The 72,089-nt window shown below is 46.8% G+C and overlaps 2 protein-coding genes and 3 long non-coding RNA genes across 5 annotated transcripts; all 5 read left to right on the top strand.

The window, feature by feature from the left end:
• Nucleotides 1-10,581: 10,581 nt before the first annotated feature.
• On the top strand, nt 10,582-11,515 carry LOC120970323 (uncharacterized). The gene is made up of 3 exons (XR_005765035.3): nt 10,582-10,704; nt 10,801-11,153; nt 11,289-11,515. It is a non-coding gene; the product is annotated as an uncharacterized lncRNA (long non-coding RNA).
• Nucleotides 11,516-17,140: 5,625 nt separating this feature from the next.
• On the top strand, nt 17,141-18,850 carry LOC109733053 (uncharacterized). The gene is made up of 4 exons (XM_020292255.4): nt 17,141-17,280; nt 18,110-18,227; nt 18,311-18,385; nt 18,566-18,850. Exons 1-4 carry the CDS (start codon nt 17,150-17,152, stop codon nt 18,731-18,733), a joined length of 492 nt encoding a protein of 163 aa, XP_020147844.2. The 5' UTR covers nt 17,141-17,149; the 3' UTR covers nt 18,734-18,850.
• A 21,285-nt stretch (nt 18,851-40,135) lies between these two features.
• LOC141025297 (uncharacterized) lies at nt 40,136-41,069 on the top strand. The gene is made up of 3 exons (XR_012186776.1): nt 40,136-40,258; nt 40,355-40,707; nt 40,843-41,069. It is a non-coding gene; the product is annotated as an uncharacterized lncRNA (long non-coding RNA).
• A 5,625-nt stretch (nt 41,070-46,694) lies between these two features.
• Nucleotides 46,695-48,401, top strand: LOC141025298 (uncharacterized). Its single transcript, XM_073500606.1, has 4 exons — nt 46,695-46,834; nt 47,664-47,781; nt 47,865-47,939; nt 48,120-48,401. The coding sequence occupies exons 1-4, from the start codon at nt 46,704-46,706 to the stop codon at nt 48,285-48,287; spliced, it is 492 nt and encodes a 163-aa protein (XP_073356707.1). The 5' UTR covers nt 46,695-46,703; the 3' UTR covers nt 48,288-48,401.
• Nucleotides 48,402-69,687: 21,286 nt separating this feature from the next.
• Nucleotides 69,688-70,621, top strand: LOC141025299 (uncharacterized). The gene is made up of 3 exons (XR_012186777.1): nt 69,688-69,810; nt 69,907-70,259; nt 70,395-70,621. It is a non-coding gene; the product is annotated as an uncharacterized lncRNA (long non-coding RNA).
• The last annotated feature ends 1,468 nt before the right edge of the window (nt 70,622-72,089 follow it).

Consider the following 72,089-nt stretch of genomic DNA (forward strand, 5'->3'; position numbering starts at 1 on the left):
TAAGCACACAAGTAACCAAAAGGCTTAAGCGCCAGGACGTCAAGCACCGCGGAGGTCGTCACCGCCAAGACCGCTGAAGCCCAGGTCGTCACTGCTAGCGGCAGCGCTACCGCCAAGACCGCCTCCGCCTCCATTGATCGGAGTGGTCGGGCTTCGTGACTCGGGAGTGCCGCGGAGACCACCGCCAACGGTTGATCCACCAGTTCCCTGGTTGTTGAAAAGACATATTAACGGAATATATGACTGTGTTGAAAGGCATGATATGCTTTGAGTGAATAGATTGGGGATGAACTAACCGGCGAGGGGCCAGCGTTCTGTGCCACAAACTCCTCAAAGGTCAGCAACGTTGGTTGTGCTGGAGGACCCTCTGCTGATGGCCATTGAGGACACCTGCCGGCCGCCATTTCCTGAAAAGCGTGCTGCATCTGGCGATCCCTCTGCTGATGGTATGCATGAAGGCGGTCGTGCCACGCCATGGTCTCCTGGCGTGTGTACTCCATGTAGGCCTACAGTATGACATGATGAAACTCATAAAACTACTAAATGCGGAAAATAAAGTGAGCAATGAAGATAAAAGGGAGAATACTTACAGTTTGCTGCTCCTGAAAGAGGGACAGTGACGGTGCACTGCTCATGGGCGTGCTCGTGCGCTGGCTCAAGGTCGGGTCGATCCAGCGGAGCTGTGTGTAGGAGATAGTAGGAGTGATCACAGCATCGAGAACCGCCTCCCGACCGTGCTCCTTCGGCCCCATGCCCACCACCACCCTTTCGTCCAGATCCGCCGCAATGGGGTCAGGTGTGTCAGGATGTATCGCCAGATACCCATCGGAGCAGGCCTTCTTCCTATGCACGGTCTTCTTGCCGTAGTACTTGGCCTCGCCAGGCTTGGGGTCCTTCCGCGTATGGGCGATCTCCCACTCCTGCATGTGTGAAAGCGGCCGCTTCAGTTTCTCCTCCTGCACCACCAAATAGAGGTTAGTCATACATAAGAAAGTAATGGTAAATAGAAGAAGAAGAATGTTTAATGGGGTTAGTCATACATTAACTGCCTTGTGGAGATAGTGGTTTCGGTTTCCCTGAGCATGTATTCCCTCCTTCCCTTGGTTAGCCTTGTTTTTGACTCTCATAGCCGCCCAGGCTCCAGCCTCATCACACCAAAGATCCACCAATGCCGCCCAGGACTCGTCTTTTCCATAACACCAATTTGGTAACACCTACATAATGAAAGCATAATGGCATGACAACACGAAACGGTGAAATGTACCACAAGGTAATGAAAGCATAATGAAAAATCTTTTATACTTACCTTCAAGAACTCGTCCCTCTCCAAGGTAATGCCCATCCTCCGCGCGCCTTCCTTGGCCATCTTCACACCAAGATAGTCGTGATGGTATGTCGAGATGGACACATAGCGCACCTCGTACTGCATCTGGCGGGCCTTCTTCTTACATTGGCGCAGCACGATCTGGTCCGCTCTGGCCCTGTGCTCCGGGAGAACTCGATAGAATTTATACAATCATGCACGAAACAAGAATGGAAGAAGCCATGAGTTAAATCATTCATGAAACTAGAATGGACTTGTGCTTCTGAAGAGAACTCACCCAGAAAGTGGTGATCACGGCCTTGGCATGGGTCCCATGGTCCGCGTGGAGGGCCGCTTCCCAGTGCTCCCAGCTCGTGGCCAAGACCCGATGGTTCGGGTGCCTGACTGGATCCAGACAGTACAACCCCGGCCAGTGTAACTTCAGCAAGACGGTGATGAGGCCGTTGGGAATATGGACCCCTTTAGAGTATATCCAGTTGCTGCAAAAGAATGAACTATTAGCATGTGACAAGCAAAATAAATAACAACCAGAATGAGCATGTGACAAGCAAAATAATGAAATTATTATAAAGTGGAACTTACTCTTTCCCCGTGGGCTCAATGAGCCACTTCTGCTCCTCAGTAGCAGGAACCTGCTTTGGTAGCTTTGCGTTACCACACAGCCACCCCTTGTTGTCAACCCCCTCCCCGCCACCACCATCATCCCCGCCACCACCCTCCTCCTCGCCTGCCTCCCCCTCCCCAACCTCCTCCTCATCCTCCTCCTCCTCGTCCTCCTCCTCCACCTCCTCCTCGGCCCCATCCCGAACCTCCTCCTCCTCGCCTGCCTCGTCCTCCTCCTCCTCCTCACCAGAGGAGGGTACCTCACTAGAGGAGGGTACCTCACTAGAGGATGGCCTCGAAGACAACACCCCTATGTCGGTGAGGGTGCGCTCTTTCTGTCCGCGACCCCCTGTAGTGGCTCTCCCCCCACCACCTCGCCCTCTAGGGGCTCTCCCCCCGCCCCCTCCTCCTCTAGGGGCACCTCTCCCTCGACCTCCCTGTGAGGAGTCATCGTCAAGTAGCCGGGGGGGGGGGGGGAGGATTACGTGCTCGACCACTCCGACTAGGCAGGCCAACGACCTTGCGTAGGAAACCCACGTCGTCGGCCTTCCCCTTGCCCATGTTCCACGAACCTGCATTGAAAAGAGAATAAGCAATTAGTAAATTAATGAAATGAAGGAAAAGGCATGATAATAAACACATTAATAAAAATGCATAAAAGGCATATTCCTAAACTATAGAAAAAAAGACTTGACACGTACATCTGCTAGAAACCATATGAATCATCACTGTTGTAACCTCTTTCTCGGTCCGTCTCATCATCACTATCAATCATATCATCTTCGTTGTCTGACGGAGGTGGAGGCTCTTCCTCGTCGTCAGCGTCTTCGTTTAACTTTTCTAGCATAAGTATGTCATTTTCATTGACAATGGTCTCACCATCATTCTAACCACATCATCATCATCAGGTTGCTCTTGATAGAACACTCCCTCGTATGTCATGGGGTTAATGTTGTAGTAATCGTCTTCATTCGGGTTCGGTAGCTTACCATGTGGCGACACCTTGAACACAACTTCCCAACCCTTTAGGTACTCTTTCTGGCATGGGTAAGGCAGATAATATACTTGTGTAGCTTGGGTAGCCGCAATGAAGAGATCGGCTCCGGCATAGACGGTTGATGGTTTAAGTTCGACCAAACCAATGGAAGGCGTATGTTTTACCCCCTCCTGCGGATCGAACCATCGACATTTGAACACAGGCAGACTTAGGGTCTCGCGCCCCTGGTGGAATTTAATCTCGTATATATTTTGTACCCTTCCGTAGTAGTCTACTGAATTTTGACCGGGGGTGTACACTCCGGTATTTATAGTTTCGGGATCAGGCCGGCTGTTCTGGTGCTCCTCTGTATGGAAGCGATACCCATTCACATCATACTTTTTACATGTCATGACGGCAGGGTCAAAACCCATGGAAACCCATCTCAATTCATCATCCATAGATATGTTCGGATCTTTTCCCTACAAGTATAATTGAAATTGTTGCGTGCATTAGTTAACTAATAAATGTTGAACTAGGTATTTAATAGGGGAGTGTGGAAAATTACTTTCTCCATGAACCAAGCAACAAAATTTTTACGTTCAGGGTTTCCATGACGGAGAAGAGTAAGTGCCTCCGCCTCAGTAGGAGGATTCATTCCCGTCCATTCCTCTTGAACGAAATCACTAAAAAAAAGAAAAGCGGTGTTAGACCGGGACTAAGTGAACATAAAACATGATGATGTGGAAGACATAAAGGAATGGTGTAGTGGTATTACCTCATCCACACTTCCTCAACTTCCCTGATGTTGTGCAAGATATAGAACATGAGGTCCTCCCACTCTTGTCGTGGCATGTTATAGGGTTTCGAGGCCCCAGCCCTCCCACCTTGCGCGTTGAATAGATGGAGCCTGGGTTGATACTTCGGCTCTTCTATATTGTATCGAGGCACCTTGTTATGCAGATGGGGAACGTGATCTGGATAGTATGATGTCCTGAGGTCTGACACCTCCTCTAGGATAACTGCCTCAGCTATGGAAGCTTCAATCGTAGCTTTGTTTCCACATTTCTGTCGGAGATGCTTGTTCTGTCTCTCAGGGCCGTACTGCCAGCGATTCTGCACATGCCCCCCCAACAATACCTCGTTCGCGAGGTGCAGAATGAGATGTGTCATCGGTGTAAAGAAGCCTGGCGGAAAGATATTCTCTAGCTTGACTATCAACTCCGGTGCCTTCTTATGCAATTTTTCAATCACGTCTTTACTTACTTCTTTAGCACAGAGCGTGCGGAAGAAATGGCTTAGCTCGGCAAGCACTCGCCAGACATGCTCGGGGACATAGCCTCGAACCATCACCGGTATTATCCGCACAATCCATACATGGTAGTCATGACTCTTCAGGCCGGTCACTTTGCCCGTTGAAAGATTGACTCCCTTACTTATATTCGATGCATAACCATCGGTGAACTTCAAAATGTGTTTCAGCCAGATAAGTACTTCCTTTTTTTTCTGGCGGTTTACGGACAAAGTCAGCATCTGGCTTGAACCAGTTTTTTCGACCGCCTGTGGGAGGCTTCATGTTCAGACGTGGTCTATCACAAATTCTCTGTTGATCGGCTCTAGCTTTAACGTTATCCTTCATCTTATCAGGAATACTGAGGATCGTGTGGAAAAGGGACTCTGCCACATTCTCTTCGGTGTGCATCACATCGATATTGTAAGGAAGTTTGAGGTCCTTGAAATAGGGAAGCTGCGAGAAGGGGGTAATGTGAGTCCAGTTGTGCGTCTCACCATATCCCTCGAAGCCTTTGGCTTTGGCTTTGGCTTTGCCTTTGACTTTAGGCTGGAGAGCTTTTAGCTGAGCAAGAACATCTGCCCCCGAAAATGTTGGAATCTCGGTTACTTCAGGAACAACCCGGCCTTTCGTGAAGTTCTTCTTGTCTTCCCTGTCTGGATGGTCTGGAGGGAGGAACTGTTGATGCAGGTCAAAGGCTACATACTTGCCACCCTTACTCAGCCAAATCATTCGCAGAGCCTGCATGCACACTGGGCATGGCATCTTCCCACTTGTACACCATCCGCAGAATAGAGCATAGCCGGGAAAGTCATGCATGCAATAGTACAACCAAACTTTCATCAAGAAATTTCTCTGCAGATCCCGGTCGTATGTCAACGTCGGAAAGTACCAAGAATGGTGCAAAGCATCCCCCAGCGGCTGCATAAACACACCCAATTGCTTCCCTGGATAATCAGGCCCCGGAATGATGAGCGACGAGAACATGGTCTTGCGTTGCATTAGGGCACCGAGAGGAAGATTGAGCGGAATTACAAACACGGGCCAGCAGCTGTATGGATTGGACGACATACCATATGGATTCAACCCATCACCTGATATGGCTATTCTGACATTCCCAGCCTCGGCTGCTTCCTCGGGGTATTCTTCATCGAACGACTTCCATGCTTCCCCTTCCGATGGATGTACGATTTTTTTGGATTGTACCTTATACCTTCCTTGTGCCACTTCATCATTTTGGCAGACTCCTTCGTGATGAAAAGGCGCTGCAGTATTTTTATAAAATCAAGATACCGAAGAACCTTAACGGGGATGGTTAGCTGCTTTTTCTCACCATCCTCACCGACCACCTCAATGTACCGAGACGAACCGCACTGCCTACAGTACTTGTCATCTGCATACTCGTGCCTAAACAAAAGGCAATTCTTCGGGCAATTTCTCATAATCCATAGAGAGTGCCTTCATGATTTTCTTTGTATCGTACATGCTTTTCGGCAGTTCATAACCACAGGGAGGCTGTTAGCCCATACTCCCAAGAATGCTTCGAAGCATTTCTGGCTACAGCCGTACTCAGCCTTGACTGCAATCTATTGCGAGATGGCATCCAGCTGAGATATTTTCGCACCCGCATAAAGAGGTTTCTTCGACGAGGCCAAGACATCCAAGAAGGCCTTTGCGGTTGCCTCCGGCTCCTCCGGTTCATTCTCTGAAGGTGTCGCATTCGCCGTTTCTGCAACAATGACATTATCTAGCATGTCCCGGACCCCGTCGTCCTCATATCCATCGATGCGTTGTCGCATCACCTCCTCTCTACCACGGTCCTGCTCGGCTACGTTTATCGGCGGCATGTCAAAGTTTGGCATATATCCGTGCGTGAGAAGGTGCTCACTCATGTCCGTCTGATTTCTACGGTGACGTCTGGCACATCTCGCACAGGGGCATGGTGGGATAATTCTCATTGGACGACGGAATATCTCCTTCAAATACACATCGGTTTTCGCGATCCACTCTGATGTTACTCGATTCTGACGGATAAAACCACTGTACATCCACTGATTATCTGCCATCCTCTGCTTTTTTGCAAGCCACACAACATAATTAAGGATTCACTTAAATTAATCACATAAAATTTTCAGTTTCTTCCGCGTTGAATCCACCTACATCTCTAATAGGTAAAGATGGGTCCTAATCCCACCCGAGGATGTGTAGATTGAGTACGTTCTCCATTCTACCCCGTTCCGAGACAAAATTTCGGCAGCACCTCCCCGCTGTTCTCCAGATACACGTCTCGGCAAATAGCCGAGACAATGTGCTCCGGAGAACAATGGGGAGGCGCCGCCGAAATTCTGTCTCGGAACAGTGGAGAACATGGAGAACATAACCAATCTGCACATCCTCGGGCTGTCCGTGGAAAACGCTGGACAATCCGAAAGAGCTGCGGTGATAAATATGCAATTGAATGCATATTTATCGATGCAACCCTTTCGGACAGGAGACCTAGGTTACGTCAGGTGACTTGAGAATGAAATCTAGTGATATGAAAAAATGGAGGAGATGGACTTACCTCGGCTGTAGAGCAAGTAGTCGAACAGCAGAGGGATGCTCAGGGGGACCAACGCGTCGGACAACGGTCACTCCGATGAAATGCGACACCACAAAGCCTGCAAAATCCACCGAAAGAACAACTTAATCATCACATCTGAGTCAATCAAAATTTTGTCTTCAATTTTTTTTTGCAATATCATCATGATGAACTAACCACTAACCATGATCTGAATTTTAACATTTGTCTATCTATCTACTTCACAAAACATCTATCTACATATCATATCGAGAGATGCGACGCCACAAACCCTTTAAATTCCACCGAGTAAATTTTTTGGAACTTCGCATCTCATGTAGCATTTCAACATCTCAAATTGTAGGACAGAATCCATATATTCTACATTATTCAAAACATAAAGTAAAAAACTTAGATGATCATGATACTTCAAATTAAATTTTTACCGCGTTGATTAATTTTCTTGGTCAAAACTAAAATGTACCTACCTATCCATACATTGATGTACCTAGAAATTTATCTACTTATCTATCCATTTCATTCAACTATCCAAATTTTAACATTTCTCTATCTATCTACTAAAATTGCACTAAACATACAAAATAATTGCACTACACTAATTTTGTCTATCTAGCTAACACAACAGCGGCATCAGCTACAACTCCGATGAGTTACCGGGGGGCGGTGGAGCTCACCGAGGGGAAGCAGCACCGGAGCGGCTGGAGGACAGTAGGGGCGGGGGAGGTGGCGACGTTGGAGGGGCCGGGACGAGGCAAGGGTGGGGCCTGGCAGACGGTGGTCAGCGCCGGGCGGACGGTTGTCGGCGCGGTGGCGGAGGAGGTCGGTCGGGGCCGGGCCAGGAGAAGGGGGCGTCGGGGCAGGGGGCCCCTTAGGGAGGGCTTCGGCGGAGGAGGTGGAGCAGCGACCGGAGATCAGACCGGGGACTCCGGCGGCGGGGGGGGGGGGGGGGGCGATGGCAGCGCGGCGCGGGTGGGTGGAGACAACGGCGGTGGTGGGTGGGTGGGTGGAGACGGGGCGGGTAGGGCGGAGATGACGGCGGCGCGGCGCGGGTGGGTAGAGATGGCGGCGGCCGGTGGTGGGGCGAGCGGCTAGGGGGGCGTCGACGGCGCGGAGAGGGTGGCGGCGGCGGTTGGGTGTCGAGGAGAGGGAGTTGGATCGGGGTGCGAGGAGAGAAACGAGTGGAGGAGGAGGGCCGGGGTGTCGAGGATAAGGTGGCCCTATGCCGACGGCCAGGCCGTCGGCATAGGAGTGGTCCCACCTGACAGCGAGATGGCCATCGAGTGGATAAGGGTGGCTCTATGCCGACGGCCAGGCCGTCGGCATAGATAGGAGGCCTATGCCGACGGCTATGCCGTAGGCATAGATGGCAACTACTTTTTTCTAAAAAAATAGTCCCACCTCGCCGAGGGAAAAGCAATTTGACCTGTTTAAATAGTTCACTAGTCCATACGTTATAAGCTCCGGTATTCATTAGACTTATATGAAGAAAATGGACAATTACTGTGAACTTTTCAGTGCCCGGGCAGCCGGCCCGGTGCCCGAGCACTAAAAGGTTCACAGTGATAGTACATTTTCAATGATGAATACCGGAGTTTTTAATCAATTCAATTATTACATTTTTAGATTCTTAGTTTACCGTCTATATGGGACCCGGTACCCGGTGCGACGCCTGTGACACCGGGACCCTGGGGGTTAGGCGGTACGGGGGCCGTGGGGGGTAGCAATGCCACTGGAGCTTAGCCGTCGGCATAGATGGACATGCCACGTCCGGCGAAAGTCAAAGGGCTAGACCCGGCTCGTCTGTGTCAGGGATAGACAGGATGGGGTACCTATGGGCGGGGGGGGGGGGGGGGGTAGCAATGCCGTCCGTGAGGGGGGCCACAGCCCGGAGACGCGTGCCGCCTCTCCGGACATGCCACCACACCACCCCACATGTATGAGGGCCCCGTGCGACGCTCCGGTGGCATTGCTACCCCCCAAGGCCCCGTCCCACCTAACCCTGTAGCGTTAGACCACGAGATCTAGCCCTTTGACTTTACACAGACAGGCTTTGACCAGTGGAACTCTCCCCTTGGTTGTGTTAGGTCAGCCCATAGGAACACTTTGGACCAACATCCGGGCCAGACCCACAGCAAGATCCCCTCCGTGTAGACCCGACGCGTCCGTTTCACCCCTCCAGGTGCCGGCGGCACCGCCGTCCGTGAGGGGGGGCACACCCCGGAGACGCGTGTCGCCTCTTCGGACATGCCACCACACCACCCTGCATGTATATATGAGGGCCCGGTGCAACGCTCCGGTGGCATTGCTATCCCCCCAGGGCCCCGTCCCGCCTAACCCTGTAGCGTTAGACCACGAGATCTAGCCCTTTGACTTTACACAGACAGGCTTTGACCAGTGGAACTCTCCCCCCGGTTGTGTTAGGTCAGCCCATAGGAACACTTTGGAGCAACATCCGGGCCAAACCCACAGCAAGATCCCCTCCGTGTAGACCCGATGTGTCTGTTTCACCCCTCCACGTGCCGGCGGCGGCGCCGTCCGTGAGGGGGGCCACAGCCCGGAGACGCGTGCCGCCTCTCCGGACATGCCACCACACCACCCCACATGTATGAGGGCCCGGTGCGATGCTCCGGTGGCATTGCTACCCCCAGGGCACCCGTCCCGCCTAACCATGTAGCGTTAGACCACGAGATCTAGCCCTTTGACTTTACACGGACGGGCTTTGACCAGTGGAACTCTCCACCCGGTTGTGTTAGGTCAGCCCATAGGAACACTTTGAAGCAACATCCGGGCCAGACCCACAGCAGGATCCCCTCCGTGTAGACCCTACGCGTCCGTTTCCCCCCTCCAGGTGCCGGCGGCGCCGCCGTCCGTGAGGGGGGGCACACCCCGGAGACGCGTGTCGCCTCTTCGGACATGGCACCACACCACCCTGCATGTATATATGAGGGCCCGGTGCGACGCTCCGGTGGCATTGCTATCCCCCCAGGGCCCCCGTCCCGCCTAACCATGTAGCGTTAGACCACGAGATCTAGCCCTTTGACTTTACACGGACGGGCTTTGACTAGTGGAACTCTCCACCCGGTTGTGTTAGGTCAGCCCATAGGAACACTTTGGAGCAACATCCGGGCCAGACCCACAGCAAGATCCCCTCCGTGTAGACCCGACGCGTCCGTTTCCCCCCTCCAGGTGCCGGCGGCGCCGCCGTCCGTGAGGGGGGCACACCCCGGAGATGCGCGCCGCCTCTATGGACATGGCACCACACCACCCCGCATGTATGAGGGCCCGGTGCGACGCTCCAGTGGTATTGCTATCCTCCCAGGGCCCCCGTCCCGCCTCTTCAGACATGGCACCACACCGCCCCGCATGTATGAGGGCCCGGTTAGACGGGACGGTGTACCTGGGGAGGGGGGGGGTAGCAATGCCGCTAGGTGTTGCTTTGGGCCCTCCTGCGGTTGTGGAAGCGTGGTGGCTGGCGCAGGCACCCGGCACGCAGCTCCGGGGTGTGGCCCCCTCACCGGCTTCGCTGTGGGGCACGGCGGCAGGAACGTCCGTGAGGGGGGCAATCGATATACCATCGGGGTATATTTTTTTGTTACAGAAGGCACATTTATGTTGTGAAAAAAAACAGGGTTAATGATTTCGTCCGGCCATATCGTTACCCAATAAAGGTTGGGTTTGTTTGGCCAAATGAGAAAACCAGTGAAAACCGGTGGAGAGAAGAGAAGAGAAGAGAAGATAGAGATAGAGATATAGATATAGAGATAAAGATAAATACTAGAGATAGAGACAGAGATTGCTCTGCATTTTCTTTTAGCAGCAAATCACCTGGTGATTGAATTTGCCACCATTGATACTTTGCCGATTTGGTGCTGTTTCTTCTTCAGAGAAGGTTGCTCAACTTTCCATCGGGCGGATCTACAGTTTTGGAAGTAAGACCATGATTTACCTCTCTCTCAGATTTCCACGCAAATGATTCCTAGCTCCTCGGATCTTCTTGATCTCCGGGTTAATGATTTCCTTCGCAGGAGATCCGCTTCCAGGCTGAAACATGTACAGAGCCCTCCACACAGGAGCCTGAAATCTACTCCACTTCTCTTGTACAGTACGAGGAAGGACATGGTGGTGAAGAAGAGAGCGGCAGTGATTGCGGCCCTGTCCATGCTCCTACTCCTCATGCTGTCCAGGCCATCCCATCAACAGTTCTCCAATTACTCCTGCAACTGCTACCGAGAGTGCTACTTAGGGTGCAAGCACGCCTTCCCGATGCTCTGCAAGGTCGTGTGTGGCGGCAGCTGTGATGACAAGAATGACCCCGTAGCCGCCTGCATGGTCGCCTGCACCAAGGACTCCCTATGCGGCGTGCCGGCGGCGCCATCCGGTAAGAGGACCTCCTAGCACCTTGCTTTATGATATGGGTGCATTCGTAGAGGCACACTCATGGAATATGTGTGCTCTTTATGCTGTTATTTTGTTCTGATGATCTTGTGCTTGCACTGCCATTTTGCATATGCAGGCGCCGCATATTGTAGCCATGCGTGCAACGATACGTGGGGTCGCCATGGACGGGCCAAGGTTCCTTGAAGATTGAAGATCCGGCCGATCATGGGATCATATGATGTCGAACTGCTGCACCAATGCAATAAAATGTATTTGGCTTCGGTGCACTACTTGTGATTGTGAGGAAGTTTGTGAATCTTATAATAAAGCTAGTTATCAATGCATTTGGTAAATCCCTGCTAATTTGATGTGTCTTTGATACCATACTCTGACCAGATTGCAAGATCAAAATTGCCTTATCTTCTTTCTGCGAGGAATAAGTAACGAAGGAGAGGGTTAATATAACATGTAAAAGAATTCAAACATCAGCAAACTAATCGAAGCCTTGCGTGAGTCTGAACAAAAGCAAAATAATTTGAAACAAGTTCGTCGGCCACACACAAAATGGGACATATATAAGCCGCAATTTGACGTACGATTGGCCCGTCTTTATACAATCAAAAGAAAAAAGTGAACATGAACACATGCAAAATACCAACTAAAAGGTACTCCTTCCATAAAGAAATATAAGAGCATTTATATCACTAAAGAATACAAGAGTGTTTAGATCACTACTTTAGTGATCTAAACGACGCTCTTATATTTCTAAACAAAGGGAACAACTAATTAATTGTACCAGCCTTGTGGTTGTTCATCCTAACGACCCGAGTTTAGTTCCTAGAATTGATAATGCACAGGGAGAACCACTTATGAAGAAATATCTTGATACTGATTTAGAAAATTCTGAGGACCTTGCTTATCTTCATACTCATACTAAAATGGCCGTATGTATCCCTAGTTGGTGCAGAGGCTGGGAAGTGACAATCTCTTCCATTTTAAAGAAGCACAAGCTACCTCACGACAGTCAGGGAGGCGACTACACTGGTGGCCGCGAGGGCACCCGCGGCCGCCCCGGGTGTCGGCGGGGCAATCGCTTTTGGGCTCTCTCCGGGACGATCTTCGACGAGGAGGACCGCACTGTGACCAGATTGGTGGTGGAGGTCCCATTGCCGATGCCGTCGGATATCATTTGCGAGTCTCTTCGGGTGGGCTATTCGGAAGATGAAGTCGCCAGAACATCAACGTGATTGTTCTGTCAAGCGATCAGCCTTGGGATGGACAGAAGGGGGAAGATAAGGTCGAGGTTCTCCGGCGAACGGCTCCGACGATCATTCGGCCATGGAAGGGACCAATCCCCACGGTACGTTTGCCGGCGCTAACTTTGCAGTACTTCATTGATCCCCATTCTTGGACTGTATTACCACGACGGAAGAAAAAACGGCCAATGGCAACGCTGGTGCCGGCGCCGGCGGCCGACCAGATCGGGGCGATCAGGGAGGCTCGGTGCCTGCGTTTGAATTCGTTGTTGGGCCAGTCTGGGCCGAAATCAGCGCAGGGGTATGTGGGATCAACAGGCACTAGGTATACGGCCTAGTGCAGAGCCGAGGATGTTGGGCCGCGTGCAAATATGATCGAGGACGTAATGGGGGCGAGTGGACATGCCTGGCTTCGTTTCGACTGCAGTTAGAGCATCTCCAACAGGCGCGCTAGATATGGCGTGCGGGGGAAAAATATGTAAGCAAAACTCCCTAACACTAGATATATTCATATGTATAGTTACATTTCAGTAAAAAAAATTGCAACTTACAGGCACATATCTACCGGTCTAACCAAAAGAGAAGATTTTACTGTGCGAGATTCGTTCACCCCATCCCCGAGAATGTCAAGAGGAGCAACGCAACATGTCCCTGTATCATACATAGTCTTTTAACAAGAACGACAATCACACACCCAACACACTGAAGCACACACTCGCGTGTATACATCATATGTATATTCAACTCAACAAAGAATTCAAATTCAAACATTAGCAAACTCACCGAAGCCTAAACGGGACTTACTACTGAATAGATGCAAATTTGATTAAAGAAAGAGAGAATTGTGCAAATTCAATTCACAGAAGGTGTCTATTTTGGAACGGAGGGACTACTTCACATCCCCAGGAACTTGAAATAGCAATCTGTCCGTCACTACTACCAAACAGCATTGTTTGAAAACTGCATTCGGTTTTCGTTCTACATCAGCACAGGTCTCTTCACCATGCGCTTGTCTAATCGGTTTATGATCCAAGGTTAGTTTCAGGTGCGCACTAGGCCACTAGGGGCTAGTAAGTGGCAGTAGGCACCATCTTGTTTAGGAAATCAATGCCATGGCAAAAATGGCTACAAAATAGCCAAGCCTGAAATTGTGGGTAATCTGATGTGCTAGCAAATACTGCAATACTTTGTCATGTTACACTACAAATTTTCCGGGTCAAATACCGATATTGCCCTCAAAACTCCAGTACATAAAGACCACATATCTGACTGTCTAAGAGAGCCACCAATCACCTGAAAACTCCCACGTCAGTTCCCTTCCTACTCTCTTGTCATAGCTCGTGCAGATAAGGAGAGGGGATGGACGTGCAGAAGAGGGCCGCCGCTATTGTCACGCTGTGCCATCCAAACAACAGGTGGACGCCATGTCCTTCTGCAACTGTTACCAGCAGTGCCACGACGGGTGCAGGCACAGCGTCCCTTGGTGCCTTTGCAACGTCGTCTGCGCCGGCAACTATGACGGCGTTGACAAGAAGGACGCCCTTGCCGCATGCATCATGGTCTGCAGCACGGACTCCATCTGTGACCCGTCGGTGGCACCAACCTGTAAGACCAACAGAACACGTTACTTGCATTCCATTTGCTCCGTTCCATTTATAGATGAATTCTCCTGAACATCGATGCAATATATGCTCTCTTTTTTCTATTGATACAAAGAAGAATCACCATCTGGTCTTAGTATCTTGTGCTCGTCTTGGCCATTTTTGCAGATACCACTATTAGGAAAAAGGTTATAGATGGAATGGCCACTAATGGCGCACCAGACATGTGGTGCGCCACTACTATATAGCAGTGGCGCACCATGTGCTGGTGCGCCATTAGTGTGAAAGACATTAATGGCGTACCAGACACACGGTGCGCCACTAGTAACAAATTATTTATTTATTTTTCTAAATATACTAATGGCGCACTAGGGCACAGTGCGCCATTACTAGTTCTAACTAGTAATGGCGCACCGGCCTCATAGTGCGCCACTACTATATATTTTTTGTTTTTGCAAAACTAGTAATGGCGCACTGTTCCCCGATGCGCCATTAGTGTATATTTCATGGACACTTGATCTCGATCCCCCTCCATCTCGATCGCTATCCCACCTCGCCAGATCCGGCCCCCCTCGCCGCCGAGCACCCCCCGCTCCACCGGCCGCCGCCGCCGACCCCCCGCACCCTCCCCCGCTACACCGTCGCCGCCGACCCACCGCACCATCCCCTGCTCCACCGCCGCCGACGACCCCCCGCACCCTCCCCGCACCCTCCCCGGCCCGCTCCACCGTCACAAAAAATTATTACTGTTTTTATAAAAAATTATTACTGTTTCATATTCATATTCATTTTCTAAAAATTATTAGAGGCAACAAAAAATAATAATTTTTTTTTTACTTATGGCGCACCTCTGGCTAGTGCGCCATTGCTATATATATAAAAAAGATTACTAATGGGGCACCCCTGGCCGGTGCGCCATTGCTATGTAACAAAAAGATTACTAATGGCGCACCGATCGTGGGTGCGCCATTGCTATCTAAAAAAACATTCTAATGGCGCACCGCTTCGGGGTGCGCCATTAGTAAGTTTCCCCCTAGCTTATTCCTCCCTCTCCCTTGCCAGATCCCCTTCATCCCTCTCCCTCGCCAGAAACTCCCCGACCCCCGCCGGACTCCACCCCCGCCGCCCCTGCGCCCCCGCGCACCCCACCACTGCATCTCCCCCGTGCCGACCCGCGAAGCACGTGGCCGCCGGCCTCCCCATGACCAACCGAGGCGCCCAGGAGGACCGCCGCCGTCTTCCTCTTCGACTATGTGGACCCGGACGATCTCGGACGCCCTCGAGCCATCCCTTCGATGCCGCCGCCGCCGACCCCGACCCCGACCCCTCCGGCGACCGGCCGCGCCCGCCCAGGTCCCTCTCCTCCTTCCCCCTTCCTCCTTCTTGTCCAGCGCCCGCCGCCCTGACAGCATCTCCAGCAGCACCACCCCGCAGTTGTACATTTTTTGGGGTATTAAGGCATTTTAGAGTTAGTTTTATTCATGAGGCAGTACTTTATTTTAATATTTGAAAGAGCATCTCACAAGACATGTATTGTCAAGCACATCGATGAACTAATCTTTTTATCTATTATAATCTTACAACCAAACATAAGCAGGACAGTGTTGCACTACTAGAAAAAGGGCTATAGATGGGATTGACACTAATGGCGCACCAGACAAGCCGTGCGCCATTAGTATATACTAATGGCGCACCACCTTCTGATACGCCATTAGAGTTGAAACTACTAATGGCGCACCTGGCCGAGGGTGCGCCATTAGTATCAATTTTTTTTAACTAGTGCGCCTGTCCAAACATACTAATGGCGCATCCAGACACAGTGCGCCATTAGTAGTTGAAACTACTAATGGCGCACCCGGCCCAGGGTGCGCCATTAGTATCAAATTTTTTTTTAAACTAGTGCGCCTGTCCAAACATACTAATGGCGCATCCAGAGACAGTGCGCCATTAGTAGTTGAAACTACTAATGGCGCACCTGGACCAGGGTGCGCCATTAGTATCAAATTTTTTTTTAACTAGTGCGCCTGTCCAAACATACTAATGGCGCATCCTGCCCATGGTGCGCCATTACTAGTTGTAACTAGTAATGGCGCACCTGTCCAGGGTGCGTCATTAGTATCAATTTTTTTTAACTAGTGCGCCTGTCCAAACATACTAATGGCGCACCTGGCCCAGGGTGCGCCATTAGTATCAAATTTTTTTTTAACTAGTGCACCTGTCCAAACATACTAATGGCGCACCACCTGAAGGTGCGCCATTAGTAACTAGTGCGCCTTTCCTCTATCCTCTTCTCCCCTAAATAACCCCGCCGTACCGCTCTGCCATGGCCGCCGCCACACTCCGCTCCGCCCTCCTCTCCTCCTGCGCCCTCCGCCGGCTCGCCTCCGCCTCCGCGCCGCGCGCCCCCCGCCTCGCCCAGCCCAAGGTCTCCGGGCGAACTGATATACTAGATCGTCGCGCTTCTCGCACTCGCGCTCACGGTTTCTGATCGGGGTTCTGCAGGTGCAGGGGTTCGCCCGGGCTCGCCGGTCCTACCCGGCCGCGTTCGCCGCCTCCGCCATGTCGACGTCGTCAGGGGCCAAGGAGGCGCCGGCCAACAACCCGGGCCTGCAGGCCGAGGTCGACCCCGCCACCAAGGGCTACTTCATGCAGCAGACAGTAAGCCGATCCTTCCCGTTTCCTGCTTCGTTTTAGCTGCCGATTGAGCGGGCATGCGTGGTATTGGATTCGAGTTTGCGCCTCCGTGGGTTTGATCTGTGGAGTGGAAGGGAGTTTTGTGGCTGGATTTGGCCGAAGCAATCTGTCGAACAGTTGGTGGTCCGTACGTGCTTGCTGTGGCAGGTTATAGAATTGGGAGAAAACAACACTTACCGAGGACTAAGTGATGGGTGTTGTTAGTTCCATGTGATAATTTCGAGCAGCGTTGTTGGTTTTGCAGCTGCAGTGTCAACTTAGCATCCCACTCTGTTTGGCCCAGTATTGCCGCTGTGCATATGTTTTATTACTGCACCACGTATGGTATGGAGTTGTTTCTGTGGAATGCTGGAAACTGTGTGTATGTGTAGGATATGCAATTCATCGTGTTAGTTGGAGAACCCATGATGGGAACAATTACGTTCCCTTGAATTACTGGGCTAAATATGCTCCTTTTTTGCAATTGCCAGCTTGGAAAGCTCATAAATGCTAATTCAACTGAGGTTGATTGGGAACGTTCCTTCTATTTGAATTTAGTCGCTCACACGTCATATACTGTCACAGTGGCATTGTGCAGGTATGTTTCTGTGGCACTTCTGCTAAGATCTTACAAGCTTTGTATGCTCTGAACAATTAGCTATAACTATGCATAAGAACAACTGCAAACCTTTTTGGGTGATCTATTGAGGTGTTATGGCTGGTGTGCGAGACACTGGAGTTGAGACATATATTCAGGAGGCGCCACCGTATAGAAGAGGTGTAATAACGGTGGTGCAGAGTGTGTGTGTGTGTTCGGCATCGATGTGGCCTTGTGTTGAGCTGTAGGCTATATAAGCCAGTCTGTACCTAGAGAATGGTTAAGCTGAACAAATTGAGAGAAATCTACCAATTAGCCTCCTACTCTCAGTTATTCCTCTTCTTCTCCAAGCCTTCGTGTTTACTATCTTCATCGCGTCTTGGCAGATCGCCAATGGCAACGGGGTGCTAAATGAAGTAAATCCTTATATTAATACAACACTTTTGGTCTGTTAGCTATAGTCAGTTAAAGAACTCCCCAGATTTTTGGTTCATAGTTTCTCACCCTTTATCAAAATCTGAGACGGTTGGCAAATAATGATTGTCATGTCATCTAATTCCGTATTGAAACAGCATTCTCTGTTTCAACTAAATGTTGCGAAATGGGTCTGGGTTGTTGGTACAATCACACTTTTTTCATTAGCTGGCTGAACAATTTGTGACCACAAATTTATCTTTCAGCTTGAGTTTGCCCTGGAATGTTAAGGGACTCACAAATCTTAGAGTGCCAGTAGTATCAATTGTCATGCACAACAAAACCTTTTTTTTCATAACTCCCCTCAGTAATATTTAATGGTTGGTTATGTGCTTCTTCTAATCTACTTCCACAGTATCAGCAATCTTCGCAATCGTGCAGACAAAAGCAAGCGGTTGCCTCCAATTTACAAGGTTTCAAAAACTGTATATGCATCCCCTAGCCGTGTAAATTTCCGCCTTGATCAAAGAAAGGTAATTTTTTTTCTGGCATCATCTTTTCAGAGAGACTGCCTTTCAATATAAATAATCTGTCGTAACTCACATCCCTTTAATAGGCTGTAGAGACAGTACCTGCATATCCGAACATTTATTTCTCAGTTGATGACTTCGATGATCCTTTTGATGCTGTGGTGAGTTCTAATTTACTTCTCCCAAAAATTACATAACATTGTGTTCTGGCAATACTTTGCAAATATTGTAGATGCCTGCGGTTTTATCACTGATGTTCCGTGGTTTTCCTTCAGATGGCTTTGACCATATACTTTCTAAGTTAACCATAAAGAGTAAAGTGATCTTGTAAATTTGAGCAGGTTTTGTCAGACCCAGAACACTGCTATTGTGTGATTCTCAATGCGCATGATGGGGCAGCATTTCCTGAAGAAAGCGAATCAAGCAATGTCGGTTCAAATATACAATCTGGGATCAACTCTGGGAGCAGTGGAGAGAACCCACCAAAGGTTCACTCTCTTCCTAAATGAAGGTTTCATCGTGATGACCGCAGCTCTCTTCTATGTGATGGTAGTTTAGATGATCGATATCGACTTGTAATGTGAAGACAAACTCGCGGTCTCGAGACTTGTAATATAATGTTCTATCTTTGTTCGGTCTTTTCAATTCGGAGACTAATATGATGAATTGTATTCGGAGACTAAAATGATGAATTGTATTCAGAGACTAATCTTCTATTGTATTCGATGAATCTGTTGTTGATGTGTGCTGTCTATATTTTGTCCAATTATACATTTTGTAACCTGTGCAAAAAACAGAAAATAAAAAAATAAAAAAAACCTAATATTCATACTAATGGCGCATCACATCATAGTGCGCCATTAGTATGCCAGAGGATACTAATGGCGCATCACTAAACAGTGCGCCATTAGTATGCCGAAGTTACTAATGGCGCATCCAGTTGTGGTGCGCCATTAGTATGCCAAAGCACCTGGGTATAGATGGCCCCCTGGGAGGCATACTAATGGCGCACTGTTGTATATACTAATGGCGCATCTGGGGTGCGCCATTAGTATACCAGATACTAATGGCGCACCAGTGGTGCGCCATTAGTAAAATATACTAATGGCGTGCTACTAATGGCGCACCACTAATGCGCCATTAATAGCCAAATTAGGTGCGCCATTAGTAGGCCTTTTCCTAGTAGTGTTGGGTTCAATTTTCACTGGTATTTATTTTGGGGCATCAATGCATTTTAGAGATAGTCTTGATGGATGCAGTGCTTCAATTTAATAATCAGTAAGGACCTCATAGTAGTACATGCATTGTCAAGCACATTGAAGGAACAATCTTTTTTGTGCAGTACAATATCCCTACTAAACACAAGCAGGACAGTGCTGTGGGAATACCAGTTCCATTGAGGATTTCTGACATCAGATTAGTTTAGCAGCCCCATTTTGATACCATTACTTTTCTTGGGGGGCAAATCTCCAGTGTGCTTTTTTCTTTTCCAAAGGAAAAGAAAATGTGGTGTATAACAAATGTATTATTTGGTGGAAATTGAGATATCTTATTAATCATTGACAAATTGGCTTTGAACAAATAATCTTAAATCCATGCATACCTACACAATTCATCTATTTGCTCAAATTTCTCCAAATTTGCATTTTATTGTCTGTTTATGATTTGGAAATATTCTAATTCAAGTTTTGTTGCGTATAACAAAACACAGTCACCTCCAAAGAAAAGCATCAAGGACGGTACCTACAAAAGGATTATCTGTAACGAGGTCGATAAGCTGGTAACTAAGTTCTGTTCTGTAAAATCTCTCGACTTTTTTTTAGCGTTATAAGGGTCCATAAGCAGTGTTGTCATCAGGTCCAGACATAAGCTCCTGTAGTAAGTAGCTTTTGGTTTTATCTTTGTAAGATAACCGGTTCTTGTAATATGGATTAGCAATGTCATCAAGCTGCTCTCCAGCAAACTAAGAGAGAGAGAGAGGGAGGGAGCAGCCATGTGGCCACGTGTTGTGTATGAACTGCAATTTCATTTATGTTGTTATAAGTTTGTTGCTGTCAGCATGAGTTAACTTGCTGTCATTTATCGAAATTCAGAATGTGCTGGACTATATGTTCATTGGTACTACTTGTGGTGCTGCTACTGTACTACTTGGGAATTTTGTCAACTTGTGATGATGCTGCTGTACCCCGAGAGGCCCTTGAGTTTGCTGGAATGTCGATTAACTTCCGTTCCGGCAAATTCGGGTACTCCATATGTCCTATTTTCAGCAAAGGTCATGCTGAATTTTTCCATGAATTTTAGCATGACTTTGCTAAAAATAGGACATATGGGGTACTTGTGACTAATGCATGGGCCGGGGTCTTAGTACTTAATTAAGTAGGAACCACTCATCCTAACCATTTGCTCTCAAAATTACCACTTCACTTCTTACTACTGAAAATCTTAGACCATCTCCATTCACCAATTGCTCAAACCAGTTCGAAGGGCGTGTTTTCACCACACTGTAGATTATCTTATTGGACCCAACAGAGATGATGTAGTTTTGAATTATGAACATAGGAAATGTCGTCATCGGACGACGAAAGTCTCCCGGGGGAGTGCGACTAGTGCCACGACGGTCGAGGTCTGTGCGACAGGCCTCACCTGGACGATGATCGGCGCTTCAGCATTCAGCTCGAGGAGACCTTCGAAGTTGAAACGGTACGCAACGACGACAAGTGTTTTTTTCATAATTAAGCATGACTTCAACTATTTCAACGTGTAATTTCATCTTTTACAATTCGAGTATAGTTTATCCCATGCCATGCAAGACGCTATGTCTTGGAGAGGATGGATTTTGAAGATCATGAAAATTTTGAAACGAAGAAAATTCACCTAAGGACACATCATGATGTGGATTTTGAAGTAAATCTGTATAATGCTGAGAGTGTAACCCATTTTGGTTGCAAAAACTGGGAAGCATTTTGCAAGATGTATGGTTTTGATGAGGGTATGCTTGTCACCATGGATCTTGGTGATCCTGACATCGACCAAGACAATATGGACATTTGGGTCCTTGTTGATACGCCTCCAGTTCTACCGCTATGTGAGTTTCTCAAACATAGTTAATTATTAACTAATTTATATTATTTATTTCAAAATAGTTGACAACTTATTTCCATTGACAGCTTATTTTGATTGTTTAAAAAATGTGCGGAACATGGTAGACAAAACCCACTACACCGATGGCTCCGAGTTAACTTGTCAGGAGAAAAATCATCTGGTCGGATTTTGTACTGATCTTGAGAAATACAATATCTACAATCAAACTCCTCAACATTATGGTCAATACGTGCCAATAGTGCACGTGTTGAACTACGGTAACTACCATGGAGATACCCTGGTAAGATTTTTTACTATTACGACATCCGTGCATCTTTTGCATACTTCTAAAACTAGTACATCATTGCTAACTAGGAAGTTATTACTATGTTTTTCAACAAAAAATCCCAGAGGATTGTGTGCCTCATTTGATGTATCAGAATGGCAGCCTTCGTGTTTCGAACTTATATCCAGGTCATCCTACGAATCTCAACTGTCCATACCGGATTTTTGAAAAAGTGGAGACATGCAAATCAGAGAATGGAAAAAATGTATGGACAGTCGTAAGGAGGTTCTTGGAAGCAAAAGGAAGCGCCGCGCAAGAATTGGAGACAGGATGATCTCCACTCTCCATAATGGTAATCTGATGTGCTAGCAAATACTGCAATACTTTGTCGTGTTACACTACAAATTTTCCGGGTCAAATACTGATATTGCCCTCAAAACTCCAGTATATAAAGACCACATATCTGACTGTCTAAGAGAGCCACCAGTCACCTCAAAACTCCCACATCAGTTCCCTTCCTACTCTCTTGTCATAGCTCGTGCAGATAAGGAGAGGGGATGGAGGTGCAAAAGCGGGCCGCCGCCATTGTCACGCTGTGCCATCCAAACAACAGGTGGACGCCATGTCCTTCTGCAACTGTTACCAGCAGTGCCACGACGGGTGCAGGCACAACGTCCCTTGGTGCCTTTGCAACGTCGACTGCGCCGGCAACTATGACGGCGTTGACAAGAAGGATGCCCTTGCCGCATGCATCATGGTCTGCAGCACGGACTCCATCTGTGACCCGTCGGTGGCACCAACCTGTAAGACCAACAGAACACGTTACTTGCATTCCATTTGCTCCGTTCCATTTATAGATGAATTCTCCTGAACATCGATGCAATATATGCTCTCTTTTTTCTATTGATACAAAGAAGAATCACCATCTGGTCTTAGGATCTTGTGCTCGTCTTGGCCATTTTTGCAGATACACATGGTGTTGTGGATTGTATAACTGAGTGCAACAAGAGGTGGGGCAACAATTAATGCCAAGTAACCTTCAAAATAAAGAGTTGAATAGCCTCTGGATCATTGGATCGTGATGTTGAACGGCTGTGATTGGTGAACCAATCAATAATCAATAAAATGTATTCTGCGCGTCCGGACAACAGTTGTGAAATTTTGCAAATCTCAGAGTGTGACATGTTTACATCATACTCCAAACCTTAGCAATCCCATCCACTTAAACATTAGCAATCTCACCGAAGCCCTCCCTGAATCTCAGGGAAAGCAAAACAACTCAACATTCACTAGTCAGAACCAGGTAAATACAAATACGCTAAATGGGCATAAGCAGAAATTCTACGCATAATTCGTCCTTGCCTGATACAACATGGAACACAATCAAAAGAAAACAGTGAATATGAACACACACAAAATGCAAGCAAGATCAGTTGAAAGGTTCATACTAATTAATTGTAGCAAGCCAGTTGGTCAATTGACTACAGAAAGTAGATAACAAGCCAGGTTGATCAAAATAAGCGATTAATTCCAATAAGCCCACTTCACGTCTGACTAGTGCATCCTACATAGAGGGTGGATTTTCCTCGCGGGTCGCAGCAAACAAGCCCCTTCTGCATCTCAGCCACCAGACTGTAACTCAAGATACCTGCAGGGCAATCACAGCATCAGTCAAACCAAATGTGTGCCATTCATTCATGAAAATGTCGTTAAAGTTTTATCAGATGATTTTGTATGACTCAAATAGTAAACATTAGCTTCACCATTGTGGAGATCTCCAAAGGCGAATCATCTCAGCATTACAAAACCAACATTAGAAACACAGAATAGGTAATTTGTAGTGTAGTGACCTTCGGCTTCTATTATTACTTTATTGGCAATTTTTGGCTATATCTGGTCCTAATAGAGGCTAAAAGATCAGTGGCATACAAGGGGTTCATGGAGTAGGAAATAAGAGATGTCAAAGTTTTGTTTCTAGATCATTCTCGTTCTTCTTTTTAAATGCAGAAGCAGCTAGTTAGTCACTAATGGATGAATTTAATCAAATTCATGATGTAGAAGCCTGAACTAGGGATCATGCATCGCCTTATTAACAGACAGAAGACTTACTTCAGTCAAGAATAGATGTCTTTTTTTCATCTGCACAACATTTGACCACTACTTCCAATGATAATATGTTGTTAGTACACAGTGAAATTCGTTGTCAAAGCAGTATTTATGGTGAATCTTGTCGTGCCATTTTGATGATATGTTTAATATAAAGTGTCAAACATCAACCCTGATCAATTTTAAGAAATTAAACTACCACAAAGCATATATACATATAGTTTGCAGCAGACAACGGCCAATTGAATATGCAACTAGCAATGAGAGGAGCCAAGAAAATGTTTCAGAAAACTGCCTAAAACTAGAATAACCTTCCACAAATCTGCAATACTTAACTGCAAGTGGAACGATAAACAGTAGTATGGCATGGCACGAAGGCATGCTCTTCAAAATTTTGTTACAATAATTAGTTCACTGGGTATCACAATGATCCAAAATAAGCAGCAATGTGAAATGCCATATCTATAAATCCCATATAAGTGAAGGAAATATAGAACAAATGATCAGGTTATTTTTAGTTGTCAGTCACTTACGCAGAGAAGTACATATAAATCACTAGAACCTGATTGAGCCATAACCACAAAAAACTAATCAAAGGCAATGTAGCATGTGTAAAATTAAAATAAAATCTATGAATCATGAAAAAGGATGTATTTCATTCTGCTACCACTTAACATGAGACCATTATAATCTATGACCGAGTAGGAACAAAATTTTGCACAAAAGGGGGAAGGGTATCAAGTCATCAGTCATCTGAGGAGCTAGAAGGGAGAAAAACCAGCACTACTAGAGGGGACTTGGGTAGTACTAAGGTGGAGGTAAACTGAAAGCAATGCAGCTGGATGGAACAGAGAGGCAAGCAAAGAGCATATCTAGTAGAGGAGCTTAAAACATCAGCAAATAAAAGAGAATGTAAGTGGGTGAAGGCATGCGGAAGAGAATGCAAAGCTGCTGAGGAAGGGATGAGGAGAAGTGGCCAAGTGGGAAACAGTTAAGCAAAAGATTGTAGAGAAAAACTTACAACCCTCTCTTGCAATTTAGTACTTGAGAATGGCAGTAAAAAGGAAAAAAAATACATGTTTTTGAAAGAACAGTTCAGAACTTCAGATACATCAACATACATTCAGATGATAAGCTTTCCTGCTCAATCAGTATATCATTGATTCAGCATATCTTGATCAGCTCCATCATGTCCACCACCAATGCTTGTTTCTGCAATCATAAGAAGTCAAATAACCTAATGGAAAGTTGAAGAGCTACAAGGAAGCATCAACACAATATTTACACAACTCACAAATGTAATCTGGAAAAAAATTAACTGAGTTCTGATACAACATTACAAAGATAAACAAGACCATACAGCCTGTCGAATTGAAAGAATATTCCGATGCAGTTGTTTTCAACATGAGAAAGACCTGCGGCACAGCACTAACACTACCAACATACAATTCTTATATATGTCAAAAGAAAACAGTGAAATTTAGTTCAATTGTTGCAGAAAGAATTTACCAATCTCGGTGTTCATTACTTTAAATAGATATTCATATAATAAAATGATAAAGACATACTGCTATGTTTGACTTGATAACGAATAACTGTATGTGATAACGTAAGAAACTCATCACTACATATTTGTTAACAAACCAGATACAATACAACGATGAACTGGTGACATAAAAGGCATAAAGGACACTATCAGACTAGCTACAAGTAACAGATGTGAGTCCAGACAATAACCATCAAATAAAGCTCTCACACAAGCATCAGAACAGAAACATTACTGAACAAATTCGCTATATATATGTTGAAGAGGTCAATCAAGCAGCAAAAGAATTAGGTAATATGATTATATGACACTACTTAATTAAAATGGTTAGCTTAACACAAAAGAATGTGAACAATATACTCCATCAAATAATTATCGAAAATCAACATGGATTTGTTATAACCAGAGTTTGAAGACATGGTATTACCTGCAGCATAGACACTTTCTAATGGATAACTGATATCACAGTTACTGTTTTCAGGAAGTTTACTGAACTGCAATGACTCAAGCTGGACCATGAAGATACTGTCAAATGTCCGCAAGAAAGCCACATTATTTTCCTCAGCATAAGCTACCATCGGTGTGTGCCTTATATTCTCTGAATTCAAGGGAAGTAGCTTATCCAGTTCAAAAGTTCGTCCAGCACCCATGAAGCAACACCATCACAGTCGGTATTCCTCTTGCATAACTCGGCGGCGAATCCTGTCAGGGAGAGTACGCGCAGCCCGCCACCCTCTGCTCGCATAACCATCAAGAATTGATCTTTGGCAAAGGTATCCATTGGCAGACCTAACACAGCTAGGCTCTGGCTATCCAAATCAACCTCGAGAATTACACTTGTACTATCCCCAGGGAGCAAGATGTAAAGAGAATCCCCGACCAGCACAGGGGGCATGCTTTCGTATTCCATGGCCTCACGTGGAACCGGTGTTTCGATGAGATTACTCCACACACCGGTCTCCGACGAGTAAATGGCGGCGATCGCTCGTGCATATTTCTTCTTGTAGTTTACCAATACCACCTGGAAGTGCTGGGCGTCGGCGGCAGCGCGAAGCACCTGCCCGTCCATCAGGGTAGTGGCCATGTCGATCCCTAGGGGAGCAGCAACGCAGTGCTGGTCGCCGGTGACGGGGTCCCACACCAGGACCTGGTTCCGCAACGAGTGGGAGATGAGCACGAGGCTGTGGCGGCAGCTGAGGATACTGTACCTGTCATTGAGATTCAAGGAGAAGCGCCCGGCAGGGACACGATCGGGGGCCTCCATGGCAGGCGTGTAGGAGATGCCTGGATAGTCGCTGCGGAAGAAACCGAGGAGCGGAGGGCTGCGGCGGTGGTGTTGGCGGTAGCGGCGGAGGAAGCCGGGGTCGGAGACGAGGCGGTGCCAGCGCGTGCAGACGGCGGAGGCGCGGGGCAGGGAGGACGGCTGCGGCGGGAGGCGGAGGAGGACCTCGGAGAGCAGATCCTCGTCTTGCAGGGGCGAGCGCGAGAAGGTGGAGGGCGGCCGCCATGGCGCTTACAGGGAAGAAGGCGGCGGCGGCGCAGTCTAGGGCGTCCACAGATGGGGCAAATGACGCTGCGAGTGACGATTGACGATTGAAGCCCAAAACCACCTTTTTTTAGAAAAAAACATCAAAATGAGGCTGCAGTGCCTTTTCAAAAAAAAAAATTATGTATTTTTTTAGAAAAACAAAAAATAGTTCTATTTATTACTCCCTCCGTTCCTAGATGCATTTTGGAATGTAGATTCATCCATTTTGCTCCGTATGTAGTCCATAGTGGAATCTCTACAAAGACTTATATTTAGGAACGGAGGGAGTAGTATTTTTGAATGTATATAGTACAATCACATAGGCTCAAATATACTTGGCGTCTGCTCCAACGTCGACGCGGAGCTTGTAGGTAGCTGAGGAGTGGACGCAGATTGTGGCTTGCATCGAGGACATCTGGAAGACGGAACGTGTGTTGGACTCAGAGACGTCCTGCTGTCTTTTCATTTTTATCATGTCGGTCTCTATGTCACTTGTATTTTAATCTTTATGATATAAATGAGACACATATTATCATAAAAAAATACTCGGCCATATGAATGCAGGCACACCCTATCCCTATTCAATAATGTTAAACATTGACTATCTGAATAATGCTAGACCTATGTAAGATTGAGGCTAGCGACCAGGAAGTAGGAACCCTAACTAGCCACCACTGTCAAGAGAGCCAACCCCTTCCGGCACCGTCTCCCGGTGGCTCCCCTCCGCCGGCAACCTCTTGGTCGTCGGTGGTGAAGGGGTCACGCAGATCCCACGCGTGCGGATCATTTTAGCTTTAGTTCGACGTCTTGGCTTAGGCGGCGGTGACGATGATGTTGAATAAAGAAACTCTGGATTCTTTTACGGCGAGGCGATCGTCTTTATGGTTGGTGATGCTTTTGGGAATCAGTCTGTTCAAGCGCCTTGAGATGGACATGTGTATTCGGGCTCCGCCGTTAGCTTCACTTTTGATGAGCCACCTTAGAAGGTAAGGATAAGAAGTGTCTCAAAGCTCGAGGTCAAAAAATCCACGTACACAACATTATTCCCCAGAAAGTGCCTCGCATGAAATTTAGTAACTGAGAAATGGTAGTAAAAAGGAACCAATTTTTTTAACTGAGAAGTGTCGGGTGCCTTCAAGAGTAGTTCTTGTGGAAGACTAATTCTCCACGGACGAGGATTAAACAATCGGTCTTATAAACTCGAGTATACATACAACATAAATAATAAGTCCAACAATGTGTTGAGTAAATAGGCAATTTTTTGATTAACTTAATCCACGAGTAAATCACTAACATGGCATCGACAGAAATAATCGCATACTGATATTCAATCATGCAAACACATACTACGCTAATTGCAGACAGATCTACGTATAACGCTAGCATGGCTAAAACAGAAAACAAAAGGAGCGGAATAAACGAGTTATACCCTTTAGTAGGCCAGGCAGAAGCCGGCACAACGGTGGCGGCAGTGGCGTCCTCGGCGGCCTTCTTGTCGGCTTTAACCTTCTCAGCGGCGGTACGTTCGGCTTCGGTGGACATGGTGATGATGAGGACGAGGCAGACGTAGTGGAAGTAGACAAACAGTGAGCAGTCGCGTAGTCGCTTTCCAAAAACCTATTCGCCCCTCTCCCGTACAGGAACCAGAGGGGCAGGGTTTCGGAGACCTGCTCTCCCGTCGATCGTGTACGCGGCGGACAGGATGGAGTCACCGGCGGCAGTAGCAGCAAAGGAACGACGGTGGGCAGTGCGCATCAGCAGATGTGATCTGTTCATGGCGGCTAGGGTTAGGAGGCACCGCGCACTTATATAGGCGCAGCCGCGTGGAGAGACGTGGGCTCGACCCACATCCAAATCCGTGACAGCCCACGATCTGACGTCTCAGATCGTGGCCCAGCTGTCAGAAACTATCCGTTAATGACTGGCAAAAATAAGCTTATAGGTGTGAGCTCGGCACCCCATTACAAAAAGAAATAAACATGAGCTACCGTGACTTGCAAGGACCATCGAACATGTACAGACAAAATTTCTTACTATTAGTTCATAGCAGAAACCAAAGAGTATCATAACAATGGTTCAATCTCCTTCGAGGCTTTAACAACCGATAAGAATGAGGTGCCTGTGTAGGAGAGACGGAGCCGTAGACGATATGACAGCCTAGCTACTTTGAGAGTGGAGAAAACCATAGACTGAGCCTCATCTTTGCACTCATCTTTCGCATGAGAGTGGACATGTGCGTCCCTCTCCCTCGCTCTGATCTCTACCGATACAAACCACACAAGTTAGTAATAGCCGTTTTCTGATGCACGATGAAGCTGGATGACCTCCCCAGTCTATTGTCGCGTGAGATCCTAGCGAACATACGCATCGCCGGCAACATCGCAGCCTCATGACCTTAGTGTTGGGGAATGTAGTAATTTTAAAAAATTTCCTACGCGCACGCAAGATCATGATGATGCATAGCAACGAGAGGGGAGTGTTGTCCACTTACCCTCGTAGACCGACAGCGGAAGCGTTATCACAACGCGGTTGATGTAGTCGTACGTCTTCATGATCCGACCAATCAAGTACCGAACGCACGGCACCTCCGATTTCTACACACGTTCAGCTCGATGACGTCCCTCGAACTCCGATCCAGCCGAGTGTTGAGGGAGAGTTTCGTCAACACGACGGCGTGGTGACGATGATGATGTTCCACCGACGCAGGGCTTCGCTTAAGCTCCGCAACGGTATTATCGAGGTGTAATATGGTGGAGGGGGGCACCGCACACCGCTAAGAGATCTCAAGGATCAATTGTTGTGTCTCTGGGGTGCCCCCTGCCCCCGTATATAAAGGAGCAAGGGAGGAGGAGGCCGGCCCTAGGAGGGGGCGCACCAAGTGTGGAGTCCTACTAGGACTCCCTAGTCCTAGTAGGATTCCACCTCCCATATGGAATAGGAAAAGAGGAAGGGAAAAAGAGAAGGAAGGAAGGGGGCGCCCCCCTTCCCTAGTCCAATTCGGACCAGACCAAGGGGAGGGGTGCGGTCACCCTTGAGGCCCTTTTCCTTCTTTCCCGTATGGCCCAATAAGGCCCAATACGTATTCCCGTAACTCTCCGGTACTCCGAAAAATACCCGAATCACTCGGAACCTTTCCGAAGTCCGAATATAGTCGTCCAATATATCGATCTTTACGTCTCGGCCATTTCGAGACTCCTCGTCATGTCCCCGATCTCATCCGGGACTCCGAACTCCTTCGGTACATCAAAACTCAATAAAACTGTCATCGTAACGTTAAGCGTGCGGACCCTACGGGTTCGAGAACTATGTAGACATGACCGAGACACCTCTCCGGTCAATAACCAATAGCGTGACCTGGATGCCCATATTGGCTCCCACATATTCTACGAAGATCTTTATCGGTCAGATCGCATAACAACATACGTTGTTCCCTTTGTCATCGGTATGTTACTTGCCCGAGATTCGATCGTCGGTATCTCGATACCTAGTTCAATCTCGTTACTGGCAAGTCTCTTTACTCGTTCCGTAATACATCATCCCGCAACTAACTCATTAGTCACAATGCTTGCAAGGCTTATAGTGATGTGCATTACCGAGTGGGCCCAGAGATACCTCTCCAACAATCGGAGTGACAAATCCTAATCTCGAAATACGCCAACCCAACAAGTACCTTTGGAGACACCTGTAGAGCACCTTTATAATCATCCATTTATGTTGTGACGTTTGGTAGCACACAAAGTGTTCCTCCGGTAAACGGGAGTTGCATAATCTCATAGTCATAGGAACATGTATAAGTCATGAAGAAAGCAATAGCAACATACTAAACGATCGGGTGCTAAGCTAACGAAATGGGTCAAGTCAATCACGTTATTCTCCTAATGAGGTGATCCCGTTAATCAAATGGCAACTCATGTCTATGGCTAGGAAACATAACCATCTTTGATTAACGAGCTAGTCAAGTAGAGGCATACTAGTGACACTCTGTTTGTCTATGTATTCACACATGTATTATGTTTCCGGTTAATACAATTCTAGCATGAATAATAAACATTTATCATGATATAAGGAAATATATAATACTTTATTATTGCATCTAGGGCATATTTCCTTCACTTAGGGCTCAGACACATGCGTCATCTGGCGACCGCCTCCCCACCACCTTGGCACACCGATGTGTGCGCCGTCCCCTACAACATAAAGGCCCCATGACCTCAAGCAAGCGCATCTTTGACCATCACCGCCGCGCCAACTCAGCAAACCGGCGCACGCGCCGTGCTCCCTCGACGAGCCACTCTGCGTTCTTGCGTCGCTGCCTCCACATGCCATTCCAAGCATGGTTTTAGCCCGCTATAGCGTTTAGAAAAGATCTCGCGCGAAGGGTCTTTGCTCCAAACACATGAGCAAACAACTTAAATAGCTCGCTATAGCACCACTATAGCATTTAGAATAGGCCGCTGCTAAGAGGCTTAGCGCGCTATTTAAAACTTTGGTTCCAAGGGAGATGGCCGAGAGGAGAGAGATGACGTAGGCTTAGGAAGAGAGGATGAATGGGTACCTCACATCCGGCTTCTGATCCACCATAAACACGTCATGGTTGCTACCCTGGCGCCCGTCGACCTGTGACCACCATAGGAGAATACACGAGATGAGGAAGGGAATAGGGTTTCTCTGGTTCGCTCGATGGATCGATTGCATTGAGTGGATCGGGAATTGAATCGGTTGATCATGCAAAATCGGCACTTAGGATGGCATGGTGTTTTGACATGATCCCAACACCACATCATAGGGATCTAGATCAACACCAGGTCACCTACGTGATGTGTCTGGTATGAATTTTCCCATTGGCGAGTGGTAAACAAAGGTGATGTAGAGATTAATTGTCCTTGAGCTAAGCTGAGTTACTAAAGAAGAATCTGATCGCGATACGTGAATTAATTTTTGTTGCCTTGTATTGATTGGTTTTAGTATTTGAAGATTGATTATCATCTGTTAGTTAACTTGGGTTACGAAAAAGAAATCAATCGCCATGCGTGAATTGAATGTGTTACCAAATAAAAGTTGGCTACTAATCTGCGCCGGCGCGCCGGCCCAACCGTTCGGCCGGTCAGCCCCTGGCCATCCAATTCAGCCGCGCGCAGCCATCCGATTGGGTTTGCGTTCTCTTCTTCCTTCCCCCACTCGTCTTCATCCTGGTTTAGCCCTCATCCGTCATCGCCCGACGGAATTTTCTGTAGCCCCCCATGGCCCCTCCTCCCCCTGGCCTCCTGCTTGCAGCTCCGCATGTCGGCTCGCCGTCGCCGCTCGCAGCATCAGTAGCCATAGATCTAGCATCTTTGACCTCTGTCGTCGTCTTCTTCACGACAGGATGTCGTCTCTTCCCCTCTTGTGTCCGGCTCCTGCGGGTCAGCCGCACCTTCTTCCCCCAAGCTCTGCATCCGTCTCTCCTGCACACATCTCGTCCTGCCTCCGGCCGCCTCGCCCCCCGTGACAACTGCTGGAATTTTTCTATTTTGGGCCTAGCCCAATAGCAGTTTCAGAAATTCCTAATAAATCCTAAAGGCCCACGTAGCCCATTCGTGCAAGGCAAGAGGTGGAACTAAAGTTTAGTCCCACATTGCTAGTTTAGAGGGAGTTGGATCTCTTTATAAGGGAGGCTCTTTCTCCACATATATGAGGATGAGAACAAGAGGGACATCCGCGCGTGCTCCTCCTCCGCCGCCCGCCTCGTCACGACGTGCCGCGCCGCGGGTTGCGGGAATGAGCCGATGTCTACTTTGCCACGCACGACGTGTATATGAAAGGTCACGCGGAAGCTGAAAAGGCGCACCTCTTCGCCTGCCGCCTGTTCATTTCATCTCCCTCGTTCTCTTCAGCTCCCGGCGCAGCCTCTCGCCTCCTTCTCTTGTGCCTATAAAAGGGAGGTCGCTCCTCTCAGAGAGACGCACCAGAACCTCTTCTTCCTCTCACCACAAGTTCCTGACCACTGCTCTACTGCTACGTTCTTCCCCATCCCGGCTTGCGGCGTGCACCGCAGGCACAGTAGGCCTCCGGAACCGCACCTTTTGAGTCCTGTACGGGAGAAGGGTGATAAGGTTTTGGGGAGCGCTCAGCGCGACTACTGACTTCTTCGTCACGGACGCCCCAAACTCCGACGACTACTTCCCCGACGACGACTTCTTCCCCGACGTCGACAACCTCCTCGACGACATGGTTGGCGAGGACACCTACCCCAAGACCAGTGCATCTGCTCCCGTTCCGTACGTTCTCATACTCTTTCTGTTAGAAGTTTTGTCACAACTTCTTGCTCTAATGTCTGTTCTAGATGTGTTCGGTTCTAGTTCATATATACAGATGCTATTTACCTTCTCTCTGTCGAATTGCATGACTTGTTTTATCTCTGCTATATTAGTCATGCTTTATCTAGTATTTCTGTCAATAATATCATTCTGAAAATTGCTCATATTTCCAACAATCCAAAAACCTTATTATAGGCAATTTACCCCAAGTGGTTTTGCTGCTTCCATGAGACCTCCCATGTTTGAGGGTATCCACTATAAGAGGTGGCGCGTGAGAGCAGTCTTATGGTTTCAAACCATGAGTTGCTATGACGCCACTCTCGGCAAACCTGATGGAGAGCTTGATGCTCAACAAGCACAAGCTTTTCAGAAAATGGATACTCTGTTTAAGGCTGCTCCCTTGAGTGTTCTTGGTGAGAACATAGTTGATGCTTATGCGTCAATTGATAATGGAAAAGATATGTGGGATGCACTCGAGGCCAAGTTTGGGGTCTCGGATGCTGGCACTGAGTTGTACATCATGGAGCAATTCTATGATTACAGGATGACTGAAGAGCGCTCCGTGGTTGAGCAAGCTCATGAGATACAGTCATTTGCTAGAGAACTTGAGCACTTCAGTTGTATGCTACCGGACAAGTTTGTTGCCGGAGGTATCATCACTAAGCTTCCTCATTCGTGGAGGAACTTTGCTACCTTACTGAAACATAAGAGACAGGAGTTTTCCGTTCGGATCTCCTTGGCACTCTTGATGTGGAAGAAAATGCGAGAGCAAAGGACACACGTGCTCGAGGTATTGAGGGAGGATCTAGTGCCAATCTGGTATAGAAGAAGAACTTCCAGCCCCACAAGTTCAAGAACAAGGGCAAGTTTGATGGTAAAGCAAAGTTTGATGGGAAGAATAAGGTTGTGCAACACACGAACTTCAAGATGAAGAATGACAAGAAGAAAGGTGTTTGTCATGTGTGTGGGGATCCTGATCATTAGGCTCCTAGTTGCCCTAATCACTATGACAAGCTTCATCCTAGGAAAGGCGGCAAGACCGCTAATGTTGTCACTGGAGACACTGACATGAAGGATGCTGGGTATGGTATATTTCCCACTATTCTTTCAGTATGCCATTCTCCTGATTGGTTGATTGACACGGGTGCTAATGTGCATGTATGTGGTGATATTTCCATGTTTTCGTCTTATCAGACCATAGGGACTTCAACCGTGCTGATGGGCAACGGTTCAAGTGCTCTGTTCGTGGTTTTGTCATGGCCGACCTGAAGTTTACTTCGGGGTAGATCGTGCGGCTGAAGAACGTGCATTATGTCCCCTCCGTCAATAATTTTTTTTAGCGGATCTCTTCTGTGTAGAGATGGCTATAAGCTTGTCTTTGAGTCGAATAAATTTGTAATATCCAAGTATGGAACCTTTGTCGGTAAAGGCTATGAGTCAGGAGGCCTGTTTCATTTATCCTTATCAGACGTCTGCAATAAAGTTGTTAATCATGTTTGCAAAAATAGTGAATCAAATGTTTGGCATTCACGTCTTTGTCATGTTAACTTTGGTTGCATGTCACGACTAGCGAAGTTGAACTTAATCCCTAGTTTCACCACTATCAAGGGATCTAAGTGGCAAGTTTGTGTGCAAGCTAAGCAACCTCGTAAGTCTCACACGACTGCGGAAACGAGAAATCTTGCACCACTAGAGCTCATACATTCAGATTTATGTGAAATGAATGGTGTTTTGACAAAAGGTGAAAAGAAATATTTCATGACGTTAATTGATGACTCCACTAGATACTGCCGTGTGTATCTTCTGAAATCTAAGGATGAGGCTTTGAACTTTTTCAAGATCTATAAAGCTGAAGTGGAAAACCAACTTGATCGAAAAATAAAGAGGCTTAGGTCCGACCGTGGTGGAGAGTATTTTTCCAATGAATTTGATGCTTTTTGTGCGGAACATGGTATAATCCATGAGAGGACGCCTCCCTATTCACCTCAGTCAAATGGGGTGGCCGAAAGAAAGAACCGTACTCTAACAGATTTGGTTAACGCCATGTTAGACACATCGGGTCTCCCCAAGGCATGATGGGGGGAGGCGATATTGACTGCATGTCATGTCCTAAACCGAGTTCCCACAAAGAATAAAGAGATAACTCCATTCGAGGAATGGGAGAAGAAACGATTAAAACTCTCTTATCTACGAACGTGGGGTTGTTTGGCGAAAGTCAATGTGCCAATTCTAAAGAAGCGCAAGCTTGGACCAAAGACCGTGGATTGTGTTTTCCTGGGATATGCTTTTCATAGCATTGGTTATAGATTCTTGGTTGTAAAATCTGAGGTACCTGACATGCATGTCGGTACGATCATGGAGTCGAATGATGCGACTTTCTTTGAAGATATCTTTCCCATGAAGGATATGGCTACCTCATCTAATCAGGAGATGCCTAGTTCATCGAATCAGGAACCAGTTACAATTATCGAACCTGCCATTTCGATGGAACACTTTGAAAGTCCTGTGGAGGAGAACAATGAAGTTCCTACTAGGAGCAAGAGACAGAGGACTGCAAAGTCCTTTGGTGATGATTTTCTTGTGTATCTCATAGATGACACTCCCAGTTCTATTTCAGAGGCCTATGCATCTGAAGATGCTGACTACTGGAAGGAAGCGGTTCGTAATGAGATGGATTCCATCATGGCGAATGAAAATTGGGAGATAACTGATCGTCCTTATGGGTGCAAACCTATAGGATGCAAATGGGTATTCAAGAAGAAGCTTAGGCCTGATGGTACTATTGAAAAGTACAAGGCTCGGCTCGTGGCTAAGGGTTATACCCAAAAGGAAGGTGAAGACTTCTTTCATACTTACTCACCTGTGGCTCGACTGACCACTATTCGAGTTCTACTTTCACTAGCTGCCTCACATGGTCTTCTCGTTCATCAAATGGATGTTAAGACTGCTTTCCTAAATGGAGAGTTGGACGAGGAAATTTATATGGAACAACCAGATGGGTTTGTAGTATATGGTCAGGAAGGAAAAGTGTGCAAGTTGCCGAAGTCTTTGTATGGACTCAAGCAAGCACCTAAACAGTGGCATGAGAAGTTTGAAAGAACTTTAACAGCTGCAGGCTTTGTTCTAAACGAAGCTGAGAAATGTGTGTACTATCTCCATGGTGGGGGCGAGGGAGTTATCCTTTGCTTGTATGTTGATGACATACTGATTTTCGGAACAAATCTGAATGTTATTAAGGAGGTCAAGGATTTCCTATCTCACTGTTTTGAGATGAAGGATTTAGGAGTGGCTGATGTCATTCTGAACATCAAGTTGTTGAGAGACGATGATGGTGGTATTACATTGCTTCAATCTCACTATGTGGAAAAGATCGATCTTGAGTCGCTTTGGCTATAGTGACTGCAAGCCCTCTCCAACACCAAATGATGCGAGTGTGTTACTTCGAAAGAATCGAAGAATTGCTAGAGATCAATTGAAATATTATCAGATTATTAGCTCGCTTATGTACTTAGCCAGTGCTACAAGACCTGACATCTCTTTTGCTGTTAGCAAACTGAGTCGGTTTGTCTCAAAACCGGGAGATGTGCATTGGAAAGCTCTAGAGAGAGTTTTGCATTATTTGAAAGGCACTGCGAATTATGGAATTCACTGCACCGGGCACCCAAAGGTGCTTGAAGGGTATAGTGACTCAAACTGGATCTTAGATGCTGATGAGATAAAGGCCACAAGCGGTTATGTATTCACTCATGGAGGTGGCGCTGTTTCTTGGAAGTCTTGCAAGCAAACCATCTTAACGAGGTCAACAATGGAAGCAGAACTCACAGCACTAGATATAGCTACGGTCGAAGCAGATTGGCTTCGCCGGCTCTTGAATGACTTGCCGGTTGTTGAGAAACCTGTACCGGGTATCCTTATGAACTGCGACAATCAAACTGTGATCACGAAAGTGAGCAGCTCAAAGGATAACATGAAGTCATCAAGACACGTTCAGAGAAGGTTAAAGTCTGTCAGGAAAATGAGAAACTCCGGAGTTATTGTATTGGATTATATCCAAATGTCTAAAAATCTGGCAGATCCTTTTACTAAGGGTCTATCACGTAATGTGATAGGTAATGCATCGAGGGAGATGGGTATGAGACCCACAATATGAGTTGTTCACAGTGGTAACCTATTCTTTATGATCGGAGATCCCGTGAAATAGATGTGGAAGACAAGTTGTTGATCAACTGAGAGGAGAGTATCCTTACTATTAACAATACCACTCCATGAAGATGCAATACTCTCCTAAAACTGCATGGCAGGTTGATGTATATCTTAAATGTGTTCTAAGTGGCTCATTTAAGCAGAGATGTTGTCCTGCAGAACATCTTTTGAAGAACACACCTATATGAGTCTGATTGTTAAACGTCGCAATCTATGAGAGTAGGGTTCTCACTAGTAAACTCATGAAAGGTCTCGGAGTATGACGCATAAGCTCCACCCGCGGGGAAGACCAACGGTAGCCACGTATCGATCAAGGCTTTATGTGAAACTAGATTCACGGAAAACTTGCAGTTCAAGGCCCAGTCCACTGTTCAAGTTGCTTACTAGTGTAGCATAGAGTTCTAGGTGGAATTTCAACTTAACAGTCTCCACTGCAGTACCGGTATATAAAACAGTGTTTTGGAACAAAAGGCAAATTTTGTGTGCCTCTGAGATTTGGTGGGGGATTGCTGGAATTTTGTCTATTTTGGGCCTAGCCCAATAGCAGTTTCAGAAATTCCTAATAAATCCTAGAGGACCACGCAGCCCATTCGTGCAAGGCAAGAGGTGGAACTAAAGTTTAGTCCCACATTGTTATTTAGAGGGAGTTGGATATCTTTATAAGGGAGGCTCTTTCTCCACATGTATGAGGATGAGAACAAGAGGGACATCCACGCGCGCTCCTCCTCCGCCGCCCGCCTCGCCACGCCACGCCTCGTCATGACGCGCCGCGGGTTGCGGGAACGAGCCGATGTCTAAATTTTTGCCACGCACGACGGGTATACGAAAGGTCACGCGGAAGCTGAAATGTTTTTGCTGTAGTGGTGATTGAATACGAACACCGCGCCTCTTCGCCTGGCGCCTGTTCGTTTCGTCTCCCTCATTCTCTTCAGCTCCCGGCGCAGCCTCTCGCCTCCTTCTCTTGCGTCTATAAAAGGGAGGTCGCTCCTCTTAGAGAGACGCACCAAAACCTCTTCTTCCTCTCGCCACAAGTTCTTGAGCACTACGCTACTGCTAAATTCTTCCCATCCCGGCTTGCGGCGTGTACCGCAGGTCGGGACAGTAGGCCTCCGAAACCGCACCTTTTGAGTCCTGTACGGGAGAAGGGTGATAAGGTTTTTGGGGAGCGCTCAGCGCGACTACTGACTTCTTTGTCACGGACGCCCCGGACTCCGACGACTACTTCCCCGACGATGACTTCTTCCCCGACGTTGACAACCTCCTCGACGACATGGCTGGCGAGGACACCGACCCCAAGACCAGTGCATCTGCTCGACTGCTCCCGTTCCGTACGTTCTAATACTCTTTCTGTTAGAAGTTCTGTCACAACTTCTTGCTCTAGTGTCTGTTCTAGATGTGTTCGGTTCTAGTTCATATATACAGATGCTATTTACCTTCTCTCTGTCGAATTGCATGAATTATTTTATCTTTGCTATATTAGTCATGCTTTATCTAGTATTTCTGTCAATAAAATCATTCGGAAAATTGCTCATATTTCCAACAACAACCCCCACCAGCATCTGGCGCTGCTCATCACCGTGTTTGAAGCACCGGTGTAGCAAATATGCATGGATGTAGCAAAAATCTTCGCCGGTGGTAGCAAAACCAAAGCACAGTTGCAGCGAACCGCCGTTGCGGCCATCGCGGGTTGCAGCTAATCCACGAACGGATGAAGCAAAATCCAGCGGCGGTTGTAGCAAAAACGTCGCCGCCATCGTCGAACGTCACAGCTAAGTCGAGCATGTAGCAAACAACGATGCCGGTAGTAGCAAAAACATCAACTGTTGCAGCTCCCGACTGAGGTCACAACTAATCCGTACATGGTTGTAGCCAAAAAAAATCACCGGTGGTAGCTCTGCCATAACCGGTTGTAGCACACATAGTCTTCATTCCAGCAAAAACATACAGCTTGTTGATCGCCGCCGTCGTCGCACGCCGCAGCTAAGCCGTGAAGTATGTAGCAAACAACGACGCCGATAGTAGCAAAAGCAACAACGGTTGCAGCTTTTTTGGTATTGACAGTAGCCAGCCCTGACATATGTCGTCGTGATTGAAGCTTTTTGCGATGCTGGTCGAAGCTTTTTGCGACGCCGGTTGTAGCTTTTTGCGATGGCACTGAGCGGTCCCAGCATTTGGCGTCACGGGTTGAAGCTTTTTGCAGCGCCTGTGGTAGCTTCCTTGAACACCAGTTGTAACATGGGAGGTGTCGCTTAATGCTCGCAGCTCCGGTGAGATTCTCCGAGTAGCAAATGCTCAACGGCGTCGCCCATAGCAGCTCGCAGTCTCCCCCGTCGTCGTCTGCCCCCAAGCTCATAAGCCATGGCGCCCATAGCAGCTCGTAGGAGCCCCCGTCGCAGTCTACCCCGAGCTCGCCAGCCATGGCCGCCCTGACCTTCAGCTCGCAGGCCATGGCGCATGGGAGCAGCACCCCCATGGAGGAGGTGCAGCGTGAGGTGTGAAGGGAGGAGTGCTCGGAGCTGCCTGGTGCTATGTCGGAGGAGGCGAGGTGGAAAGCGATGGGGAAAGCGAGGTCACGGCCGTGAGGAAAGGATAAGGTACACGTGTTCCCTTCCTGATGGCTAGCGCCAGCATGGCGAAGTGACCGGCCCGAGCGTTCATCCGACTCACCGCGCGTAAACGTTTACCATAAAAGTTGGGTTCGTCTGGCCATATCGTTACCCAATAAAGGTTGGGTTTGTTTGGCCAAATGAGAAAACCAGTGAAAACCGGTGGAGAGAAGAGAAGAGAAGAGAAGATAGAGATAGAGATATAGATATAGAGATAAAGATAAATACTAGAGATAGAGACAGAGATTGCTCTGCATTTTCTTTTAGCAGCAAATCACCTGGTGATTGAATTTGCCACCATTGATACTTTGCCGATTTGGTGCTGTTTCTTCTTCAGAGAAGGTTGCTCAACTTTCCATCGGGCGGATCTACAGTTTTGGAAGTAAGACCATGATTTACCTCTCTCTCAGATTTCCACGCAAATGATTCCTAGCTCCTCGGATCTTCTTGATCTCCGGGTTAATGATTTCCTTCGCAGGAGATCCGCTTCCAGGCTGAAACATGTACAGAGCCCTCCACACAGGAGCCTGAAATCTACTCCACTTCTCTTGTACAGTACGAGGAAGGACATGGTGGTGAAGAAGAGAGCGGCAGTGATTGCGGCCCTGTCCATGCTCCTACTCCTCATGCTGTCCAGGCCATCCCATCAACAGTTCTCCAATTACTCCTGCAACTGCTACCGAGAGTGCTACTTAGGGTGCAAGCACGCCTTCCCGATGCTCTGCAAGGTCGTGTGTGGCGGCAGCTGTGATGACAAGAATGACCCCGTAGCCGCCTGCATGGTCGCCTGCACCAAGGACTCCCTATGCGGCGTGCCGGCGGCGCCATCCGGTAAGAGGACCTCCTAGCACCTTGCTTTATGATATGGGTGCGTTCGTAGAGGCACACTCATGGAATATGTGTGCTCTTTATGCTGTTATTTTGTTCTGATGATCTTGTGCTTGCACTGCCATTTTGCATATGCAGGCGCCGCATATTGTAGCCATGCGTGCAACGATACGTGGGGTCGCCATGGACGGGCCAAGGTTCCTTGAAGATTGAAGATCCGGCCGATCATGGGATCATATGATGTCGAACTGCTGCACCAATGCAATAAAATGTATTTGGCTTCGGTGCACTACTTGTGATTGTGAGGAAGTTTGTGAATCTTATAATAAAGCTAGTTATCAATGCATTTGGTAAATCCCTGCTAATTTGATGTGTCTTTGATACCATACTCTGACCAGATTGCAAGATCAAAATTGCCTTATCTTCTTTCTGCGAGGAATAAGTAACGAAGGAGAGGGTTAATATAACATGTAAAAGAATTCAAACATCAGCAAACTAATCGAAGCCTTGCGTGAGTCTGAACAAAAGCAAAATAATTTGAAACAAGTTCGTCGGCCACACACAAAATGGGACATATATAAGCCGCAATTTGACGTACGATTGGCCCGTCTTTATACAATCAAAAGAAAAAAGTGAACATGAACACATGCAAAATACCAACTAAAAGGTACTCCTTCCATAAAGAAATATAAGAGCATTTATATCACTAAAGAATACAAGAGTGTTTAGATCACTACTTTAGTGATCTAAACGACGCTCTTATATTTCTAAACAAAGGGAACAACTAATTAATTGTACCAGCCTTGTGGTTGTTCATCCTAACGACCCGAGTTTAGTTCCTAGAATTGATAATGCACAGGGAGAACCACTTATGAAGAAATATCTTGATACTGATTTAGAAAATTCTGAGGACCTTGCTTATCTTCATACTCATACTAAAATGGCCGTATGTATCCCTAGTTGGTGCAGAGGCTGGGAAGTGACAATCTCTTCCATTTTAAAGAAGCACAAGCTACCTCACGACAGTCAGGGAGGCGACTACACTGGTGGCCGCGAGGGCACCCGCGGCCGCCCCGGGTGTCGGCGGGGCAATCGCTTTTGGGCTCTCTCCGGGACGATCTTCGACGAGGAGGACCGCACTGTGACCAGATTGGTGGTGGAGGTCCCATTGCCGATGCCGTCGGATATCATTTGCGAGTCTCTTCGGGTGGGCTATTCGGAAGATGAAGTCGCCAGAACATCAACGTGATTGTTCTGTCAAGCGATCAGCCTTGGGATGGACAGAAGGGGGAAGATAAGGTCGAGGTTCTCCGGCGAACGGCTCCGACGATCATTCGGCCATGGAAGGGACCAATCCCCACGGTACGTTTGCCGGCGCTAACTTTGCAGTACTTCATTGATCCCCATTCTTGGACTGTATTACCACGACGGAAGAAAAAACGGCCAATGGCAACGCTGGTGCCGGCGCCGGCGGCCGACCAGATCGGGGCGATCAGGGAGGCTCGGTGCCTGCGTTTGAATTCGTTGTTGGGCCAGTCTGGGCCGAAATCAGCGCAGGGGTATGTGGGATCAACAGGCACTAGGTATACGGCCTAGTGCAGAGCCGAGGATGTTGGGCCGCGTGCAAATATGATCGAGGACGTAATGGGGGCGAGTGGACATGCCTGGCTTCGTTTCGACTGCAGTTAGAGCATCTCCAACAGGCGCGCTAGATATGGCGTGCGGGGGAAAAATATGTAAGCAAAACTCCCTAACACTAGATATATTCATATGTATAGTTACATTTCAGTAAAAAAAATTGCAACTTACAGGCACATATCTACCGGTCTAACCAAAAGAGAAGATTTTACTGTGCGAGATTCGTTCACCCCATCCCCGAGAATGTCAAGAGGAGCAACGCAACATGTCCCTGTATCATACATAGTCTTTTAACAAGAACGACAATCACACACCCAACACACTGAAGCACACACTCGCGTGTATACATCATATGTATATTCAACTCAACAAAGAATTCAAATTCAAACATTAGCAAACTCACCGAAGCCTAAACGGGACTTACTACTGAATAGATGCAAATTTGATTAAAGAAAGAGAGAATTGTGCAAATTCAATTCACAGAAGGTGTCTATTTTGGAACGGAGGGACTACTTCACATCCCCAGGAACTTGAAATAGCAATCTGTCCGTCACTACTACCAAACAGCATTGTTTGAAAACTGCATTCGGTTTTCGTTCTACATCAGCACAGGTCTCTTCACCATGCGCTTGTCTAATCGGTTTATGATCCAAGGTTAGTTTCAGGTGCGCACTAGGCCACTAGGGGCTAGTAAGTGGCAGTAGGCACCATCTTGTTTAGGAAATCAATGCCATGGCAAAAATGGCTACAAAATAGCCAAGCCTGAAATTGTGGGTAATCTGATGTGCTAGCAAATACTGCAATACTTTGTCATGTTACACTACAAATTTTCCCGGTCAAATACCGATATTGCCCTCAAAACTCCAGTACATAAAGACCACATATCTGACTGTCTAAGAGAGGCACCAATCACCTGAAAACTCCCACGTCAGTTCCCTTCCTACTCTCTTGTCATAGCTCGTGCAGATAAGGAGAGGGGATGGACGTGCAGAAGAGGGCCGCCGCTATTGTCACGCTGTGCCATCCAAACAACAGGTGGACGCCATGTCCTTCTGCAACTGTTACCAGCAGTGCCACGACGGGTGCAGGCACAGCGTCCCTTGGTGCCTTTGCAACGTCGTCTGCGCCGGCAACTATGACGGCGTTGACAAGAAGGACGCCCTTGCCGCATGCATCATGGTCTGCAGCACGGACTCCATCTGTGACCCGTCGGTGGCACCAACCTGTAAGACCAACAGAACACGTTACTTGCATTCCATTTGCTCCGTTCCATTTATAGATGAATTCTCCTGAACATCGATGCAATATATGCTCTCTTTTTTCTATTGATACAAAGAAGAATCACCATCTGGTCTTAGTATCTTGTGCTCGTCTTGGCCATTTTTGCAGATACCACTATTAGGAAAAAGGTTATAGATGGAATGGCCACTAATGGCGCACCAGACATGTGGTGCGCCACTACTATATAGCAGTGGCGCACCATGTGCTGGTGCGCCATTAGTGTGAAAGACATTAATGGCGTACCAGACACACGGTGCGCCACTAGTAACAAATTATTTATTTATTTTTCTAAATATACTAATGGCGCACTAGGGCACAGTGCGCCATTACTAGTTCTAACTAGTAATGGCGCACCGGCCTCATAGTGCGCCACTACTATATATTTTTTGTTTTTGCAAAACTAGTAATGGCGCACTGTTCCCCGATGCGCCATTAGTGTATATTTCATGGACACTTGATCTCGATCCCCCTCCATCTCGATCGCTATCCCACCTCGCCAGATCCGGCCCCCCTCGCCGCCGAGCACCCCCCGCTCCACCGGCCGCCGCCGCCGACCCCCCGCACCCTCCCCCGCTACACCGTCGCCGCCGACCCACCGCACCATCCCCTGCTCCACCGCCGCCGACGACCCCCCGCACCCTCCCCGCACCCTCCCCGGCCCGCTCCACCGTCACAAAAAATTATTACTGTTTTTATAAAAAATTATTACTGTTTCATATTCATATTCATTTTCTAAAAATTATTAGAGGCAACAAAAAATAATAATTTTTTTTTTACTTATGGCGCACCTCTGGCTAGTGCGCCATTGCTATATATATAAAAAAGATTACTAATGGGGCACCCCTGGCCGGTGCGCCATTGCTATGTAACAAAAAGATTACTAATGGCGCACCGATCGTGGGTGCGCCATTGCTATCTAAAAAAACATTCTAATGGCGCACCGCTTCGGGGTGCGCCATTAGTAAGTTTCCCCCTAGCTTATTCCTCCCTCTCCCTTGCCAGATCCCCTTCATCCCTCTCCCTCGCCAGAAACTCCCCGACCCCCGCCGGACTCCACCCCCGCCGCCCCTGCGCCCCCGCGCACCCCACCACTGCATCTCCCCCGTGCCGACCCGCGAAGCACGTGGCCGCCGGCCTCCCCATGACCAACCGAGGCGCCCAGGAGGACCGCCGCCGTCTTCCTCTTCGACTATGTGGACCCGGACGATCTCGGACGCCCTCGAGCCATCCCTTCGATGCCGCCGCCGCCGACCCCGACCCCGACCCCTCCGGCGACCGGCCGCGCCCGCCCAGGTCCCTCTCCTCCTTCCCCCTTCCTCCTTCTTGTCCAGCGCCCGCCGCCCTGACAGCATCTCCAGCAGCACCACCCCGCAGTTGTACATTTTTTGGGGTATTAAGGCATTTTAGAGTTAGTTTTATTCATGAGGCAGTACTTTATTTTAATATTTGAAAGAGCATCTCACAAGACATGTATTGTCAAGCACATCGATGAACTAATCTTTTTATCTATTATAATCTTACAACCAAACATAAGCAGGACAGTGTTGCACTACTAGAAAAAGGGCTATAGATGGGATTGACACTAATGGCGCACCAGACAAGCCGTGCGCCATTAGTATATACTAATGGCGCACCACCTTCTGATACGCCATTAGAGTTGAAACTACTAATGGCGCACCTGGCCGAGGGTGCGCCATTAGTATCAATTTTTTTTAACTAGTGCGCCTGTCCAAACATACTAATGGCGCATCCAGACACAGTGCGCCATTAGTAGTTGAAACTACTAATGGCGCACCCGGCCCAGGGTGCGCCATTAGTATCAAATTTTTTTTTAAACTAGTGCGCCTGTCCAAACATACTAATGGCGCATCCAGAGACAGTGCGCCATTAGTAGTTGAAACTACTAATGGCGCACCTGGACCAGGGTGCGCCATTAGTATCAAATTTTTTTTTAACTAGTGCGCCTGTCCAAACATACTAATGGCGCATCCTGCCCATGGTGCGCCATTACTAGTTGTAACTAGTAATGGCGCACCTGTCCAGGGTGCGTCATTAGTATCAATTTTTTTTAACTAGTGCGCCTGTCCAAACATACTAATGGCGCACCTGGCCCAGGGTGCGCCATTAGTATCAAATTTTTTTTAAACTAGTGCACCTGTCCAAACATACTAATGGCGCACCACCTGAAGGTGCGCCATTAGTAACTAGTGCGCCTTTCCTCTATCCTCTTCTCCCCTAAATAACCCCGCCGTACCGCTCTGCCATGGCCGCCGCCACACTCCGCTCCGCCCTCCTCTCCTCCTGCGCCCTCCGCCGGCTCGCCTCCGCCTCCGCGCCGCGCGCCCCCCGCCTCGCCCAGCCCAAGGTCTCCGGGCGAACTGATATACTAGATCGTCGCGCTTCTCGCACTCGCGCTCACGGTTTCTGATCGGGGTTCTGCAGGTGCAGGGGTTCGCCCGGGCTCGCCGGTCCTACCCGGCCGCGTTCGCCGCCTCCGCCATGTCGACGTCGTCAGGGGCCAAGGAGGCGCCGGCCAACAACCCGGGCCTGCAGGCCGAGGTCGACCCCGCCACCAAGGGCTACTTCATGCAGCAGACAGTAAGCCGATCCTTCCCGTTTCCTGCTTCGTTTTAGCTGCCGATTGAGCGGGCATGCGTGGTATTGGATTCGAGTTTGCGCCTCCGTGGGTTTGATCTGTGGAGTGGAAGGGAGTTTTGTGGCTGGATTTGGCCGAAGCAATCTGTCGAACAGTTGGTGGTCCGTACGTGCTTGCTGTGGCAGGTTATAGAATTGGGAGAAAACAACACTTACCGAGGACTAAGTGATGGGTGTTGTTAGTTCCATGTGATAATTTCGAGCAGCGTTGTTGGTTTTGCAGCTGCAGTGTCAACTTAGCATCCCACTCTGTTTGGCCCAGTATTGCCGCTGTGCATATGTTTTATTACTGCACCACGTATGGTATGGAGTTGTTTCTGTGGAATGCTGGAAACTGTGTGTATGTGTAGGATATGCAATTCATCGTGTTAGTTGGAGAACCCATGATGGGAACAATTACGTTCCCTTGAATTACTGGGCTAAATATGCTCCTTTTTTGCAATTGCCAGCTTGGAAAGCTCATAAATGCTAATTCAACTGAGGTTGATTGGGAACGTTCCTTCTATTTGAATTTAGTCGCTCACACGTCATATACTGTCACAGTGGCATTGTGCAGGTATGTTTCTGTGGCACTTCTGCTAAGATCTTACAAGCTTTGTATGCTCTGAACAATTAGCTATAACTATGCATAAGAACAACTGCAAACCTTTTTGGGTGATCTATTGAGGTGTTATGGCTGGTGTGCGAGACACTGGAGTTGAGACATATATTCAGGAGGCGCCACCGTATAGAAGAGGTGTAATAACGGTGGTGCAGAGTGTGTGTGTGTGTTCGGCATCGATGTGGCCTTGTGTTGAGCTGTAGGCTATATAAGCCAGTCTGTACCTAGAGAATGGTTAAGCTGAACAAATTGAGAGAAATCTACCAATTAGCCTCCTACTCTCAGTTATTCCTCTTCTTCTCCAAGCCTTCGTGTTTACTATCTTCATCGCGTCTTGGCAGATCGCCAATGGCAACGGGGTGCTAAATGAAGTAAATCCTTATATTAATACAACACTTTTGGTCTGTTAGCTATAGTCAGTTAAAGAACTCCCCAGATTTTTGGTTCATAGTTTCTCACCCTTTATCAAAATCTGAGACGGTTGGCAAATAATGATTGTCATGTCATCTAATTCCGTATTGAAACAGCATTCTCTGTTTCAACTAAATGTTGCGAAATGGGTCTGGGTTGTTGGTACAATCACACTTTTTTCATTAGCTGGCTGAACAATTTGTGACCACAAATTTATCTTTCAGCTTGAGTTTGCCCTGGAATGTTAAGGGACTCACAAATCTTAGAGTGCCAGTAGTATCAATTGTCATGCACAACAAAACCTTTTTTTTCATAACTCCCCTCAGTAATATTTAATGGTTGGTTATGTGCTTCTTCTAATCTACTTCCACAGTATCAGCAATCTTCGCAATCGTGCAGACAAAAGCAAGCGGTTGCCTCCAATTTACAAGGTTTCAAAAACTGTATATGCATCCCCTAGCCGTGTAAATTTCCGCCTTGATCAAAGAAAGGTAATTTTTTTTCTGGCATCATCTTTTCAGAGAGACTGCCTTTCAATATAAATAATCTGTCGTAACTCACATCCCTTTAATAGGCTGTAGAGACAGTACCTGCATATCCGAACATTTATTTCTCAGTTGATGACTTCGATGATCCTTTTGATGCTGTGGTGAGTTCTAATTTACTTCTCCCAAAAATTACATAACATTGTGTTCTGGCAATACTTTGCAAATATTGTAGATGCCTGCGGTTTTATCACTGATGTTCCGTGGTTTTCCTTCAGATGGCTTTGACCATATACTTTCTAAGTTAACCATAAAGAGTAAAGTGATCTTGTAAATTTGAGCAGGTTTTGTCAGACCCAGAACACTGCTATTGTGTGATTCTCAATGCGCATGATGGGGCAGCATTTCCTGAAGAAAGCGAATCAAGCAATGTCGGTTCAAATATACAATCTGGGATCAACTCTGGGAGCAGTGGAGAGAACCCACCAAAGGTTCACTCTCTTCCTAAATGAAGGTTTCATCGTGATGACCGCAGCTCTCTTCTATGTGATGGTAGTTTAGATGATCGATATCGACTTGTAATGTGAAGACAAACTCGCGGTCTCGAGACTTGTAATATAATGTTCTATCTTTGTTCGGTCTTTTCAATTCGGAGACTAATATGATGAATTGTATTCGGAGACTAAAATGATGAATTGTATTCAGAGACTAATCTTCTATTGTATTCGATGAATCTGTTGTTGATGTGTGCTGTCTATATTTTGTCCAATTATACATTTTGTAACCTGTGCAAAAAACAGAAAATAAAAAAATAAAAAAAACCTAATATTCATACTAATGGCGCATCACATCATAGTGCGCCATTAGTATGCCAGAGGATACTAATGGCGCATCACTAAACAGTGCGCCATTAGTATGCCGAAGTTACTAATGGCGCATCCAGTTGTGGTGCGCCATTAGTATGCCAAAGCACCTGGGTATAGATGGCCCCCTGGGAGGCATACTAATGGCGCACTGTTGTATATACTAATGGCGCATCTGGGGTGCGCCATTAGTATACCAGATACTAATGGCGCACCAGTGGTGCGCCATTAGTAAAATATACTAATGGCGTGCTACTAATGGCGCACCACTAATGCGCCATTAATAGCCAAATTAGGTGCGCCATTAGTAGGCCTTTTCCTAGTAGTGTTGGGTTCAATTTTCACTGGTATTTATTTTGGGGCATCAATGCATTTTAGAGATAGTCTTGATGGATGCAGTGCTTCAATTTAATAATCAGTAAGGACCTCATAGTAGTACATGCATTGTCAAGCACATTGAAGGAACAATCTTTTTTGTGCAGTACAATATCCCTACTAAACACAAGCAGGACAGTGCTGTGGGAATACCAGTTCCATTGAGGATTTCTGACATCAGATTAGTTTAGCAGCCCCATTTTGATACCATTACTTTTCTTGGGGGGCAAATCTCCAGTGTGCTTTTTTCTTTTCCAAAGGAAAAGAAAATGTGGTGTATAACAAATGTATTATTTGGTGGAAATTGAGATATCTTATTAATCATTGACAAATTGGCTTTGAACAAATAATCTTAAATCCATGCATACCTACACAATTCATCTATTTGCTCAAATTTCTCCAAATTTGCATTTTATTGTCTGTTTATGATTTGGAAATATTCTAATTCAAGTTTTGTTGCGTATAACAAAACACAGTCACCTCCAAAGAAAAGCATCAAGGACGGTACCTACAAAAGGATTATCTGTAACGAGGTCGATAAGCTGGTAACTAAGTTCTGTTCTGTAAAATCTCTCGACTTTTTTTTAGCGTTATAAGGGTCCATAAGCAGTGTTGTCATCAGGTCCAGACATAAGCTCCTGTAGTAAGTAGCTTTTGGTTTTATCTTTGTAAGATAACCGGTTCTTGTAATATGGATTAGCAATGTCATCAAGCTGCTCTCCAGCAAACTAAGAGAGAGAGAGAGGGAGGGAGCAGCCATGTGGCCACGTGTTGTGTATGAACTGCAATTTCATTTATGTTGTTATAAGTTTGTTGCTGTCAGCATGAGTTAACTTGCTGTCATTTATCGAAATTCAGAATGTGCTGGACTATATGTTCATTGGTACTACTTGTGGTGCTGCTACTGTACTACTTGGGAATTTTGTCAACTTGTGATGATGCTGCTGTACCCCGAGAGGCCCTTGAGTTTGCTGGAATGTCGATTAACTTCCGTTCCGGCAAATTCGGGTACTCCATATGTCCTATTTTCAGCAAAGGTCATGCTGAATTTTTCCATGAATTTTAGCATGACTTTGCTAAAAATAGGACATATGGGGTACTTGTGACTAATGCATGGGCCGGGGTCTTAGTACTTAATTAAGTAGGAACCACTCATCCTAACCATTTGCTCTCAAAATTACCACTTCACTTCTTACTACTGAAAATCTTAGACCATCTCCATTCACCAATTGCTCAAACCAGTTCGAAGGGCGTGTTTTCACCACACTGTAGATTATCTTATTGGACCCAACAGAGATGATGTAGTTTTGAATTATGAACATAGGAAATGTCGTCATCGGACGACGAAAGTCTCCCGGGGGAGTGCGACTAGTGCCACGACGGTCGAGGTCTGTGCGACAGGCCTCACCTGGACGATGATCGGCGCTTCAGCATTCAGCTCGAGGAGACCTTCGAAGTTGAAACGGTACGCAACGACGACAAGTGTTTTTTTCATAATTAAGCATGACTTCAACTATTTCAACGTGTAATTTCATCTTTTACAATTCGAGTATAGTTTATCCCATGCCATGCAAGACGCTATGTCTTGGAGAGGATGGATTTTGAAGATCATGAAAATTTTGAAACGAAGAAAATTCACCTAAGGACACATCATGATGTGGATTTTGAAGTAAATCTGTATAATGCTGAGAGTGTAACCCATTTTGGTTGCAAAAACTGGGAAGCATTTTGCAAGATGTATGGTTTTGATGAGGGTATGCTTGTCACCATGGATCTTGGTGATCCTGACATCGACCAAGACAATATGGACATTTGGGTCCTTGTTGATACGCCTCCAGTTCTACCGCTATGTGAGTTTCTCAAACATAGTTAATTATTAACTAATTTATATTATTTATTTCAAAATAGTTGACAACTTATTTCCATTGACAGCTTATTTTGATTGTTTAAAAAATGTGCGGAACATGGTAGACAAAACCCACTACACCGATGGCTCCGAGTTAACTTGTCAGGAGAAAAATCATCTGGTCGGATTTTGTACTGATCTTGAGAAATACAATATCTACAATCAAACTCCTCAACATTATGGTCAATACGTGCCAATAGTGCACGTGTTGAACTACGGTAACTACCATGGAGATACCCTGGTAAGATTTTTTACTATTACGACATCCGTGCATCTTTTGCATACTTCTAAAACTAGTACATCATTGCTAACTAGGAAGTTATTACTATGTTTTTCAACAAAAAATCCCAGAGGATTGTGTGCCTCATTTGATGTATCAGAATGGCAGCCTTCGTGTTTCGAACTTATATCCAGGTCATCCTACGAATCTCAACTGTCCATACCGGATTTTTGAAAAAGTGGAGACATGCAAATCAGAGAATGGAAAAAATGTATGGACAGTCGTAAGGAGGTTCTTGGAAGCAAAAGGAAGCGCCGCGCAAGAATTGGAGACAGGATGATCTCCACTCTCCATAATGGTAATCTGATGTGCTAGCAAATACTGCAATACTTTGTCGTGTTACACTACAAATTTTCCGGGTCAAATACTGATATTGCCCTCAAAACTCCAGTATATAAAGACCACATATCTGACTGTCTAAGAGAGCCACCAGTCACCTCAAAACTCCCACATCAGTTCCCTTCCTACTCTCTTGTCATAGCTCGTGCAGATAAGGAGAGGGGATGGAGGTGCAAAAGCGGGCCGCCGCCATTGTCACGCTGTGCCATCCAAACAACAGGTGGACGCCATGTCCTTCTGCAACTGTTACCAGCAGTGCCACGACGGGTGCAGGCACAACGTCCCTTGGTGCCTTTGCAACGTCGACTGCGCCGGCAACTATGACGGCGTTGACAAGAAGGATGCCCTTGCCGCATGCATCATGGTCTGCAGCACGGACTCCATCTGTGACCCGTCGGTGGCACCAACCTGTAAGACCAACAGAACACGTTACTTGCATTCCATTTGCTCCGTTCCATTTATAGATGAATTCTCCTGAACATCGATGCAATATATGCTCTCTTTTTTCTATTGATACAAAGAAGAATCACCATCTGGTCTTAGGATCTTGTGCTCGTCTTGGCCATTTTTGCAGATACACATGGTGTTGTGGATTGTATAACTGAGTGCAACAAGAGGTGGGGCAACAATTAATGCCAAGTAACCTTCAAAATAAAGAGTTGAATAGCCTCTGGATCATTGGATCGTGATGTTGAACGGCTGTGATTGGTGAACCAATCAATAATCAATAAAATGTATTCTGCGCGTCCGGACAACAGTTGTGAAATTTTGCAAATCTCAGAGTGTGACATGTTTACATCATACTCCAAACCTTAGCAATCCCATCCACTTAAACATTAGCAATCTCACCGAAGCCCTCCCTGAATCTCAGGGAAAGCAAAACAACTCAACATTCACTAGTCAGAACCAGGTAAATACAAATACGCTAAATGGGCATAAGCAGAAATTCTACGCATAATTCGTCCTTGCCTGATACAACATGGAACACAATCAAAAGAAAACAGTGAATATGAACACACACAAAATGCAAGCAAGATCAGTTGAAAGGTTCATACTAATTAATTGTAGCAAGCCAGTTGGTCAATTGACTACAGAAAGTAGATAACAAGCCAGGTTGATCAAAATAAGCGATTAATTCCAATAAGCCCACTTCACGTCTGACTAGTGCATCCTACATAGAGGGTGGATTTTCCTCGCGGGTCGCAGCAAACAAGCCCCTTCTGCATCTCAGCCACCAGACTGTAACTCAAGATACCTGCAGGGCAATCACAGCATCAGTCAAACCAAATGTGTGCCATTCATTCATGAAAATGTCGTTAAAGTTTTATCAGATGATTTTGTATGACTCAAATAGTAAACATTAGCTTCACCATTGTGGAGATCTCCAAAGGCGAATCATCTCAGCATTACAAAACCAACATTAGAAACACAGAATAGGTAATTTGTAGTGTAGTGACCTTCGGCTTCTATTATTACTTTATTGGCAATTTTTGGCTATATCTGGTCCTAATAGAGGCTAAAAGATCAGTGGCATACAAGGGGTTCATGGAGTAGGAAATAAGAGATGTCAAAGTTTTGTTTCTAGATCATTATCGTTCTTCTTTTTAAATGCAGAAGCAGCTAGTTCACTAATGGATGAATTTAATCAAATTCATGATGTAGAAGCCTGAACTAGGGATCATGCATCGCCTTATTAACAGACAGAAGACTTACTTCAGTCAAGAATAGATGTCTTTTTTTCATCTGCACAACATTTGACCACTACTTCCAATGATAATATGTTGTTAGTACACAGTGAAATTCGTTGTCAAAGCAGTATTTATGGTGAATCTTGTCGTGCCATTTTGATGATATGTTTAATATAAAGTGTCAAACATCAACCCTGATCAATTTTAAGAAATTAAACTACCACAAAGCATATATACATATAGTTTGCAGCAGACAACGGCCAATTGAATATGCAACTAGCAATGAGAGGAGCCAAGAAAATGTTTCAGAAAACTGCCTAAAACTAGAATAACCTTCCACAAATCTGCAATACTTAACTGCAAGTGGAACGATAAACAGTAGTATGGCATGGCACGAAGGCATGCTCTTCAAAATTTTGTTACAATAATTAGTTCACTGGGTATCACAATGATCCAAAATAAGCAGCAATGTGAAATGCCATATCTATAAATCCCATATAAGTGAAGGAAATATAGAACAAATGATCAGGTTATTTTTAGTTGTCAGTCACTTACGCAGAGAAGTACATATAAATCACTAGAACCTGATTGAGCCATAACCACAAAAAACTAATCAAAGGCAATGTAGCATGTGTAAAATTAAAATAAAATCTATGAATCATGAAAAAGGATGTATTTCATTCTGCTACCACTTAACATGAGACCATTATAATCTATGACCGAGTAGGAACAAAATTTTGCACAAAAGGGGGAAGGGTATCAAGTCATCAGTCATCTGAGGAGCTAGAAGGGAGAAAAACCAGCACTACTAGAGGGGACTTGGGTAGTACTAAGGTGGAGGTAAACTGAAAGCAATGCAGCTGGATGGAACAGAGAGGCAAGCAAAGAGCATATCTAGTAGAGGAGCTTAAAACATCAGCAAATAAAAGAGAATGTAAGTGGGTGAAGGCATGCGGAAGAGAATGCAAAGCTGCTGAGGAAGGGATGAGGAGAAGTGGCCAAGTGGGAAACAGTTAAGCAAAAGATTGTAGAGAAAAACTTACAACCCTCTCTTGCAATTTAGTACTTGAGAATGGCAGTAAAAAGGAAAAAAAATACATGTTTTTGAAAGAACAGTTCAGAACTTCAGATACATCAACATACATTCAGATGATAAGCTTTCCTGCTCAATCAGTATATCATTGATTCAGCATATCTTGATCAGCTCCATCATGTCCACCACCAATGCTTGTTTCTGCAATCATAAGAAGTCAAATAACCTAATGGAAAGTTGAAGAGCTACAAGGAAGCATCAACACAATATTTACACAACTCACAAATGTAATCTGGAAAAAAATTAACTGAGTTCTGATACAACATTACAAAGATAAACAAGACCATACAGCCTGTCGAATTGAAAGAATATTCCGATGCAGTTGTTTTCAACATGAGAAAGACCTGCGGCACAGCACTAACACTACCAACATACAATTCTTATATATGTCAAAAGAAAACAGTGAAATTTAGTTCAATTGTTGCAGAAAGAATTTACCAATCTCGGTGTTCATTACTTTAAATAGATATTCATATAATAAAATGATAAAGACATACTGCTATGTTTGACTTGATAACGAATAACTGTATGTGATAACGTAAGAAACTCATCACTACATATTTGTTAACAAACCAGATACAATACAACGATGAACTGGTGACATAAAAGGCATAAAGGACACTATCAGACTAGCTACAAGTAACAGATGTGAGTCCAGACAATAACCATCAAATAAAGCTCTCACACAAGCATCAGAACAGAAACATTACTGAACAAATTCGCTATATATATGTTGAAGAGGTCAATCAAGCAGCAAAAGAATTAGGTAATATGATTATATGACACTACTTAATTAAAATGGTTAGCTTAACACAAAAGAATGTGAACAATATACTCCATCAAATAATTATCGAAAATCAACATGGATTTGTTATAACCAGAGTTTGAAGACATGGTATTACCTGCAGCATAGACACTTTCTAATGGATAACTGATATCACAGTTACTGTTTTCAGGAAGTTTACTGAACTGCAATGACTCAAGCTGGACCATGAAGATACTGTCAAATGTCCGCAAGAAAGCCACATTATTTTCCTCAGCATAAGCTACCATCGGTGTGTGCCTTATATTCTCTGAATTCAAGGGAAGTAGCTTATCCAGTTCAAAAGTTCGTCCAGCACCCATGAAGCAACACCATCACAGTCGGTATTCCTCTTGCATAACTCGGCGGCGAATCCTGTCAGGGAGAGTACGCGCAGCCCGCCACCCTCTGCTCGCATAACCATCAAGAATTGATCTTTGGCAAAGGTATCCATTGGCAGACCTAACACAGCTAGGCTCTGGCTATCCAAATCAACCTCGAGAATTACACTTGTACTATCCCCAGGGAGCAAGATGTAAAGAGAATCCCCGACCAGCACAGGGGGCATGCTTTCGTATTCCATGGCCTCACGTGGAACCGGTGTTTCGATGAGATTACTCCACACACCGGTCTCCGACGAGTAAATGGCGGCGATCGCTCGTGCATATTTCTTCTTGTAGTTTACCAATACCACCTGGAAGTGCTGGGCGTCGGCGGCAGCGCGAAGCACCTGCCCGTCCATCAGGGTAGTGGCCATGTCGATCCCTAGGGGAGCAGCAACGCAGTGCTGGTCACCGGTGACGGGGTCCCACACCAGGACCTGGTTCCGCAACGAGTGGGAGATGAGCACGAGGCTGTGGCGGCAGCTGAGGATACTGTACCTGTCATTGAGATTCAAGGAGAAGCGCCCGGCAGGGACACGATCGGGGGCCTCCATGGCAGGCGTGTAGGAGATGCCTGGATAGTCGCTGCGGAAGAAACCGAGGAGCGGAGGGCTGCGGCGGTGGTGTTGGCGGTAGCGGCGGAGGAAGCCGGGGTCGGAGACGAGGCGGTGCCAGCGCGTGCAGACGGCGGAGGCGCGGGGCAGGGAGGACGGCTGCGGCGGGAGGCGGAGGAGGACCTCGGAGAGCAGATCCTCGTCTTGCAGGGGCGAGCGCGAGAAGGTGGAGGGCGGCCGCCATGGCGCTTACAGGGAAGAAGGCGGCGGCGGCGCAGTCTAGGGCGTCCACAGATGGGGCAAATGACGCTGCGAGTGACGATTGACGATTGAAGCCCAAAACCACCTTTTTTTAGAAAAAAACATCAAAATGAGGCTGCAGTGCCTTTTCAAAAAAAAAAATTATGTATTTTTTTAGAAAAACAAAAAATAGTTCTATTTATTACTCCCTCCGTTCCTAGATGCATTTTGGAATGTAGATTCATCCATTTTGCTCCGTATGTAGTCCATAGTGGAATCTCTACAAAGACTTATATTTAGGAACGGAGGGAGTAGTATTTTTGAATGTATATAGTACAATCACATAGGCTCAAATATACTTGGCGTCTGCTCCAACGTCGACGCGGAGCTTGTAGGTAGCTGAGGAGTGGACGCAGATTGTGGCTTGCATCGAGGACATCTGGAAGACGGAACGTGTGTTGGACTCAGAGACGTCCTGCTGTCTTTTCATTTTTATCATGTCGGTCTCTATGTCACTTGTATTTTAATCTTTATGATATAAATGAGACACATATTATCATAAAAAAATACTCGGCCATATGAATGCAGGCACACCCTATCCCTATTCAATAATGTTAAACATTGACTATCTGAATAATGCTAGACCTATGTAAGATTGAGGCTAGCGACCAGGAAGTAGGAACCCTAACTAGCCACCACTGTCAAGAGAGCCAACCCCTTCCGGCACCGTCTCCCGGTGGCTCCCCTCCGCCGGCAACCTCTTGGTCGTCGGTGGTGAAGGGGTCACGCAGATCCCACGCGTGCGGATCATTTTAGCTTTAGTTCGACGTCTTGGCTTAGGCGGCGGTGACGATGATGTTGAATAAAGAAACTCTGGATTCTTTTACGGCGAGGCGATCGTCTTTATGGTTGGTGATGCTTTTGGGAATCAGTCTGTTCAAGCGCCTTGAGATGGACATGTGTATTCGGGCTCCGCCGTTAGCTTCACTTTTGATGAGCCACCTTAGAAGGTAAGGATAAGAAGTGTCTCAAAGCTCGAGGTCAAAAAATCCACGTACACAACATTATTCCCCAGAAAGTGCCTCGCATGAAATTTAGTAACTGAGAAATGGTAGTAAAAAGGAACCAATTTTTTTAACTGAGAAGTGCCGGGTGCCTTCAAGAGTAGTTCTTGTGGAAGACTAATTCTCCACGGACGAGGATTAAACAATCGGTCTTATAAACTCGAGTATACATACAACATAAATAATAAGTCCAACAATGTGTTGAGTAAATAGGCAATTTTTTGATTAACTTAATCCACGAGTAAATCACTAACATGGCATCGACAGAAATAATCGCATACTGATATTCAATCATGCAAACACATACTACGCTAATTGCAGACAGATCTACGTATAACGCTAGCATGGCTAAAACAGAAAACAAAAGGAGCGGAATAAACGAGTTATACCCTTTAGTAGGCCAGGCAGAAGCCGGCACAACGGTGGCGGCAGTGGCGTCCTCGGCGGCCTTCTTGTCGGCTTTAACCTTCTCAGCGGCGGTACGTTCGGCTTCGGTGGACATGGTGATGATGAGGACGAGGCAGACGTAGTGGAAGTAGACAAACAGTGAGCAGTCGCGTAGTCGCTTTCCAAAAACCTATTCGCCCCTCTCCCGTACAGGAACCAGAGGGGCAGGGTTTCGGAGACCTGCTCTCCCGTCGATCGTGTACGCGGCGGACAGGATGGAGTCACCGGCGGCAGTAGCAGCAAAGGAACGACGGTGGGCAGTGCGCATCAGCAGATGTGATCTGTTCATGGCGGCTAGGGTTAGGAGGCACCGCGCACTTATATAGGCGCAGCCGCGTGGAGAGACGTGGGCTCGACCCACATCCAAATCCGTGACAGCCCACGATCTGACATCTCAGATCGTGGCCCAGCTGTCAGAAACTATCCGTTAATGACTGGCAAAAATAAGCTTATAGGTGTGAGCTCGGCACCCCATTACAAAAAGAAATAAACATGAGCTACCGTGACTTGCAAGGACCATCGAACATGTACAGACAAAATTTCTTACTATTAGTTCATAGCAGAAACCAAAGAGTATCATAACAATGGTTCAATCTCCTTCGAGGCTTTAACAACCGATAAGAATGAGGTGCCTGTGTAGGAGAGACGGAGCCGTAGACGATATGACAGCCTAGCTACTTTGAGAGTGGAGAAAACCATAGACTGAGCCTCATCTTTGCACTCATCTTTCGCATGAGAGTGGACATGTGCGTCCCTCTCCCTCGCTCTGATCTCTACCGATACAAACCACACAAGTTAGTAATAGCCGTTTTCTGATGCACGATGAAGCTGGATGACCTCCCCAGTCTATTGTCGCGTGAGATCCTAGCGAACATACGCATCGCCGGCAACATCGCAGCCTCATGACCTTAGTGTTGGGGAATGTAGTAATTTCAAAAAATTTCCTACGCGCACGCAAGATCATGATGATGCATAGCAACGAGAGGGGAGTGTTGTCCACTTACCCTCGTAGACCGACAGCGGAAGCGTTATCACAACGCGGTTGATGTAGTCGTACGTCTTCATGATCCGACCAATCAAGTACCGAACGCACGGCACCTCCGATTTCTACACACGTTCAGCTCGATGACGTCCCTCGAACTCCGATCCAGCCGAGTGTTGAGGGAGAGTTTCGTCAACACGACGGCGTGGTGACGATGATGATGTTCCACCGACGCAGGGCTTCGCTTAAGCTCCGCAACGGTATTATCGAGGTGTAATATGGTGGAGGGGGGCACCGCACACCGCTAAGAGATCTCAAGGATCAATTGTTGTGTCTCTGGGGTGCCCCCTGCCCCCGTATATAAAGGAGCAAGGGAGGAGGAGGCCGGCCCTAGGAGGGGGCGCACCAAGTGTGGAGTCCTACTAGGACTCCCTAGTCCTAGTAGGATTCCACCTCCCATATGGAATAGGAAAAGAGGAAGGGAAAAAGAGAAGGAAGGAAGGGGGCGCCCCCCTTCCCTAGTCCAATTCGGACCAGACCAAGGGGAGGGGTGCGGTCACCCTTGAGGCCCTTTTCCTTCTTTCCCGTATGGCCCAATAAGGCCCAATACGTATTCCCGTAACTCTCCGGTACTCCGAAAAATACCCGAATCACTCGGAACCTTTCCGAAGTCCGAATATAGTCGTCCAATATATCGATCTTTACGTCTCGGCCATTTCGAGACTCCTCGTCATGTCCCCGATCTCATCCGGGACTCCGAACTCCTTCGGTACATCAAAACTCAATAAAACTGTCATCGTAACGTTAAGCGTGCGGACCCTACGGGTTCGAGAACTATGTAGACATGACCGAGACACCTCTCCGGTCAATAACCAATAGCGTGACCTGGATGCCCATATTGGCTCCCACATATTCTACGAAGATCTTTATCGGTCAGATCGCATAACAACATACGTTGTTCCCTTTGTCATCGGTATGTTACTTGCCCGAGATTCGATCGTCGGTATCTCGATACCTAGTTCAATCTCGTTACTGGCAAGTCTCTTTACTCGTTCCGTAATACATCATCCCGCAACTAACTCATTAGTCACAATGCTTGCAAGGCTTATAGTGATGTGCATTACCGAGTGGGCCCAGAGATACCTCTCCAACAATCGGAGTGACAAATCCTAATCTCGAAATACGCCAACCCAACAAGTACCTTTGGAGACACCTGTAGAGCACCTTTATAATCATCCATTTATGTTGTGACGTTTGGTAGCACACAAAGTGTTCCTCCGGTAAACGGGAGTTGCATAATCTCATAGTCATAGGAACATGTATAAGTCATGAAGAAAGCAATAGCAACATACTAAACGATCGGGTGCTAAGCTAACGAAATGGGTCAAGTCAATCACGTTATTCTCCTAATGAGGTGATCCCGTTAATCAAATGATAACTCATGTCTATGGCTAGGAAACATAACCATCTTTGATTAACGAGCTAGTCAAGTAGAGGCATACTAGTGACACTCTGTTTGTCTATGTATTCACACATGTATTATGTTTCCGGTTAATACAATTCTAGCATGAATAATAAACATTTATCATGATATAAGGAAATATATAATACTTTATTATTGCATCTAGGGCATATTTCCTTCACTTAGGGCTCAGACACATGCGTCATCTGGCGACCGCCTCCCCACCACCTTGGCACACCGATGTGTGCGCCGTCCCCTACAACATAAAGGCCCCATGACCTCAAGCAAGCGCATCTTTGACCATCACCGCCGCGCCAACTCAGCAAACCGGCGCACGCGCCGTGCTCCCTCGACGAGCCACTCTGCGTTCTTGCGTCGCTGCCTCCACATGCCATTCCAAGCATGGTTTTAGCCCGCTATAGCGTTTAGAAAAGATCTCGCGCGAAGGGTCTTTGCTCCAAACACATGAGCAAACAACTTAAATAGCTCGCTATAGCACCACTATAGCATTTAGAATAGGCCGCTGCTAAGAGGCTTAGCGCGCTATTTAAAACTTTGGTTCCAAGGGAGATGGCCGAGAGGAGAGAGATGACGTAGGCTTAGGAAGAGAGGATGAATGGGTACCTCACATCCGGCTTCTGATCCACCATAAACACGTCATGGTTGCTACCCTGGCGCCCGTCGACCTGTGACCACCATAGGAGAATACACGAGATGAGGAAGGGAATAGGGTTTCTCTGGTTCGCTCGATGGATCGATTGCATTGAGTGGATCGGGAATTGAATCGGTTGATCATGCAAAATCGGCACTTAGGATGGCATGGTGTTTTGACATGATCCCAACACCACATCATAGGGATCTAGATCAACACCAGGTCACCTACGTGATGTGTCTGGTATGAATTTTCCCATTGGCGAGTGGTAAACAAAGGTGATGTAGAGATTAATTGTCCTTGAGCTAAGCTGAGTTACTAAAGAAGAATCTGATCGCGATACGTGAATTAATTTTTGTTGCCTTGTATTGATTGGTTTTAGTATTTGAAGATTGATTATCATCTGTTAGTTAACTTGGGTTACGAAAAAGAAATCAATCGCCATGCGTGAATTGAATGTGTTACCAAATAAAAGTTGGCTACTAATCTGCGCCGGCGCGCCGGCCCAACCGTTCGGCCGGTCAGCCCCTGGCCATCCAATTCAGCCGCGCGCAGCCATCCGATTGGGTTTGCGTTCTCTTCTTCCTTCCCCCACTCGTCTTCATCCTGGTTTAGCCCTCATCCGTCATCACCCGACGGAATTTTCTGTAGCCCCCCATGGCCCCTCCTCCCCCTGGCCTCCTGCTTGCAGCTCCGCATGTCGGCTCGCCGTCGCCGCTCGCAGCATCAGTAGCCATAGATCTAGCATCTTTGACCTCTGTCGTCGTCTTCTTCACGACAGGATGTCGTCTCTTCCCCTCTTGTGTCCGGCTCCTGCGGGTCAGCCGCACCTTCTTCCCCCAAGCTCTGCATCCGTCTCTCCTGCACACATCTCGTCCTGCCTCCGGCCGCCTCGCCCCCCGTGACAACTGCTGGAATTTTTCTATTTTGGGCCTAGCCCAATAGCAGTTTCAGAAATTCCTAATAAATCCTAAAGGCCCACGTAGCCCATTCGTGCAAGGCAAGAGGTGGAACTAAAGTTTAGTCCCACATTGCTAGTTTAGAGGGAGTTGGATCTCTTTATAAGGGAGGCTCTTTCTCCACATATATGAGGATGAGAACAAGAGGGACATCCGCGCGTGCTCCTCCTCCGCCGCCCGCCTCGTCACGACGTGCCGCGCCGCGGGTTGCGGGAATGAGCCGATGTCTACTTTGCCACGCACGACGTGTATATGAAAGGTCACGCGGAAGCTGAAAAGGCGCACCTCTTCGCCTGCCGCCTGTTCATTTCATCTCCCTCGTTCTCTTCAGCTCCCGGCGCAGCCTCTCGCCTCCTTCTCTTCTGCCTATAAAAGGGAGGTCGCTCCTCTCAGAGAGACGCACCAGAACCTCTTCTTCCTCTCACCACAAGTTCCTGACCACTGCTCTACTGCTACGTTCTTCCCCATCCCGGCTTGCGGCGTGCACCGCAGGCACAGTAGGCCTCCGGAACCGCACCTTTTGAGTCCTGTACGGGAGAAGGGTGATAAGGTTTTGGGGAGCGCTCAGCGCGACTACTGACTTCTTCGTCACGGACGCCCCAAACTCCGACGACTACTTCCCCGACGACGACTTCTTCCCCGACGTCGACAACCTCCTCGACGACATGGTTGGCGAGGACACCTACCCCAAGACCAGTGCATCTGCTCCCGTTCCGTACGTTCTCATACTCTTTCTGTTAGAAGTTTTGTCACAACTTCTTGCTCTAATGTCTGTTCTAGATGTGTTCGGTTCTAGTTCATATATACAGATGCTATTTACCTTCTCTCTGTCGAATTGCATGACTTGTTTTATCTCTGCTATATTAGTCATGCTTTATCTAGTATTTCTGTCAATAATATCATTCTGAAAATTGCTCATATTTCCAACAATCCAAAAACCTTATTATAGGCAATTTACCCCAAGTGGTTTTGCTGCTTCCATGAGACCTCCCATGTTTGAGGGTATCCACTATAAGAGGTGGCGCGTGAGAGCAGTCTTATGGTTTCAAACCATGAGTTGCTATGACGCCACTCTCGGCAAACCTGATGGAGAGCTTGATGCTCAACAAGCACAAGCTTTTCAGAAAATGGATACTCTGTTTAAGGCTGCTCCCTTGAGTGTTCTTGGTGAGAACATAGTTGATGCTTATGCGTCAATTGATAATGGAAAAGATATGTGGGATGCACTCGAGGCCAAGTTTGGGGTCTCGGATGCTGGCACTGAGTTGTACATCATGGAGCAATTCTATGATTACAGGATGACTGAAGAGCGCTCCGTGGTTGAGCAAGCTCATGAGATACAGTCATTTGCTAGAGAACTTGAGCACTTCAGTTGTATGCTACCGGACAAGTTTGTTGCCGGAGGTATCATCACTAAGCTTCCTCATTCGTGGAGGAACTTTGCTACCTTACTGAAACATAAGAGACAGGAGTTTTCCGTTCGGATCTCCTTGGCACTCTTGATGTGGAAGAAAATGCGAGAGCAAAGGACACACGTGCTCGAGGTATTGAGGGAGGATCTAGTGCCAATCTGGTATAGAAGAAGAACTTCCAGCCCCACAAGTTCAAGAACAAGGGCAAGTTTGATGGTAAAGCAAAGTTTGATGGGAAGAATAAGGTTGTGCAACACACGAACTTCAAGATGAAGAATGACAAGAAGAAAGGTGTTTGTCATGTGTGTGGGGATCCTGATCATTAGGCTCCTAGTTGCCCTAATCACTATGACAAGCTTCATCCTAGGAAAGGCGGCAAGACCGCTAATGTTGTCACTGGAGACACTGACATGAAGGATGCTGGGTATGGTATATTTCCCACTATTCTTTCAGTATGCCATTCTCCTGATTGGTTGATTGACACGGGTGCTAATGTGCATGTATGTGGTGATATTTCCATGTTTTCGTCTTATCAGACCATAGGGACTTCAACCGTGCTGATGGGCAACGGTTCAAGTGCTCTGTTCGTGGTTTTGTCATGGCCGACCTGAAGTTTACTTCGGGGTAGATCGTGCGGCTGAAGAACGTGCATTATGTCCCCTCCGTCAATAATTTTTTTTAGCGGATCTCTTCTGTGTAGAGATGGCTATAAGCTTGTCTTTGAGTCGAATAAATTTGTAATATCCAAGTATGGAACCTTTGTCGGTAAAGGCTATGAGTCAGGAGGCCTGTTTCATTTATCCTTATCAGACGTCTGCAATAAAGTTGTTAATCATGTTTGCAAAAATAGTGAATCAAATGTTTGGCATTCACGTCTTTGTCATGTTAACTTTGGTTGCATGTCACGACTAGCGAAGTTGAACTTAATCCCTAGTTTCACCACTATCAAGGGATCTAAGTGGCAAGTTTGTGTGCAAGCTAAGCAACCTCGTAAGTCTCACACGACTGCGGAAACGAGAAATCTTGCACCAGTAGAGCTCATACATTCAGATTTATGTGAAATGAATGGTGTTTTGACAAAAGGTGAAAAGAAATATTTCATGACGTTAATTGATGACTCCACTAGATACTGCCGTGTGTATCTTCTGAAATCTAAGGATGAGGCTTTGAACTTTTTCAAGATCTATAAAGCTGAAGTGGAAAACCAACTTGATCGAAAAATAAAGAGGCTTAGGTCCGACCGTGGTGGAGAGTATTTTTCCAATGAATTTGATGCTTTTTGTGCGGAACATGGTATAATCCATGAGAGGACGCCTCCCTATTCACCTCAGTCAAATGGGGTGGCCGAAAGAAAGAACCGTACTCTAACAGATTTGGTTAACGCCATGTTAGACACATCGGGTCTCCCCAAGGCATGATGGGGGGAGGCGATATTGACTGCATGTCATGTCCTAAACCGAGTTCCCACAAAGAATAAAGAGATAACTCCATTCGAGGAATGGGAGAAGAAACGATTAAAACTCTCTTATCTACGAACGTGGGGTTGTTTGGCGAAAGTCAATGTGCCAATTCTAAAGAAGCGCAAGCTTGGACCAAAGACCGTGGATTGTGTTTTCCTGGGATATGCTTTTCATAGCATTGGTTATAGATTCTTGGTTGTAAAATCTGAGGTACCTGACATGCATGTCGGTACGATCATGGAGTCGAATGATGCGACTTTCTTTGAAGATATCTTTCCCATGAAGGATATGGCTACCTCATCTAATCAGGAGATGCCTAGTTCATCGAATCAGGAACCAGTTACAATTATCGAACCTGCCATTTCGATGGAACACTTTGAAAGTCCTGTGGAGGAGAACAATGAAGTTCCTACTAGGAGCAAGAGACAGAGGACTGCAAAGTCCTTTGGTGATGATTTTCTTGTGTATCTCATAGATGACACTCCCAGTTCTATTTCAGAGGCCTATGCATCTGAAGATGCTGACTACTGGAAGGAAGCGGTTCGTAATGAGATGGATTCCATCATGGCGAATGAAAATTGGGAGATAACTGATCGTCCTTATGGGTGCAAACCTATAGGATGCAAATGGGTATTCAAGAAGAAGCTTAGGCCTGATGGTACTATTGAAAAGTACAAGGCTCGGCTCGTGGCTAAGGGTTATACCCAAAAGGAAGGTGAAGACTTCTTTCATACTTACTCACCTGTGGCTCGACTGACCACTATTCGAGTTCTACTTTCACTAGCTGCCTCACATGGTCTTCTCGTTCATCAAATGGATGTTAAGACTGCTTTCCTAAATGGAGAGTTGGACGAGGAAATTTATATGGAACAACCAGATGGGTTTGTAGTATATGGTCAGGAAGGAAAAGTGTGCAAGTTGCCGAAGTCTTTGTATGGACTCAAGCAAGCACCTAAACAGTGGCATGAGAAGTTTGAAAGAACTTTAACAGCTGCAGGCTTTGTTCTAAACGAAGCTGAGAAATGTGTGTACTATCTCCATGGTGGGGGCGAGGGAGTTATCCTTTGCTTGTATGTTGATGACATACTGATTTTCGGAACAAATCTGAATGTTATTAAGGAGGTCAAGGATTTCCTATCTCACTGTTTTGAGATGAAGGATTTAGGAGTGGCTGATGTCATTCTGAACATCAAGTTGTTGAGAGACGATGATGGTGGTATTACATTGCTTCAATCTCACTATGTGGAAAAGATCGATCTTGAGTCGCTTTGGCTATAGTGACTGCAAGCCCTCTCCAACACCAAATGATGCGAGTGTGTTACTTCGAAAGAATCGAAGAATTGCTAGAGATCAATTGAAATATTATCAGATTATTAGCTCGCTTATGTACTTAGCCAGTGCTACAAGACCTGACATCTCTTTTGCTGTTAGCAAACTGAGTCGGTTTGTCTCAAAACCGGGAGATGTGCATTGGAAAGCTCTAGAGAGAGTTTTGCATTATTTGAAAGGCACTGCGAATTATGGAATTCACTGCACCGGGCACCCAAAGGTGCTTGAAGGGTATAGTGACTCAAACTGGATCTTAGATGCTGATGAGATAAAGGCCACAAGCGGTTATGTATTCACTCATGGAGGTGGCGCTGTTTCTTGGAAGTCTTGCAAGCAAACCATCTTAACGAGGTCAACAATGGAAGCAGAACTCACAGCACTAGATATAGCTACGGTCGAAGCAGATTGGCTTCGCCGGCTCTTGAATGACTTGCCGGTTGTTGAGAAACCTGTACCGGGTATCCTTATGAACTGCGACAATCAAACTGTGATCACGAAAGTGAGCAGCTCAAAGGATAACATGAAGTCATCAAGACACGTTCAGAGAAGGTTAAAGTCTGTCAGGAAAATGAGAAACTCCGGAGTTATTGTATTGGATTATATCCAAATGTCTAAAAATCTGGCAGATCCTTTTACTAAGGGTCTATCACGTAATGTGATAGGTAATGCATCGAGGGAGATGGGTATGAGACCCACAATATGAGTTGTTCACAGTGGTAACCTATTCTTTATGATCGGAGATCCCGTGAAATAGATGTGGAAGACAAGTTGTTGATCAACTGAGAGGAGAGTATCCTTACTATTAACAATACCACTCCATGAAGATGCAATACTCTCCTAAAACTGCATGGCAGGTTGATGTATATCTTAAATGTGTTCTAAGTGGCTCATTTAAGCAGAGATGTTGTCCTGCAGAACATCTTTTGAAGAACACACCTATATGAGTCTGATTGTTAAACGTCGCAATCTATGAGAGTAGGGTTCTCACTAGTAAACTCATGAAAGGTCTCGGAGTATGACGCATAAGCTCCACCCGCGGGGAAGACCAACGGTAGCCACGTATCGATCAAGGCTTTATGTGAAACTAGATTCACAGAAAACTTGCAGTTCAAGGCCCAGTCCACTGTTCAAGTTGCTTACTAGTGTAGCATAGAGTTCTAGGTGGAATTTCAACTTAACAGTCTCCACTGCAGTACCGGTATATAAAACAGTGTTTTGGAACAAAAGGCAAATTTTGTGTGCCTCTGAGATTTGGTGGGGGATTGCTGGAATTTTGTCTATTTTGGGCCTAGCCCAATAGCAGTTTCAGAAATTCCTAATAAATCCTAGAGGACCACGCAGCCCATTCGTGCAAGGCAAGAGGTGGAACTAAAGTTTAGTCCCACATTGTTATTTAGAGGGAGTTGGATATCTTTATAAGGGAGGCTCTTTCTCCACATGTATGAGGATGAGAACAAGAGGGACATCCACGCGCGCTCCTCCTCCGCCGCCCGCCTCGCCACGCCACGCCTCGTCATGACGCGCCGCGGGTTGCGGGAACGAGCCGATGTCTAAATTTTTGCCACGCACGACGGGTATACGAAAGGTCACGCGGAAGCTGAAATGTTTTTGCTGTAGTGGTGATTGAATACGAACACCGCGCCTCTTCGCCTGGCGCCTGTTCGTTTCGTCTCCCTCATTCTCTTCAGCTCCCGGCGCAGCCTCTCGCCTCCTTCTCTTGCGTCTATAAAAGGGAGGTCGCTCCTCTTAGAGAGACGCACCAAAACCTCTTCTTCCTCTCGCCACAAGTTCTTGAGCACTACGCTACTGCTAAATTCTTCCCCATCCCGGCTTGCGGCGTGTACCGCAGGTCGGGACAGTAGGCCTCCGAAACCGCACCTTTTGAGTCCTGTACGGGAGAAGGGTGATAAGGTTTTTGGGGAGCGCTCAGCGCGACTACTGACTTCTTTGTCACGGACGCCCCGGACTCCGACGACTACTTCCCCGACGATGACTTCTTCCCCGACGTTGACAACCTCCTCGACGACATGGCTGGCGAGGACACCGACCCCAAGACCAGTGCATCTGCTCGACTGCTCCCGTTCCGTACGTTCTAATACTCTTTCTGTTAGAAGTTCTGTCACAACTTCTTGCTCTAGTGTCTGTTCTAGATGTGTTCGGTTCTAGTTCATATATACAGATGCTATTTACCTTCTCTCTGTCGAATTGCATGAATTATTTTATCTTTGCTATATTAGTCATGCTTTATCTAGTATTTCTGTCAATAAAATCATTCGGAAAATTGCTCATATTTCCAACAACAACCCCCACCAGCATCTGGCGCTGCTCATCACCGTGTTTGAAGCACCGGTGTAGCAAATATGCATGGATGTAGCAAAAATCTTCGCCGGTGGTAGCAAAACCAAAGCACAGTTGCAGCGAACCGCCGTTGCGGCCATCGCGGGTTGCAGCTAATCCACGAACGGATGAAGCAAAATCCAGCGGCGGTTGTAGCAAAAACGTCGCCGCCATCGTCGAACGTCACAGCTAAGTCGAGCATGTAGCAAACAACGATGCCGGTAGTAGCAAAAACATCAACTGTTGCAGCTCCCGACTGAGGTCACAACTAATCCGTACATGGTTGTAGCCAAAAAAAATCACCGGTGGTAGCTCTGCCATAACCGGTTGTAGCACACATAGTCTTCATTCCAGCAAAAACATACAGCTTGTTGATCGCCGCCGTCGTCGCACGCCGCAGCTAAGCCGTGAAGTATGTAGCAAACAACGACGCCGATAGTAGCAAAAGCAACAACGGTTGCAGCTTTTTTGGTATTGACAGTAGCCAGCCCTGACATATGTCGTCGTGATTGAAGCTTTTTGCGATGCTGGTCGAAGCTTTTTGCGACGCCGGTTGTAGCTTTTTGCGATGGCACTGAGCGGTCCCAGCATTTGGCGTCACGGGTTGAAGCTTTTTGCAGCGCCTGTGGTAGCTTCCTTGAACACCAGTTGTAACATGGGAGGTGTCGCTTAATGCTCGCAGCTCCGGTGAGATTCTCCGAGTAGCAAATGCTCAACGGCGTCGCCCATAGCAGCTCGCAGTCTCCCCCGTCGTCGTCTGCCCCCAAGCTCATAAGCCATGGCGCCCATAGCAGCTCGTAGGAGCCCCCGTCGCAGTCTACCCCGAGCTCGCCAGCCATGGCCGCCCTGACCTTCAGCTCGCAGGCCATGGCGCATGGGAGCAGCACCCCCATGGAGGAGGTGCAGCGTGAGGTGTGAAGGGAGGAGTGCTCGGAGCTGCCTGGTGCTATGTCGGAGGAGGCGAGGTGGAAAGCGATGGGGAAAGCGAGGTCACGGCCGTGAGGAAAGGATAAGGTACACGTGTTCCCTTCCTGATGGCTAGCGCCAGCATGGCGAAGTGACCGGCCCGAGCGTTCATCCGACTCACCGCGCGTAAACGTTTACCATAAAAGTTGGGTTCGTCTGGCCATATCGTTACCCAATAAAGGTTGGGTTTGTTTGGCCAAATGAGAAAACCAGTGAAAACCGGTGGAGAGAAGAGAAGAGAAGAGAAGATAGAGATAGAGATATAGATATAGAGATAAAGATAAATACTAGAGATAGAGACAGAGATTGCTCTGCATTTTCTTTTAGCAGCAAATCACCTGGTGATTGAATTTGCCACCATTGATACTTTGCCGATTTGGTGCTGTTTCTTCTTCAGAGAAGGTTGCTCAACTTTCCATCGGGCGGATCTACAGTTTTGGAAGTAAGACCATGATTTACCTCTCTCTCAGATTTCCACGCAAATGATTCCTAGCTCCTCGGATCTTCTTGATCTCCGGGTTAATGATTTCCTTCGCAGGAGATCCGCTTCCAGGCTGAAACATGTACAGAGCCCTCCACACAGGAGCCTGAAATCTACTCCACTTCTCTTGTACAGTACGAGGAAGGACATGGTGGTGAAGAAGAGAGCGGCAGTGATTGCGGCCCTGTCCATGCTCCTACTCCTCATGCTGTCCAGGCCATCCCATCAACAGTTCTCCAATTACTCCTGCAACTGCTACCGAGAGTGCTACTTAGGGTGCAAGCACGCCTTCCCGATGCTCTGCAAGGTCGTGTGTGGCGGCAGCTGTGATGACAAGAATGACCCCGTAGCCGCCTGCATGGTCGCCTGCACCAAGGACTCCCTATGCGGCGTGCCGGCGGCGCCATCCGGTAAGAGGACCTCCTAGCACCTTGCTTTATGATATGGGTGCGTTCGTAGAGGCACACTCATGGAATATGTGTGCTCTTTATGCTGTTATTTTGTTCTGATGATCTTGTGCTTGCACTGCCATTTTGCATATGCAGGCGCCGCATATTGTAGCCATGCGTGCAACGATACGTGGGGTCGCCATGGACGGGCCAAGGTTCCTTGAAGATTGAAGATCCGGCCGATCATGGGATCATATGATGTCGAACTGCTGCACCAATGCAATAAAATGTATTTGGCTTCGGTGCACTACTTGTGATTGTGAGGAAGTTTGTGAATCTTATAATAAAGCTAGTTATCAATGCATTTGGTAAATCCCTGCTAATTTGATGTGTCTTTGATACCATACTCTGACCAGATTGCAAGATCACAATTGTCTTATCTTCTTTCTGCGAGGAATAAGTAACGAAGGAGAGGGTTAATATAACATGTAAAAGAATTCAAACATCAGCAAACTAATCGAAGCCTTGCGTGAGTCTGAACAAAAGCAAAATAATTTGAAACAAGTTCGTCAGCCACACACAAAATGGGACATATATAAGCCGCAATTTGACGTACGATTGGCCCGTCTTTATACAATCAAAAGAAAAAAGTGAACATGAACACATGCAAAATACCAACTAAAAGGTACTCCTTCCATAAAGAAATATAAGAGCGTTTATATCACTAAAGAATACAAGAGTGTTTAGATCACTACTTTAGTGATCTAAACGACGCTCTTATATTTCTAAACAAAGGGAACAACTAATTAATTGTACCAGCCTTGTGGTTGTTCATCCTAACGACCCGAGTTTAGTTCCTAGAATTGATAATGCACAGGGAGAACCACTTATGAAGAAATATCTTGATACTGATTTAGAAAATTCTGAGGACCTTGCTTATCTTCATACTCATACTAAAATGGCCGTATGTATCCCTAGTTGGTGCAGAGGCTGGGAAGTGACAATCTCTTCCATTTTAAAGAAGCACAAGCTACCTCACGACAGACAGGGAGGCGACTACACTGGTGGCCGCGAGGGCACCCGCGGCCGCCCCGGATGTCGGCGGGGCAATCGCTTTTGGGCTCTCTCCGGGACGATCTTCGACGAGGAGGACCGCACTGTGACCAGATTGGTGGCGGAGGTCCCATCGCCGATGCCGTCGGATATCATTTGCGAGTCTCTTCTCGTGGGCTATTCGGAAGAAGAAGTCGCCAGAACATCAACGTGATTGTTCTGTCAAGCGATCAGCCTTGGGATGGACAGAAGGGGGAAGATAAGGTCGAGGTTCTCCGGCGAACGGCTCCGACGATCATTCGGCCATGGAAGGGACCAATCCCCACGGTACGTTTGCGGGCGCTAACTTTGCAGTACTTCATTGATCCCCATTCTTGGACTGTATTACCACGACGGAAGAAAAAACGGCCAATGGCAACACTGGTGCCGGCGCCGGCGGCCGACCAGATCGGGGCGATCAGGGAGGCTCGGTGCCTGCGTTTGAATTCGTTGTTGGGCCAGTCTGGGCCGAAATCAGCGCAGGGGTATGTGGGATCAACAGGCACTAGGTATACGGCCTAGTGCAGAGCCGAGGATGTTGGGCCGCGTGCAAATATGATCGAGGACGTAATGGGGGCGAGTGGACATGCCTGGCTTCGTTTCGACTGCAGTTAGAGCATCTCCAACAGGCGCGCTAGATATGGCGTGCGGGGGGAAAATATGTAAGCAAAACTCCCTAACAGTAGATATATTCATATGTATAGTTACATTTCAGTAAAAAAAATTACAACTTACAGGCACATATCTACCAGTCTAACC

Source organism: Aegilops tauschii, chromosome 6 (assembly GCF_002575655.3).
Source record: "Aegilops tauschii subsp. strangulata cultivar AL8/78 chromosome 6, Aet v6.0, whole genome shotgun sequence".
NCBI classification, from domain to species: domain Eukaryota; kingdom Viridiplantae; phylum Streptophyta; class Magnoliopsida; order Poales; family Poaceae; genus Aegilops; species Aegilops tauschii.

What these genes read in the sequence shown, in the direction of transcription:
- LOC141025298 (XM_073500606.1), top strand. Translation starts at nt 46,704, where the DNA reads ATGCTCCTTTTTTGCAATTGCCAGCTTGGAAAGCTCATAAATGCTAAT. An exon ending in GTCACAGTGGCATTGTGCAG is followed by an intron (nt 46,835 to 47,663) that starts GTATGTTTCTGT and finishes CTACTTCCACAG; the next exon opens with TATCAGCAATCTTCGCAATC. An exon ending in ATGATCCTTTTGATGCTGTG is followed by an intron (nt 47,940 to 48,119) that starts GTGAGTTCTAAT and finishes AAATTTGAGCAG; the next exon opens with GTTTTGTCAGACCCAGAACA.
- LOC109733053 (XM_020292255.4), top strand. Translation starts at nt 17,150, where the DNA reads ATGCTCCTTTTTTGCAATTGCCAGCTTGGAAAGCTCATAAATGCTAAT. An exon ending in GTCACAGTGGCATTGTGCAG is followed by an intron (nt 17,281 to 18,109) that starts GTATGTTTCTGT and finishes CTACTTCCACAG; the next exon opens with TATCAGCAATCTTCGCAATC. An exon ending in TCCGCCTTGATCAAAGAAAG is followed by an intron (nt 18,228 to 18,310) that starts GTAATTTTTTTT and finishes TCCCTTTAATAG; the next exon opens with GCTGTAGAGACAGTACCTGC.